This window comes from Lactuca saligna, chromosome 3 (assembly GCF_052625555.1).
Source record: "Lactuca saligna cultivar CGN05327 chromosome 3, ASM5262555v1, whole genome shotgun sequence".
Lineage (NCBI taxonomy): Eukaryota > Viridiplantae > Streptophyta > Magnoliopsida > Asterales > Asteraceae > Lactuca > Lactuca saligna.
In genome coordinates, this window is record NC_136419.1 from 193,404,845 (window position 1) to 193,476,933 (window position 72,089).

A 72,089-nucleotide genomic window follows, 5' to 3' on the forward strand; every position below is an offset into this window, starting at 1 on the left:
TAAAAAAATTCGTCTTACGGTCTCACAAAATTAAGCCGTCTCACATGAACTTAACCATATATATATATATATATATATATATATATATATATATATATATATATATATATATATATATATATATATATATATATATATATATATATATAGGGTCGGTTCAACAAGTTTAGAGGCCATAAGCGAACAAAAAATTTGGGGCCCTTTGATATTTACTATACTTAATGTTATAAACCCTCCTCATTTATCTGGGCTTGTATATGTTTATCTATAAAAACTTCTTCTTGCATTTTTCGTTTCCTTTTGAAGCACCGGATTCGTATTTTATCTTTGATATGATTATTAATTATTTGATTAGTAATAACTATAAGTATAGAAGATATCGTTTAGAATTATACCGCCCCTGAGATAATGGAAAGCTCAAAAACAATGAAATCTACCAATTTGGAATCAGTGAACAATGAAATCAGCCAATCTAGAATCAATGAACAATGGAATTTGCTAAACTGAAATAAAAAATCAACAAAATTAAAAAGATTAACAACTTTCATCATCCATGCCATTTGGATAATACCAAAAACAATTAAAATACAAAAAAACCATTCGTTAGATTGCAAAAGATTCATAAGAATTATGTGGCTTAATGGGTTGTTAAAATATTCTAGTTACTCATGTCCATTGTTAAAAGATTAACCCTAATTAATTGGCTATTAACCCCAATAATGGGGTGTCTCATATTCCAATTCCACATCTGTCGTGTGTGTGTATATATATATATATATATGGAAGAGTTATATGGAAAATGAATGATTAGGGCAACACATATTTGAACCAATGAAAACATGACAACACATCATTTCCACAATAACTTCCACAATACATTACTTGTGAAGAAAAAAATGGATACGTGTCATTTGATTATTAGTTCCGGTAGATATTGCTCTAGTTATTTGTTTTCCATAGAACTCATTCCTATATATATATATATATATATATATATATATATATATATATATATATATATATATATATATATATATATATATATATATATATATATAAAGTGTTTGTTTTTTTTTCTAAAAGACTAAAATATACAATCTTTAGAATCAACCAATCAAATGAGTCATACCAATCTGATTACCTTTGACCACTTTTCTTAACTGACAAAGCTCCTATATCAAGATTATTGCAAACAGTTTATAGTTTTGATTATCCTTATACATAAAATTGCCTATCGGCCTATGTTGAAAAAAAAAACAAAGAAACTAAAGATCATTTAAATAAACTATAATAACACCCAAGAGTATTCCAGAGTAATATAACCTAAGTTGCATTTATTCATTAAAGAACCTCCAATCCTCCATGACGGCATCACCACTTAGGGTTTTTTTTTTTTTTTTTTTGAAAATTTAAAATACAAACACATTACCTGTTACCGTTTCAATGAGTGAATGACAGCAAAATAACAGTAAATCATCAAATCAATGGACAATGAATAATGATTTTTGACTTTTGAGCAACGGAGAAACTAAGAATGAAGGAGTAATAAGAACTAAAGTTTGAAGAGTGAAGAACAACAAAAATGATTCATCGATTCAACAGAAGAGTGGAAGAATTGATTGGAGAAGGCCTAGAATCGAGTCCGAGAATGGAGAAAAAGAAAGGAATTTCAATCGTCGTACTGCCGTACTCGTCGCTTGAGAATCGATCAACATGCGTGAAGTTTTGGATACTTATGAGCTGGATTTAAAATTAAATGGGACCCCTTACAATTGGGGGCCCTAAACCCTTCCTTTACTCACTAAAGCGTAAGGCTAGCCCTATATATATATATATATATATATATATATATATATATATATATATATATATATATATATATATATATATAAACATTATTTTTTACTCTAATAAATAGTTTTTTTACTTGTTATCTTCTTATATATTGTATCATTAGTTTATAATCCGTGAAAATTACAGTTATAAAATTAATTAAACATTCATATTAAAAAATCAAAATTATTAATCAATTATTGTTTTAAATTAATTATTACTTAAGAGATATATTTGTACTTATATAAAATTATAATCGTTGATTTAAATAAAACGTAAAGTTATATTACCTTATAATTTGTATTAATTTAATTTTATTTTTTAATCTAATATTATTAATTTAATATAATCAAAAATGAAAAAATTTTAAATTTTAAATTTTAAATTTAATGTAACTAGGATGAGAAATTTAAATTTTGACATTTGAAATGGATATTTATTACGTTGACAAGTGGCATGATAGAGGATATATATTATTAATGATAAGTTCTAATATAATATAATGATATTTGTCAATAGAGGAATAACCTATTCATTTATTAAAATAAAAATATTTGTAATTTTGTGATAATTTTAACTATTTTTCCACTGGGCATAATTATCTCTCATTACATGTGTTTTGTCTTAATCCAATTCTCGCTCCCAAGAATATGGAAATCATCGTTATGGATTGAAACCATTTTGAGAAAAAGCTATCTAATCAAGGAAATCTTTATTTACGGCAGCCCGATTAACCCCAAATTCACATCTCTTCACTATTTGTCAAATCCCATGTTCAGTTTTCAAAATTTGAATTTCTCCATCTCGACCTCTTATCCTAAAGCTTGGCCCGTCCATACATCTACCCATATTCAGGTTTATTATTTATTTGATTTTTGATGTGATAATCAAAAGTTGAAACTGGAACGTAGGAGACTGTTAAATATAAGAAAATGTTGAAATAGCTACGAAAATTTTAGTAGCTAAAACATGATATTCCGTTGCTAAACATAAATAGCATTAGAATTTGCTACGAAACCATTACATAGAAAAATTCTTTGTTACTAAATGGTAGTTAGGGAATATGTAGCACATTGGCAACAAAATTTGCAACAGACTTTTCCATATAAAAATAGCTATCGGTTACATCTGTAGCAACGTCGTAACAAATTAACAACAAAATTTTGACATAGTAAGATGCAGTTTTTGTTTGTGGTATGCTCCAATCTTCATATTTTATTCAACTTTAGGAAAAATGATATGTATGGTCATTGTGGTTTCCAAATCTTGCACGAGATGTCCCTAATACTAACTTAGTTACTTACTATACATTAAACGTATGTAAAATGCCCATAACTTTTTTTTTACAATACTTATTTGTGGTTTGCGATTTGGTGTACTAATAGTAAGATTGAAGATGTAGGGTTGCAATCAGAAGATTATTTAATATTTAATTAATCAGAAAATAACTAGTTAAGGGCCTAGTGGTGACGCAACAAACAATAACTCATCATGTTGGAATTATAAATGCAAGATAACTAAGGACCTTGATTTCGTAGAAAATTTGGTAACAAAATATCTTAGTATTTCAATTTTTTTAACAAACCCCATTTCAAAATAGCTACAAAATTTGATCCATGGTAAATTTTATAGCAAAATAGCTACAAAATTTGAATTTGTAGCAAATTCATAACAAGAAAACTATGGATTTCAACTTTTAAGCAAATTTTGTAGCAAAATAGCTATGAATTTTGATTTTGTAGCGAATTTTGTAGCAAAACAGCTATGGTATTTGATTCGTAGCAACTTTTGTAGCAAAATAGATACGAATTATGATTTTGTTGCAAGCTACCCATGACCATTGATTTCGTAGCAAAATTTTGTAGTTATTGAATTATTGGCTATGAAATGGAATTTTCTAGCAAGTTTCGTAGCAAAATAGCTACACCCAGCCATTTCGTAGAATTTTATGTAGCAAAATAGCTATGGATTCTACTTCCACATAAATTTCTAGTAGCCATTTAGGCTTTTCTAGTGGTGGACCTATCCGTTGTTATTATGATATTTTTCTTTGCGGATCACCACTTTTCTTTTTGTGTGTATCAACTAAGGCACCAACGATGCATGTGTAAGGTTTAATCTTACCGAATCTTTACTTTATTCTTTAGCTCTTCTGGGTTTTAAGTTAATAATATCATAATATTCTATGATTCACATGTTGATATGTTTGATAGTTTTTTTTATACCATGTATGCCCATATGGAGTTATTTTGATTTCTTTAGATGATTATTATGTAATGCACATGATTATTCCAAGATCTATTTGTAACATGTTAATGATTGGTATTTTGTGCTTATTTTTCTCAATGCTTGATTTATATATCCATGTTTATAAAATATCGTTATGGATATTTTTTTAGGTTTTTCGAAATTCTAGAAGTTTATAATCTTTTCACCATTATTATTAGAGACACTCACCAGATTCTTAAGTTTTTAAATCAATTTTTAATAAAAATATTGAATATTTTTTAAATATATGTTAGAGGTCAAGATCCTGAAACCTATCCGGGATCCCGGATTATAAAGCAGTCTTAGGATCCCGAACATACATCAGGATCCTGAACACCACCATTATTATTTCCTAACAAGTTTTATAGCTATATTTCTTGTTTATTTCTCAAATGTGCAGAAATGGTCAACATAAGACTCACTCAAAACAAAGAATCACTTCAACTACGTTTAAAACCCGAGAATACCAAGTAAAAGCACGTTGTAAATACCCGTTCAACAGGATCCCAGAAATATCAGATTTTACGTTACGTAACCTAGACTATATATACACTTGTAACATGTAAACAACAACACAATTAGCTGACACCTTAGACACCTTGAGCTACTGAAACACTTGTAATTGCTTATTCATTATTTTTTCTATAATTCATTCACCACTCAATAAAATTAAACAAGCCATGTGATCATTATCACCTCCCAAGGTTTTATACCGAATATCCTATATTGGAACAAAGGGTTTTCCGTGTAAACCAATTTTCTCACTTTGATCTCAATCTAATACTTATATTAATCACAACACCACGACATCACATACAGCTTGGTTCATTTTTGACCAAAACAATTTGGCATCCACCGTGGGGCCTTGATGTTCATAATTCTCAAAAATCATGTCTACACAACCAACTTTATCTTCTTCCTCTATTCCTCCAATTTCCTTAAAGAATCTTCCACCACCTCCAAATGGACCTCCCGGTCAGGGGAAAACTCTGAATACCTCTAAAAAGAACAACTCTCTGATCATCAACCATGGGAATCTAAGATCTCTGGGATTCAAGGATCTTCCTGTTCCCATCTTAAACAACGAACTCTTCTAAGATGGTAAAACAACAAATGAATCAACAATAGGAGGACAATAGAACATTGCTCAAAGGAATGGAAAAAATAAGAGTAGAGATCCACAAACCGCTTGAAACAACACCTTCGATTTTGCAACCCAGGATTCTCTATTTCGACATCATAGGATCCCTATGGAAACGTCAAGATACTACAACCTCGACACCTATTGTTGCTTCAACTTGAGGAGCAATCACAAATAATTAAACCCATGTGATGAAGGATACTAATGAAACCTTCACTACTATTAAAAACCAAGATAGTGGTACAAAATAATAATGCATTTAATACTAAGTGTGGGGATCTTGATGAAGGTACAAGTCATATCATGGCTAGGGATCTTGATCTCGAGTGTACTGGGAATAATCAATCCCATACCAGAAGCATCCCCTACAAGCCATATGATCTTGAGATTTGCTCCTGTAATAGCTAATACTGAACTTCCAAAACACTTCTAGACTCCCAGCATGAAACCTTATTACGAAACTACAGATCTTGAGGAACATGTAGCATAATACATGGAAAGAATGGAAATAATTCTCATCTTACTACACTCAAAATAAGCTTGTTTATGTAAGGGTTTTGGTTCAACCCTCATAGGATCATCCTAGAAATGACTTCTTAATGTTCATCCTTATTCCATTAATTCTTTTGCTCATTTAGTTAATTTTTTTAATAACCGGTTTTCTTATAACAGGACATTCAAAATGATTACTATTTATCTATATTGAGTAGTCCAGGATCCTAAGGAATCCCTTAGATATTTTGTAAGCAGGTTTTACAGGTAAGTGTTGAACATCCCCAATATTAACATGACCGTTGTCCTGGGAAAACACATCAATAACAGACAAGGAAGAAATCAACTTCGATGAACAAGATGGAGAAAAGGTTCAAGATCCTCATCATGATGGCTTGGTAATAACTCTCTACATCACCAATTACTTTGTCAGAAGGATCCTAGTGGATGTAGGATCCTCAATGAGCATCATACTCTTAGATTCATTGACCAGGATGAACATCCCAAAATCCAAGATAATCAAGAGATCCTCAATACTAATAGGATTCAACGGTGAAACAAAGCATGTAGTCGGGGAGATCAATTTAACTATGTACATAAAGGGAGTAAACTCTATGCAATGCTTTCGTGTTATTGATTGTCACAACTAGAAATTTTTGGTGCCTTGTAACTACAACACTTATGTCAATTATGAATCAAAAACATGAAAGCATGCATGATGCTTACTCTATGACAACAAAACTTTAATCAAACACTAGATACATGCACTACAAATAGTCAACAAATAATTGGAAACCCTAGAAGTCCTTGTTTAAGTCCATTTTGGAGTAGGACTTCCTTATTGGGCCCAATGGACCAATAAGCTTCCAATTGGAATATCATGGGCTTAGTGTGACAACCCGATATTTCAACTCTTTGTAATGGCCTGATATGTCAAGTATTGTAACCATTTTTTAGATAATCAAAATCAACGTTGATAATAAAATGTCCAAAAAGTTTCTATTTAACTACCTACTATGTTTTATATCATTAAACCAGGATCGTACGTAAAAGAGAATGCCCAAACCCGACTTCGTATATTGAAGTTAAGATTTTTCCAAATTCGGCTTAGCAACAATCAACTGAAAACTCGAATCAGAGATCGAGCGACTTTTGGCCAGAATGACCTAAACGAGAATCGAAGGTCTCGACGATGGTTGTTCAGCGGTAAAAAGTCTGGCAAAAACCGACGTCAGATGAAAAAATTATGAATTTTTAAAGAAATTCCTTAATCACGTCATTTTAATAAATAAATAATAAAAATAATTTCGGAAATTGCCGACGAAATCTAAACGAAAGTTGTAGATCGTAGTCTCACCTTCGCGGGGATATAAAGAACGTCAAAAATGGAGTTTGTATAAAGGAGATATGAATTTTTGAAGTTTGATAAATAATTTATATATAATTTTTATTGAAAACTTCGGTATTATCCGAAGTCTGAGTCACCCACGTACGCCCAGCGTACTCGAGGCCACGGCCTCGGATCGTCTACGTCGCCCCTATGCGAGCCTACCCCTGTCCCATCCGAAGTACGAGGCAGTCGAGGACTCGGTCATGCATGACGTACGCGTACGCCCCGCGAGGGTTCCCGGAAAATTTGCTCATTCTCTCTCACTTTTCTTGCGTTTTACCTCGTTTTCCATGCCCGCACTACCCCAAAGCCCTGGTCATTTTGTGCAAGTCCCGAAGGTCGATTTTACTCCCGAGATTCCCAAGAATCCCGAGGAAAATCCGTTTCCCGAGACGAAACTCTGCCCGGTTTTCCATCTCGCTATCTTCAAACTTTCAAGTGAGTTCATACCCCTTAATTCACCCTTTTAAATATTCTAAATGCTTTTATATGCTTTCTAGGGGGGGAAAATACAAGTAAAACACACGACTACTATCGGGTGTTATATATAAAGATTATTATACACATTTATTAAGTGGAATCATGTGTGATTTACAAACTTTATAGGGAACTCCCGTATACAAAAATATATTACAATTGCATTCTATCTTTAAAAACTATAAATGGTTGTAATGCATGTATAAACTAAACATTTTCTTAGATTTAAAGTATGTTGTGTCTATCTTAGACGCTACGAAAATCTATGTTTTCATAACAAATGATTCTTTTCTAGATATTCTAAAAACAAACGAGGCACACTTTTAGAAAACTATAATAGGTATAGTTTTATGAGGACATTGCTAACTTTTACATAGTAGAAACACGATTTTTTGAGAAATCACTTTCATGTACAATAAACAAACGGACATTTCAACATGTAAATCTGTTTTTATACTATGGTTCTGTGAGACATTTACTTCACGTACGTTTGAGTACACATTTCAAGTCCTGTATTATATAACAGAATCCCTTGGAGGGGGAGCATGGTGTTTGTGTATAGATCTATACGGGCTTGACAACCCGCGCCCTGACTGTTAGCTATAGTCCACCGTTTGGGGTGACAAACGTCATAAGATTCCAATGCCTGAAGAACGTTGTGTATAGGCAAATCCGAGTCAATAGTATGGTTATAAAGCACACAGATGGTATTAAAAGTACATTGATTTACGAGGATTTTCAAACATATTGGTTACTTTTACACTTACAAACATTTTGGAAACAAACTTTAGTCTGGAAGGAAGACTACTTTTATACTAGTAGAAAATGCAGGATTTTTACTATGTATTCACTTGTTATGCTACCACATGAAGTCATCCGCCCCCGAACGTTTCCGCCGTTCAGGTTTGGGGGTGTGACAGATTGGTATCAGAGCAATGTTTATAGTGAACTAAGTATATCGGACCACATAAGATATAAAAACTATAAATGCTTAAGGGACTAATACTCTCTGACAAAACGATTTTATTTACGCCTAAGCCGAGTTTCATGTAACTTAACTCAAGTACAAATACATGCATACAACACATTACTTTCAGGTTTATTAAATATACAACAAGTATTTAGACAAGTTGGACACTATGATTAAGACTCGATATATGTAATCAGATTTGGGACAAATATAGCGTGATCAACTATATTTGCCCGAGATCGGACCAATGTATATCGAGGAACGCTCGTAGTGAGCAATGAGTCAAAACTTACCAAAAACATCACAAAGATCGAACAAAAGAATTTAAATACTATAGGAGTATTAGGTGCATACGCTATATTAATTAGTATTACATGTCTCAAGTTTTATTCAAATCTTATAACCCTATTCTCGTATAGTCAAATGGTTGGATTTCACCCGCATGGAGACCCCTACTACCCACAACAAGGCAACGAAGGATGGATTGAAGAGGATCCGGAGGAGGACGAGGAGCCCATTGAGTTGGATGGTGGGGATGACTCCGGGACAGACTCAGAACCGGAAATAGTCAACCCTCCACCCATTAGGAGGAACTTTCAAGGACCGACTCCCGTCTGGGGAAGTCACCTCGTCCACTGGAGCCAACAACAACGTATACGCTCTCCCTATGGCATGTGCCGAGATTTCTACGATGTCCGATGTGGAGGTTCAGCCGATCAGGCACTCCCGGTTATGGTGGGCAAACTCACCAATCAGTCCTACCAATCGGGGGTTCAAGCAAACCGAATCCGAGAGGTAAACGTGGAAGTACAAATCCACACGGCCGATATCAACCGCCTAGAGATGTTGCAGAACGACATCCACATCCCCGCCGAGGCATTCCAAGCACAAGCGAATGCAGCCTTCGCAGAATTGAGGGAACAACAAGCCGCCCTTGATAGGTGTCTTATGGAGTCGAAGCAATCAGATGCAGAATTGAGCTCCAAGGGCAACACCTGTCGCAAGTAGTACTTGTGAAAATCCTCAAATTTTGTTATAACTTAGGACCTCGGCTAAAAGTCTTTAAATTTCTCGAACTTTGTAATCGGAGACCCTTATAAGGGTCAAATTTTTATGATCGTTGTATCAACTTTTATATTAATATAAGTGACACTATTATAACTACGTTGAGTATTTCGTTCAAACCTTGAAAAGTCATCGAGAAACCAAATACTTGTTTCATACTTTCAGTCTTACAAATAACTTTCATTTTATGCTATCATCTGTTGTTGAACCATGGCGATTTGGTTCATGAGACACATTCATTTGTCACTTATTCTTATCCATATCATCATCTTTTAAACGTATAGTTAAAGATGCCGCCACGCGGGAATACAAGGCATAACCCTATCAATGAAACACCGATACCACCACCTTCACCTCCTCAATTTGATGCTGTTATGTTCCAAGCAGCAGTCACCACAGCGGTAGCAGCTGCCATGTCACAAATAAATAACTCGAGTACCAATGACTCGAGAACTGGCACACACCTTTCCAACCATGGCGAGAGTCATGGGAAACCCCGAGAATGCACTTATAAGGACTTTACTAATGCCAAACCCCGTATGTTTTATGGAACTGGTGGTGTGATGGCTCTAAGATAGTGGATTGAAAGGACAGAAGCAGTCTTTGAAATCTGCTCCTGCCCCGAGCACAACAAGGTTAAATTTGCAACCTTCACACTCATTGATAGAGCTTTGACATGGTGGAACGGCCACGTTAAAGTACTTACTCTAATTGTGGCAAACTCCATTAACTGGGAGAACCTCAAGGCCATGATGATGAGAGAATACTACCCAAGGGGAGAGATTCAAAGGCTCGAACATGAACTCTGGACTCTCGGAATGGTTGGTACCGACATCGCAACATATACCAACAGATTCTGCGAACTGGCAATCCTTTGCCCAGATATGATTGCTCCCGAGAGCAAGAAAATAGAGAGGTACATTTGGGGACTGACGACCCAATTACGGTCAAGCATGTTAGCCTCTAAACCTGACACCTTTGAAAGTGCTAAGGAACTGGCACAATCTCCGATTGACTACGGAGGCCATCAGAACTCAACTGTTTCTGCACCAGAACCACAAAGAGGAAACAACAACAACAACAACAACAACAACAACAACAAGAGAGTATGGAATAAAGGGAAGGGTGGGTCTTCCTAAAAACCTGAAAAGAAACAACTGGTTTCGGTAAATGCTGCCACGGTACCCACTACAACTCCTACAAATACCTACCCAACAAAGCCTTATGAAGGTAACCGTCCAAAGTGCACCAAATGCACTTACCACCACCATGGACCTTGTCGGGAAATGCAGTGCGCCAACTGCAACAGAAAGGGATACACAACCCGTTTTTGCAAGGAGCCCGCAAGACCGATCACACAAGTCCCCAGTGCAGGTATAGGCTAGACTTGCTACGGTTGTGGCGAGGTGGGCCACTACAGGAGGAACTGCCCTAAGGCAGCAGGCACCGGCAGTGTAGGACGAGTTTTGACTATAGGCCACGACGAAGCTATAGCAGACCCAACTGTAGTTGCTGGTACGTTCCTCCTCGATAATTCATATGCATGCATATTATTCGATAGTGGAGCGGAGAGAAGCTTCGTGAGTCAAAACTTTATTCACTTACTTAAACCTAAACCTAGCCAACTAGAAAAATCATTCACTGTAGAGATGGCCAATGGAAAAACCGAAAACACTAACTACATATACAAGGACTGTACGTTAACTTTAGACGGTCATTCTTTCCCAATCAATCTCATGTCGGTTCCTATTAAAAGTTTTGATGTCATAGTCGGTATGGATTGGTTAAGTCTTCTTTGCGCCGACATTATGTGTTTTGAAAAAGCAGTTCGCCTTAATCTTCCTAACAACGAAACATTAGTGGTTTACGGAGATAAATCAAGTACGAACCTTCGTATCATTTCGTGCATCCAGGCTCGAAAGTGTTTACGGAAGGATTGTCAAGCATTCTTAGCGCACATCGTCGATACAAGCCAGGAACTGAAGGACATCAAGAACATTCCAGAAGTACGCGATTTTCTCGATATCTTTCTAGAAGAACTACCAGGATTACCACCACAACGCCAAGTCGAATTCAGAATCGAATTAGCTCTAGGGGCTACCCCAGTAGCGAAATCGCCTTATCGTCTGGCACCAACAGAGATGCAAGAACTTTCCAGTCAACTTAATGAACTCCTGCAAAAAGGATTCATAAGACCAAGTTTCTCACCTTGGGGAGCACCGGTCTTGTTCGTAAAGAAGAAGGACGGATTGTTCCGTATGTGCATAGACTATAGAGAGCTGAACAAACTTACTGTCAAGAACCGTTATCCTCTACCCCGCATTGACAATTTGTTTGATCAACTTCAAGGAGCAAACTACTTCTCGAAGATAGATCTATGATCCGGATATCACCAATTACGGGTACTTGAGGGGGATATTCCTAAGACAGCTTTCCAAACTCGTTATGGGCACTACGAATTTGTCGTAATGCCATTTGGATTAACCAACGCACCAGCAGTATTTATGGACCTAATGAATAGGGTATGCCGTCCCTACTTAGATCAGTTCGTCATTGTCTTTATCGATGATATACTTATCTACTCCCGAAGTAAGGAAGAGCATAGTCAACACCTACGAAAAGTCCTAGAAACACTACGATCGGAGAAACTCTATGCGAAGTTCTCTAAATGCGAATTTTGGATTCGAAGAGTCGAATTTTTGGGCCACGTGGTTAGCGAGAAAGAGATACACGTGGACCCCTCCAAAATCAAGGCCATCGAGAACTGGTCGGCACCAAAGACACCTACATAAATTCGTCAATTTCTAGGTCTCGCTGGCTACTATCGCAGATTTATAAAGAACTTCTCTAGCATTGCGAAACCTCTTACTACACTAACCCAGAAAGCCATGTCCTTTGACTGGGAAGCAAAGTAAGAGAAGGCTTTCCAAACACTGAAACATGCCTTGTGCACCGCACCGATACTATCCCTCCCCGAAGGGATAGAAGACTTTGTAGTGTATTGCGATGCGTCAAATCAAGGACTTGGTTGTCTTCTTATGCAGAGAGGGAAGGTTATTGCTTATGCCTCCCGACAGCTTAAGACCCACGAAGTGAACTATACGACACACGATCTCGAGTTAGGAGTAGTGGTGTTTGCTCTGAAGATCTGGAGACACTACTTATATGGAACAAAGAGCACTATTTTCACCGATCACAAGCGCCTTCAGCACATTTTTGATCAGAAAGAACTCAACATGCGGCAACAACGATGGGTTGAATTACTAAATGACTACGAATGTGAAATTCGTTATCATCCTGGCAAGGCCAACGTGTTAGCTGACGCCCTCAGTCGAAAGGAATACACTGGTCGGAGGGTCGGATCTCTGATTATGACTATCCTTTCCCACTTATCCACACAAATTAAAGAGGCACATACGGAAGCTTTGCAACCTGAAAATGTAGTGGGTGAATCCCTGCGGGGAATGGAAAAGAATCTAGAAGTCAAGGGTGGCGGAGCATATTATCTTATGAATCGAATATGGACGCCGAAACATGGCGGGTTCAGAGACGTAGTAATGACCGAAGCACACAACACGAGGTATTCCGTACACCCGGGTTCAGATAAGATGTATCTGGATCTTAAAAACTTATACTGGTGGCCTAACATGAAAGCAGAAATTGCTACCTTTGTAAGTAAATGCCTTACTTGCGCTAAGGTTAAGATCGAGCATCAGAAACCTTCAGGATTACTACAACAACCAGAGATACCAAAATGGAAATGGGAACGGATTACTATGGACTTCATAACCAAGTTGCCCAAGACGACGGGTGGACTCGATACCATATGGGTCATCGTCGACAGGTTGACCAAATCCGCGCATTTCCTACCCATCAAGGAGACTGACAAAATAGAAAAGCTTACAAGAACTTACTTAAGGGAAGTGGTGCGACTGCATGGAGTTCCGATATCCATTATCTCCGACCGAGATAGTAGATTCACTTCAAGATTCTGGAAGTCACTACAAGGTTCCCTGGGGACTAAGCTAGACATGAGTACAGCCTACCACCCACAAACAGACGGGCAGAGTGAGAGAACGATACAAACTTTAGAAGATATGCTGAGAGCCTGTGTGATTGACTTTGGAAAGGCATGGGATATCCATTTACTCCTTGTCGAATTTTCATACAACAATAGTTATCATACAAGCATAAAGGCTGCTCCGTTCGAAGTCCTCTATGGTCGAAAGTGCAGATCCCCTCTGTGCTGGACTGAAGTTGGCGATACCCAGTTAGCTAAAGGAAGAGTTCCTGAAAGCACTCTCACCGGTCCGGAAATCATACGAGAAACAGCAGAGAAGATCGTTCAGATTCGTGAACGATTGAAAGCCTCTAGAGACCGACAGAAAAGCTACGCTGACCAAAGGAAGAAACCTTTGGAATTCCAGGTAGGAGACCACGTTTTATTAAAGGTCTCACCGTGGAAGGGTTTAATACGCTTTGGAAAGCGGGGGAAACTAAATCCAAGATACATAGGGCCTTTCGAGATTCTTTCCAGAATCGGCCCTGTGGCTTACAAGCTTAACCTACCGCGTGAACTTAGAAACATACATCCAACCTTCCACGTCTCAAACTTGAAAAAGTGTCTGTCCGATAAGACTCTTGTTATTCCACTCGACGAAATCGAGATCAACGAGAGCCTCAACTTTGTGGAAGAACCAGTAGAAATCATGGACCGAGAGGTCAAACAAACAAAACAAAGTCGCATTCCCATCGTGAAGGTTCCCTGGAACGCCAAGCGGGGATCTGAATTCACATGGGAACGCGAAGATCAGATGAAACTAAAATACCCTCATCTCTTTCATGTTCACTAGTGCCTTTACTACTTTGAATTTCGGGATGAAATTCCCTCTAACGGGGGGATGATGTGACAACCCAATATTTCAACTCTTTGTAAGGGCCTGATAGGTCAAGTATTGTAACCATTTTTGAGATAATCAAAATAAACGTTGATAATAAAATGTCCAAAAAGTTTTTATTTAACTACCTACTATGTTTTATATCATTAAACCGGGATCGTACGTAAAAGAGAATGCCCAAACCCAACTTCGTATATTGAAGTTAAGATTTTTCCAAATTCGGCTTACCAACAGTCAACTGAAAACTCGAATCAGAGATCGAGCGACTTTTGGCCGGAATGACCTAAACGAGAATCGAAGGTCTCGACGATGGTTGTTCAGCGGTAAAAAGTCTGGCAAAAACCGACGTCAGATGAAGAACTTATGAATTTTTAAAGAAATTCCTTAATCACGTCATTTTAATAAATAAATAATAAAAATAATTTCAGAAATTGCCGACGAAATCTAAATGAAAATTGTAGATCGTAATCTCACTTTCGCGATGATATAAAGAACGTCCAAAACGGAGTTTGTATGAAGGAGATATGAATTTTTGAAGTTTGATAAATAATTTATATATAATTTTTATTGAAAACTTCGGTATTATCCGAAGTCTGAGTCACGCACGTATGCCCCACGTACACGAGTACGCCTAGCATACTCGAGGCCATGGCCTCGGATCGTCCACGTCGCCCCTATGCAAGCCTACCCCCGTCCCATTCGAAGTACTAGGCAGTCGAGGACTCGGTCATGCGTGACGTACGCATACGCCCCGCGTACGAGCGTACGCCCCGCGTACGGAGGCGGTTCCAGCCTCCTATAAATAGGATGCAAGGGTTCCCGGAAAATTTGCTCATTCTCTCTCACTTTTCTTGCGTTTTACCTCGTTTTCCGTGCCCGCACTACCCCGAAGACCTGGTCATTTTGTGCAAGTCCCGAAGGTCGATTTTACTCCCGAGATTCCCGAGAATCCCGAGGAAAATCCGTTTCCCGAGACGAAACTCTGCCCGGTTTTCCATCTCGCTATCTTCAAACTTTCGAGTGAGTTCATACCCCTTAATTCACCCTTTTAAATATTCTAAACGCTTTTATATGCTTTCTAGGGGGGGGGGGGGGAAATACAAGTAAAACACACGACTACTATCAGGTGTTATATATAAAGATTATTATACACATTTATTAAGTGGAATCATGTGTGATTTACAATCTTTATAGGGAACTCCCGTATACAAAAATATATTACAATAGCATTCTATCTTTAAAAACTATAAATGGTTGTAATGCATGTATAAACTAAACATTTTCTTAGATTTAAAGTATGTTGTGTCTATCTTAGACGCTACGAAAATCTATGTTTTCATAACAACTGATTCTTTTCTAGATATTCTAAAAACAAACGAGGCACACTTTTAGAAAACTATAATAGGTATAGTTTTATGAGGAAATTGCTAACTTTTACATACTAGAAACACGATTTTTGAGAAATCACTTTCATGTACAATAAACAAACGAACATTTCAACATGTAAATCTGTTTTTATACTACGGTTCTGTGAGACATTTACTTCACGTACGTTCGAGTACACTTTTCAAGTCCTGTATTATATAACAGAATCCCTTGGAGGGGGAGCATGGTGTTTGTGTATAGATCTATACGGGCTTGACAACCCGCGCCCTGACTGTTAGCTACAGTCCACCGTTTGGGGTGACAAACGTCATAACATTCCAACGCCTGAAGAACGTTGTGTATAGGCAAATCCGAGTCAATAGTATGGTTATAAAGCACACAAATGGTATTAAAAGTACATTGATTTACGAGGATTTTCAAACATATTGGTTACTTTTACACTTACAAACATTTTGGAAACAAACTTTGGTCTCGAAGGAAGACTACTTTTATACTAGTAGAAAATGCAGGATTTTCTAAACACAAACAAACAAGGACAAGATATTTCGTTGCATACAAACATTGTCATTAAATACTTATGAAACTCACCAGCTTAAATGCTGATCTACTCTTTCAAAATTACTTGTATGCCCCAGGGATTCAGTAACTACAGGTATCATATTGCTTTTGATGAAGAGATGCTACGGCGCCAGTTTAAATCTCATATTTTGACATCATATTTGTAATTGATTTTGAACATGTAACTTTTGACAAATGTAAACTTTCAATTATATATATATGATGGTTGTATTGCTTTCTTTACTATGTATTCACTTGTTACGCTACCACATGAAGTCATCCGCCCCCGAACGTTTCCGCCGTTCAGGTTTGGGGGTGTGACACTTAGACCACTTAAATGGGCTCTAATTGGACCCACTTTCATTTATTTCAATATTTTGGGCCATATTGGGCCTAGAAAGAAATAAATTATTTAAATGGACCATATTGGGCCATAATTAACTTAATTTAGCCCTAATAGGTTATAAAAATCATATTTATGTTTATTTCGGCCAAACATCACTTAACATAACCATGAAATAGGCTTAAGCATACAAGGCCCAATCCTTTTCTTTTTCCCTCTCCATTGTCGGCCCAAGCCCAACCAAGGAAGAAGAGTTGACCTTTTTCATTGCCACCTTATTTTTGTTTAATGGTTCTCCATGCAAATCCCATACACCCAAGTAAACATCTCATCACTTCCCTCTCTTCCTCTCTGTCTCTTTTCTTCGACCGATAGAAAGAGAAACACACACACACACATTCACAACAAAATTTCCTCTAAACCGCTCAAGAATCATCCACTCTCCTTCATCCAAAATCTCAAAAATTTGGCTTGAAGTCTAAGGATTTTCATCAAGTAAATCATCATTCAAGGTAAGTTGATGTTAAATCTATGCTCTAACTCACTTCATTTCATCAAAAATCTCTTCTAAATCCATTCAATCTTGTGATCTTGCAACTCAGAAGCTCTTTAAGTTCGAGATCTTCCAAGAAAGGTTGCTAGGACCGAAAATAACAACAAACTCTTCTCTTTTCTTCTTCAAAACCGATCCACAACTCAAGGTGAGTTTCATACCCCCTTCTTTTTGGTTTTTATGGGGGGAGAATACAAGTAAATGTGTAGATCTATGTGTAAATGTATGCTATGTGTGATTTGATGCATGTATGTGTGTGATATCATGTGTTTGTGATGAATATGTTATCCAAAAAGTGTGTAAAAACCGAGATCTAAAACATAAGGAAGGAAATAAACATAACTTAAACTATGTTACACTAATCAAGTTAAGAAAAATAGTTTATATGGTTAGGATGAACATACTTGAACATAAAACCCATTTTTGGACATAAAATGTCAAAAATACAAAACTTAGGGGCCAAACCGACAAATTACATTTTATGGAGGGTCAAAAGGGTCCAAACAGTTTCTATAATAAATTTTCTGAACATCAACATTTTTGAGGGGCTTAAAATGTAAATTTTGAATTTAATGGGCTAAATTTGGGCTTTTCGACCCGATAAGCTTCAAAATGCGAGATTTCTAAATTTGAGGGGCTAAAAATGCAATTTTCTATAAAACAAGGGATTTGAAGTGTAATAAAACTATTCCAATGGTCAAAAATGCTTTTCAAATTCAAAAAGGCTAAAAAATGTAAAAATTATCTATTTTGGGCCAAAACTGTCAAAGTTGCGAAATTAAGGGTTTTAACTGAGAAAACATCAATCTGGAAGGACTAAAGCTGTTTACAAAATAAAATTTGGCTAAAAATATATTTTCAACAAGTTTATGTGTAGCACCTGGTTTCCGGTATGTGAATTTTATTTGAGCATTGCCCTATTTTAGCCTTGGACTCGGCGAGTCATAAGGTCCGACTCGCCGAGTAGGGACGAGATTCAGGACGCGTTTAAGTGGGCGACTCGGCGAGTCCATATCCTGGACTCGGCGAGTCACCACTGCTGGATGAAACCCTAAGTTTCAAGGGTTTGCACCCTATTTAAACCCTCATTCCGCCCCAACTCGTCCCCATTCACCCCCAGGACTCCCCCAACATTGTTTTCCCTTATTTCCTTGAGAGATGGAAGTGTTCTTGGTGTGTTCTTGAAGGTTTTGAGGAGAAAGAGGAGTAGATCAAGAAGAGGAGAAGGAGATCAGCCATCTTTGTGTCATTTCAACATTTTCCTTGAGGTATATCTCGTTTTTCCCCTGTTTCTATGCTTAAGATCCCATTTGAGACACTCTTGAGCAATTCTTCAAGCTTGTTTGTGCTTAATGTTTCGTAATAAGTGGATTAACCTTTAGATCTAGGCAAGATTGAGCTCCAAGAGCTCAGATCTGTTAGCTTTATGGCCCCATGTGGCTTGTTCATCCTAGATCTACCCTTTTGAGGCATTTTGCACCCTAAAATCCACATTAGTGAATATCCACACGTAAAGTTGGAAACTTTACGTGTGATTTGTGTCCTAGAAGTCCAGATCTATGAATGACATGGACTGAAATCGAGTAAATCGGTGTATTTGGTGGATGCATGGCGGTGACTCGGCGAGTCGTATTGGCGACTCGGCGAGTCTGGTCGCGAGTCACTGATTTTGTCCCTTCATGATGTAGTGAGTTGAGCCGTGAGTCACAGGGGGTGACTCGGTGAGTTGGAAGCTGAACTCACCCATGTTAGGACTCGGCGAGTCAATGCCCTGACTCGGCGAGTCCAAGGCAATCTTCATAGATCAAGAACAGACTCGGCGAGTTGTTCATACAACTCAGCGAGTCTTAGCATAAAGTGTTCTTCGGATGAAGATGAACTCGACGAGTTGTTCATACAACTCGGCGAGTAGGATGAAGGAGTTGAATGACAGTTAGAAGATGAACTCGTCGAGTCATAGCCCAACTCGACGAGTAGAACCAGGGACCCAGGACAATAGTTTGCTAGGGACTCGGCGAGTGGAGATCCACTCGGCGAGTCGGGTCAACTGAAAGTTGACTCTAGCATTGGCTTAGAGCTAGACCGGGGGTAAAATGGTCATTTTACCTAAAGGACAGTTAGCAGTGTTTGATTGAGTATGTTGTGGGAATTGCAGCCGGAGGACTCCTGGAGCAGCAGCAGTCAGTTAGTCCCCGATCAGTTCAGCAGCTACTTTGAGGTGAGTTACCTTCCAGTAGCGGTGGGTCTAAGGCCACAATGCCGGCCCACCAGTAGGAGACGTATGGTAGATGATTGTCTTTGTGAAATCATCTAGGTTTGCTATTACCTGTTATGTTATATACTATCATGATACGTTATATGCAATAGTAGTAGAGTTCGGTTGTTAGGACCGCTGGGTAGTCAGACACCCCAGAATTATCTGACTGTATGTGATGGTATGCTTGTATGTTGGTCTGTTATGTTATGCGATAGAGGTAGTAGGAGGGGACCAGTCCCCGAGGATCGGTTGTTAGGACCGATGGGTAGTCAGCACCCCAGAATGGCTTGACACGGGTAAGACGGCACCCCAGAATGGCCGCATGGGTAGGTCGGCACCCCAGAATGGCCGTACCGGGTAGTCAGGCACCCCAGAATAGCCTGGCAGTACGTATGTTATGTGTTTGTGTGGTATGTGGTACGTTGGGGGAACTCACTAAGCTTTGTGCTTACGTTTACAGTTTTGTTTTCAGGTACCTCTGCACCGAAGGGGAAGGAGCCGGCGCGGTAGTGGCACGTCATACACACACTCTTCGGTTTCCGCATTTACGAGATTTACTGGGATTGTACTCTGATATTTTGATAGGATGTATGGTTTGACCTTTTAGAACATGATTGCGATGTGTTATGGTGTGATTAAACAATGTTTTTATTTATTAATGTTTTCTAAAGTAATATTTTAAAATGAAATTTTCGGACGTAAAAATTGGGTCGTTACAAGTTGGTATCAGAGCCCTGGTTTGAGGGATTCGGACACGCCTTCGGGAGTATTTGGACTCAAATCGAGGGATTGAAAAGAAATTGGTCTTTAAAACCCGGAAAAGAGTCATAAGAAAGAGCAAAGTGTGTGACGTGCGTGACCGGCCGAGCTCAAGTAAGTATTCCCCATAGTACCCATACCAGTTTATGTTATGTTTATCAGCTTACGTAGAACTGCATGCTAGAATAGGCTAAGGATCTAGGAGTGATGCCTTATGTGCCTGCTTATGTGTTACAGCTTTATGAATATTGCATGCTAGAATTGAGTAGACAGCAGTAGGATAGCCTGTTCAGGTTATGCCTGATGGTATGAGCTTAGCATCCTATGTTAAGTGTCGTTTCTTGTTATAAGAATAGTTTTGGCGTGAGTCTATTTTTCCCTTATCCGAATGCTGCTTGCTTCGTGCTTGGTGAGATTCTGAGTAATGGGAATTAGCCACTAGGTAAACACGTCACACCACATGTAATCTGGGTTGAATAATCCCAAAGTATTGGAACTGGCCCTATTGCGCAGCTCTTGTTTGAGTCCAACCGTTGTAGGAACGGATCTTTTACTTGAAGGATTATCTAATCCTCATCACATGTGATGGTGTTTAGGTGGTGGCTAACTGGCATTATGAGGAGACCTACAGCAGCTGAGGACCAGTCGTGTTGAACTTGAGTTTTCCCTAGGGCGAGCCTAAGATGAGAATAACATAGAGTAGCAGTAGTAAAGGGGAGCTGGTGGAGTCGAGGAATTCCTCGGAGAAGGTACGGGTAGATGTGGAAGGTAGTATGGGCCCGTACTACTGAAAGCAGAGGATCTGTACCCGAGCCGAGGAAGGCCAAGACGAGACCAAGGAACCTGTAAGTAGTTGAGATCCCTCAGAAAGTAGCAGTACCACTAATGATTATGATGATGTTTTTGCAGAATGGTGGTACTTCGACCGAGACCGACAGATGGCGGGTCAGGAGAGGGGTCAGGTTCGGGATCAGGCATCGAGCCGATTGATGAGAGGCTATGTGAGTTCATCACGTCGGAGATCACTAGGGGCATCCTTGAGTCGACCCCCATCATCTTTGGGTCGATCAAGGAAGGGATCGTAGAGTTGATGGAGGATCGCCTACGGGCATTCAAGAGCGACTGGGCCTCTAGCCAGTCGGGATCTCGCACACTGTCCTTCAAGGACTTCAGGGGCAGTGGTGCGCCGGATTTCCATGGGGTGAAGGACCCCATTGTCGCCAGGCGGTGGATTGCGGATATTGAGTCCGCCCAGTTGACCAGCTTCTGCCCCGAGGGGTCGAAGGTGAGGTACACAGCAGGGTGTTTACGGGACCGAGCCCGGGATTGGTGGGAGTCAGTGGGTGACTCATTGGGAGCCTCGGCTATCGAGGCAATGACCTGGTCGGACTTTGTGGCTAGGTTCAGGGCAGAGTTTGCACCAGCGGTCGAGCTTCAGCAGCTGGCCAGGGAGTTTCTAGACATGAGGCAGACGACAGAGACCGTGGCGGAGATCACCGCCAAGTTTCGGGAGAGGGCTTTATTGGTGCCCCAGTATGCAGGTGACGAGGATATGAGGAGGACTCGTTACCATGATATGCTACGAGCTGACATTCGGGAGCATGTTAGCTTTTCGGCTTGCCCTACCCTGGACTCCATGATTGCCAGGGCTAGGGAGAGAGAGATAGATTTGGAGCACATCCGGAAACGGAAACTTGAGGACGGTCAGGCAGCAGGGGCTTCGGGGAAGAAGCCCAAGGGATCAGATGGGAGGCCGAAAGGTCAGTCGGGACCGAGCCGCTGCAGGAGGTGCGGCAGGCCGCACGAGGGGGCGTGCAGGATGGGATCGTCAGGCTGCTACAAGTGCGGCAAGTTTGGGCATATCAGCAGGGATTGCACTGCTCCTGCGACAGTTATTCAGACATCGGAGTTGCTGTGTTTCCACTGCAACCAGAGGGGCCACAAGAAGGCCAATTGCCCCATGTTGACAGTTTCAGCGCCAGTGAAGGCGCCAGCTCCAGCGACCCTGCGGATAACGGATGGCCGTCAGGGCAGGGCAGAGGCTCCAGTGGTGAGGAGTCGGGCATTTCAGTTAACTGCCGAAGAGGCACGCGCCGCGCCCGATGTGGTGACGGGTATGATTCCTTCCTTCTATCTTTTATTTTACGTTGTTATGATATTGATATGTGCTCCGTATGTATACATGTGTATTAGGATCGTTCCATGTGAACGGCATCCCGGTTCAGGTATTGTTCGACTCGGGTGCATCCCGATCGTTCGTTTCTCTTGCTCTTAGCAAGAGATTTCATGAGACTTCAGGCGAGTTAGATTGCCCGTTAGAGGTAGAGATTGCTGACGATCGATCGGTGCGAGCATCGATGGTGTTTCGAGATTGTGTTCTGCGACTGTTTGAGGAGTGTTACCTGGTAGACTTGGTCCCCATTCCATTGCGTGGGAACAAGGTGATTATTGGTATGGATTGGTTGAGCCCTAATGGGGCAGTGATAGATTGCGCGTAGCAGCTAGTGCGAGTCAGGACCCCAAGCGGGGGAGAGTTAGTGATTCATGGAGAGCGGCCGCAGTGTGGACCCACTGTATGTTCAGCAGCGAGGGCTAGGCGCTACCTTCAGCAGGGATGCGCGAGTTATGTCGCGTATGTGATGGATACCCGGGAGGCGGGTAAGGCGACCGTGAGCGAGGTCCCAGTGGTTCGAGATTTTGCTGATGTTTTCCCGGAGGAACTACCTGGGATACCTACGGAGCGACAGGTGGAGTTCAGGATTGACCTCATTCCCGGTGCGGCTCCGATAGCCAAAGCACCATATCAGTTGGCTCCTCCCGAGATGCAGGAGTTGTCTACGCAGCTGCAGGAGCTGTTGGACAAGGGATTTATTCGGCCGAGCAGTTCACCCTGGGGAGCCCCGATTCTATTTGTAAGAAAGAAGGACGGGTCGCATCGGATGTGTATAGATTATCGGGAGCTGAACAAGGTAACGGTGAAGAACCGATACCCGCTTCCGAGGATTGACGACCTATTTGACCAGCTTCAGGGAGCATCTTGGTTCTCCAAGATTGACTTGCGTTCAGGGTATCATCAGATGAGGGTCAGGGAGGAGGATATGCAGAAGACTGCGTTTCGGATGCGCTATGGTCATTACGAGTTCGTGGTGATGCCGTTTGGGCTCACCAATGCTCCTGCCGCGTTCATGGACCTTATGAACCGCGTGTGTAGACCGATGCTGGATCGGTCTGTGATAGTCTTTATCGATGATATCTTGGTTTATTCCAAGACTCGGGAGGAACACGAGGAGCATCTAAGGGAGGTATTGGAGACCCTGAGGAGGGAGAGCTTGTATGCCAAGTTCTCCAAGTGCGAGTTTTGGTTGCACGAGGTGCAATTTCTTGGACACCTCGTCAACCAGAACGGGATTCTGGTTGATCCGGCCAAGGTCGAGGCCGTGATGAGATGGGAGGTCCCGAAGTCTCCATCCGAGATTCGGAGCTTCCTGGGATTGGCGGGCTACTATCGGAGATTTATCCAAGATTTCTCCAAGATAGCCGTACCCCTGACACGACTGACGAAGAAAGCCGTGGTCTTTCAGTGGGGACCCGAGCAGCAGGCTGCGTTTGAGATGCTGAGACAGAAATTGTGTGAGGCACCGATCCTAGCCCTGCCTGAGGGCGTAGAGGATTTTGTGGTTTACTGCGATGCGTCCATTTCAGGGTTGGGCGCAGTTCTGATGCAGAGGGGGCATATCATTGCCTACGCTTCACGGCAGCTCAAGCCTCACGAGGCAAATTACCCGACGCACGATTTGGAGTTGGGGGCGGTGGTCTTTGCCCTCAAGATTTGGAGGCATTACCTCTACGGGGTTCGGTGTACCATCTACACGGACCACAAGAGTTTGAGGTACCTCATGGACCATCCGAATCTGAATATGAGGCAGCGGCGGTGGTTGGACGTGGTGAAGGATTATGATTGCGAGATCCTTTACCACTCGGGGAAGGCCAATGTGGTGGCCGATGCGCTTAGCCGCAAGACGGTGCCGATCAGGGGCGTCTGTTTGAGGATGACTGTGGTGACTCCCCTGTTGGAGCAGATTCGGGAGGCTCAACAGGAGGCTATCAAGGAGGAGCATCGGAAGAGCGAGCGTGTGGTGGGTCAGGTTTCCTCCTTTGATTATGATGGAAGAGGACTTTTGACATTACACCGTAGGGTGTGGGTGCCGTATCACGGTGGCGTGCGTCAGATTCTGATGGAGGAGGCGCACAAGTCCCGATTTTCTATTCATCCCGGGGCGACGAAGATGTATAGGGATCTTCGTCCGGATTATTGGTGGCCTTGCATGAAGCGGGATGTGGCATGGTACGTCGAGCGGTGTTTGACCTGCAGGAAGGTCAAGGCCGAACATCAGAGACCGCATGGCAAGATGCAGCCGTTGGACATTCCATTGTGGAAATGGGAAGATATCACGATGGATTTTATCACAAAGCTTCCCAGGACCGCACGTGGAGTGGATTCGATTTGGGTCATCGTGGATAGATTGACCAAGAGTGCTCACTTTATTCCAATTCAGGAGAGCATATCGGCCGAAAAATTGGCCGACATCTATATCAGGGAGATTGTGGCACGACATGGGGTGCCAGTATCGGTGATCTCGGACAGAGATGTGCGTTTTACTTCCAGATTTTGGAAGAAATTCCATGACGAGTTGGGCACTCGTCTGCATTTTAGCACCGCCTTTCACCCGCAGACAGATGGTCAGAGTGAGCGGACCATCCAGACTTTGGAGGACATGTTGCGGGCGTGTGTGTTGGATTTCGGTGGTAGCTGGGATACCTATCTCCCCTTGGCTGAGTTCTCCTACAACAACAGCTATCACACGAGCATTGACCGACCACCGTTCGAGATGTTGTATGGGCGGAAGTGCAGAACCCCGATATGTTGGGGGGAGGTTGGCCAGAGAGTCATGGGGAGCACCGAGGTGGTGCTAGAGACGACCGAGAGGATCCAGCAGGTTCGGAGCAGACTTCAGACTGCACAGAGTCGGCAGAAAAGCTACGCCGATAGACGTCGATCCGACTTGGAGTTCCAAGTCGGGGATATGGTCCTCCTGAAAGTGTCGCCTTGGAAAGGTGTCATTCGATTCAAGAAGCGGGGCAAGTTGGGCCCAAGGTTCATCGGGCCGTTCAGGGTTGCAGCCCGGGTGGGCAAGGTGGCGTATAGGCTGGATCTGCCAGCCGAGCTCAGTCAGATCCACAGCACCTTCCATGTTTCGCAGCTGCGGAAGTGCCTGGTGGACGATTCAGCAGTAGTACCGTTGGAGGATATTCAGGTTGATGACAGCTTGAATTACATTGAGCGCCCAGTCGCAATACTTGACAGAAAGACCAAGACGTTGAGAAACAAGAGGGTGGAACTAGTAAAGGTGGGAACCGATGGACGAGATGATGGAGCATTACCCCGAGCTGTTTCAGGACCGGGCAGCAGACTTCGAGGACGAAGTCTAAAATAAGTGGGGGAGATTTGTAGCACCTAGTTTTCGGTATGTGAATTTTATTTGAGCATTGCCCTATTTTATCCTTGGACTCGGCGAGTCATAAGGTCCGACTCGCCGAGTAGGGACGAGACTCAGGACGCGTTTAAGTGGGCGACTCGGCGAGTCCATATCCTGGACTCGGCGAGTCACCGCTGCTGGATGAAACCCTAAGTTTCAAGGGTTTGCACCCTATTTAAACCCTCATTTCGCCCCAATTCATCCCCATTCACCCCCAGGACTCCCCCAACATCGTTTTCCCTTATTTCCTTGAGAGATTGAAGTGTTCTTGGTGTGTTCTTGAAGGTTTTGAGGAGAAAGAGGAGTAGATCAAGAAGAGGAGAAGGAGATCAGCCATCTTTGTGTCATTTCAACATTTTCCTTGAGGTATATCTCGTTTTTCCCCTGTTTCTATGCTTAAGATCCCATTTGAGACACTCTTGAGCAATTCTTCAAGCTTGTTTGTGCTTAATGTTTCGTAATAAGTGGATTAACCTTTAGATCTAGGCAAGATTGAGCTCCAGGAGCTCAGATCTGTTAGCTTTATGGCCCCATGTGGCTTGTTCATCCTAGATCTACCCTTTTGAGGCATTTTGCACCCTAAAATCCACATTAGTGAATATCCACACGTAAAGTTGGAAACTTTACGTGTGATTTGTGTCCTAGAAGTCCAGATCTATGAATGACATGGACTGAAATCGAGTAAATCAGTGTATTTGGTGGATGCATGGCGGTGACTCGGCGAGTCGTATTGGCGACTCGGCGAGTCTGGTCGCGAGTCACTGATTTGGTCCCTTCATGATGTAGCGAGTTGAGCCGTGAGTCACAGGGGGTGACTCGGTGAGTTGGGAGCTGAACTCACCCATGTTAGGACTCGGCGAGTCAATGCCCTGACTCGGCGAGTCCAAGGCAATCTTCATAGATCAAGAACAGACTCGGCGAGTTGTTCATACAACTCAGTGAGTCTTAGCATAAAGTGTTCTTCGGATGAAGATGAACTCGACGAGTTGTTCATACAACTCGGCGAGTAGGATGAAGGAGTTGAATGACAGTTAGAAGATGAACTCGTCGAGTCATAGCCCAACTCGACGAGTAGAACCAGGGACCCAGGACAATAGTTTGCTAGGGACTCGGCGAATGGAGATCCACTCGGCGAGTCGGGTCAACTGAAAGTTGACTCTAGCATTGGCTTAGAGCTAGACCGGGGGTAAAATGGTCATTTTACCTAAAGGACAGTTAGCAGTGTTTGATTGAGTATGTTGTGGGAATTGCAGCCGGAGGACTCCTGGAGCAGCAGCAGTCAGTTAGTCCCTGATCAGTTCAGCAGCTACTTTGAGGTGAGTTACCTTCCAGTAGCGGTGGGTCTAAGGCCACAATGCCGACCCACCAGTAGGAGACGTATGGTAGATGATTGTCTTTGTGAAATCATCTAGGTTTGCTATTACCTGTTATGTTATATACTATCATGATACGTTATATGCAATAGTAGTAGAGTTCGGTTGTTAGGACCGCTGGGTAGTTAGACACCCCAGAATTATCTGACTGTATGTGATGGTATGCTTGTATGTTGGTCTGTTATGTTATGCGATAGAGGTAGCAGGAGGGGACCAGTCCCCGAGGATCGGTTGTTAGGACCGATGGGTAGTCAGCACCCCAGAATGGCTTGACACGGGTAAGACGGCACCCCAGAATGGCCGCATGGGTAGGTTGGCACCCCAGAATGGCCGTACCGGGTAGTCAGGCACCCCAGAATAGCCTGGCAGTACGTATGTTATGTGTTTGTGTGGTATGTGGTACGTTGGGGGAACTCAATAAGCTTTGTGCTTACGTTTACAGTTTTGTTTTCAGGTACCTTTGCACCGAAGGGGAAGGAGCCGGCGCGGTAGTGGCACGTCATACACACACTCTTCGGTTTCCGCATTTACGAGATTTACTGGGATTGTACTCTGATATTTTGATGGGATGTATGGTTTTACCTTTTAGAACATGATTGCGATGTGTTATGGTGTGATCAAACAATGTTTTTATTTATTAATGTTTTCTAAAGTAATATTTTAAAATGAAATTTTCGGACGTAAAAATTGGGTCGTTACATTATGATACAAAAGTGTCAAAATAATGTTTTAAGGACTAAAATGAAATTCTTTTATATAAAGGACTAAAAGTGCTATTTTTATAAAAGAAAGGTTGTGAAAACGTAAAAATCTTACTTTTAAACAAATTAATTCATTAAGACAGAATACAAGATCCACGACTACCGACGAAACGTAAAAACAAATACACTCTCAACAACCAATATCGTTGCAAAACGAGTAGATTCGATCTCGAATTAATAACAAAACAAAAATAATAAACCATAGTATTTCAATAAACGCGTGATAACTATGAGGAGTCAACATTCAATCTTTGGGCTTGAAAGTTTCAAATCATGTTTGTTGGGCCTTGCTAGCCCAATAACATGATCTTTGGGCCCGAAGGGAACGCGCTTACATGTTAATGGGCCTTCTATGACCCAATTACATGTAAAAGGACTTTCAATAGCTCTATTGTGCTATTGGGCCCTAATGGTCCATTAGTACTGCTAGTGAGGTCGAGAAGTCAAATGCGAGTTGGGCCAAGTGCCTTTCGCATTCCCGATAGCCTTGAATAACTTATGGAAATAAAGGGGGCTTCGTACCATCATTTCTCCTCGGTTGTTAGGCTTATGAGAATTCAAGTAATCAGATTCAAGGCGTTAATCAAGAGAAGTCAGGGTGGTTGGATTATGTAAGTAGTACGCACGACGCCTTGGGGATCGTTCGTAACCTGTAGTTATAAACTAGTCATTTTCATTAATGCGTGATTGTAACCATTCACAAACCCTAGTTAATCTAATGTCACCTGGGTAATAGAAAACATTCGTCGTATCGGTATAACAATAAACAAGTCATGTAATTTGCGTATTGGGAAAACATTGGGTTTTCCCGGAAAGTTCGACATTTTCACCTGTGTGATGTATACAAAGTGCAACAATTATGCATGTTTTCAAAATCGACAAGCATATTTACAGATCTTGACACTTTTTTTTATAAACAAATACTCTTTTCAGAAAATATCGGATTTTCTGGGTGTTTCAAACTTCACAAAAATCATTTTTCCATAACATTACTTATGAACTCACCAACATTTCATATGTTGACGTTTTTCAAAATAACTTGTATTCTCAGGTAACAGGTAAGCCGGAGAATAAGTACCAAGTCATGTCATGGTGTTTTGCTTAAACTATCTATTAGACAGTCTATGTTATGGAATTGTAATGTTTAAACAATGTACTGAATGTAAATAATATCAGTTGTAATATTCCAATGCATGGTGATGATTTGTGTTATGATTCATGTATATTCATTGTGATGGTATTCAATTTGAGTCACAAGAGCCCTCGAACGTTTCCTCCGTTCGGTTCGGGGGTGTGACAGGTTGGTATCAGAGCTATGTTTATAGTGAACTAACATATCTAACCACACATTGATATGCAACTATAAACAAAAAAGAGGGACTAACACAACTCTGAACAAAACAAGTAAAACATAACAATAAAAACATCCTTGCTTGTATTAGGAAAAAGAACATAACACTGAACCAAACAAGATAATGCTAGTATCTCAGTTAGGCCAGGACTATTCTTAGTCGTATCAAGGAGTGGATGTAGCCTAATCAACTACATTTCCTCCAAAGTACAACTATCACATGTTCTGAGGAAATCGTGATAGCTAGGGAACCTAAAAACATACCCCTTTATCACCAAGAAGAGAACATCTGTTCAGTCTATACAATAGTTGTAGAGTCATAGGATAATGATAGTTTATTCGTATACCTTCTCCCAGTCTTCATGGAAGGAGAGCAGCAGGGCATTCAGTTTCATCAAGTCCTAGTGGCTCACGGGATGCTTGAAGATGAACCTGAAGGGAATAAAGGGGAAGTACATGACGTCGGACCTGATGAGTACATGGACACCAACTACGAGTTTGAGGAGACCGATGATGACATGGAGGAAGGACAAGACTTGGGCAAAGATAACACCACATTATTTGTCAGTGAGGCACAACCGAACCACCCCGCCGAACCAGTGAACCCCGTAAGGGAGAATCGCTCCCCTGAAGCTGAGATTGCCGCCCTAAGGCAACAGCTGTTCGCCATGGAAGCACGTGCAGTGCAAGGTGAGGATGAGAGGGATGAGGTCATTGGAGACATGACTGAGATAGCTCAGTTGTTGGCTCAACACTTCGACATATGATCTCGCCACTATCTTAGGACACTCCATGGAGTGTTAGGGATAGACTTATCTTACTAGGTCATTAGGATCTATGTTATGTACCCCGACTCTATGTTTAAGTGACCACGCTACTCATAGAGCCGTTATGCTGTCAAACTAGTGCCGCTTATGTATGCTCTTTCGAGCAAAATTTTCACGTATCAAAGTGCGGGTAATAGTAATGAAAGATTTTACATGTTTTTTATGATGTTATAATCTACTATTTGTTACGTATCCATGATTGTATGCTAAATTGTAGAAGTACTTAAGTTTGTGCCATGCACCTAGTCTATAGGATCACAACCTCACAAAAACCACATATACTCAACATCTTTCCGTTCTATGACAAGAAGATGCCTCAATGACCCACTCGCAGAAACCCTGGACCAACCCCACCCGAAGTCGACTCAGCTGCATTCCAAGCAACTGTATCTGCTGCGGTCACCGCAACAATGGCACAAATTCACCAAGGGAACAATGGAGGAGTCAACGGACAAGGGGCCGGAAGTTCGAACAACGGGATGAATCAAGGACCCACCAAAGCATGTTCCTACAAAGACTTCACCAACGCCAAACCACAAAACTTTAACGACAGTGGAGGGATGATCACCCTGAAACGATGGATCGAGATGGTGGAATCGGTATTCGAGATATGCGATTGTCCTAAGGAGATGAAGGTGAAGTTTGCCGCATGCACTTTCATTGACCAAGCGCTCACTTGGTGAAACAGACACGTGGAAGCCATGACACTCCTCGTAGTCAATTCCATGCCATGGGCAGAAATGAAAGAAATGCTGATGGTCGAATATTGCCCTCGTGGTGAAATTCAGAAAATGGAACAAGAGCTGTGGAATCTCACTGTCTGGAACACTGATATAGATGCCTACATATCAAGGTTTAGCAAACTGTCTCTGTTATGCCCTGGCATGATTACCTCATAGGGTAAGAAGATCAAGCGATTCATCTGGGGACTAACCTCCCCGATCCAAGGTAACGTGATAGCTGCAAATCCCGAAACTTTCGACAGTGCCAAGAGATTGGCCAAGAAGTTGTATGACCACAACAACAAGAAGGGTGAGAAGCCAGTAGAGACTAAATTTAAGAAGGAAAATGATAGCAAGAAGGGGAAGAACAACAAGAGGAAGGGACATCAAGGCTCCGAATCATCCAAGAAGCAGCAAACAGTGGTAGTTAATGCTGCAACCGCTCAAGTTCCGTCCACACCATATGCTCCAGCCTCAGCTACTCCAAGTGCTCCTAGACCTTATTCTGATAATCTTCCCAAGTGGAACAAGTGAGGTCTCCATCACAATGGAGAATGCAGAGAGATACAGTGCACCAGTTGCAATAGGAAGGGGCACACGACAAGGTACTACAGGACTTACCCTCCTCAGAATCAACAACAGGGAAGTAACAACAATAATAACCGGAACAACAACATCACCAACACTGGCGACAACAATGTAGGACCTAGCCACACCTGCTTTGGATGTGGAAGGACTGGGAATTTCCGTTGAAATTTCCCCAATAACAACAATCCCAAAAATGGAGGAACAGGAAGGGTGCTGACCATGGGTCAGGGAGAAGCGATTCAGGATCCCGCTGTTGTTACCGGTAGGTTTCCCCTAAACCACACTTATGCATGCATCCTATTTGACACCGGAGCGGAGTGAAGTTTTGTGAGCAATAAGTTTAAACATTTGTTAAAACAATAACCCCAGAAGCTCAATGAAACCTTTACGGTGGAAATGGCCAATGGGAAAACCGAATCCACTGGGGAAGTTTACATCGGATGTACCCTAACTCTAAATCAACACGTCTTCCAAATAGACTTAATGCATGTTTCCATTAGGAGTTTCGATGTGATTATTGGAATGGACTGGTTAAGCCCCCACCATGCTGAAATTATGTGTCACGAGAAGGTCGTTCGCCTTCACCTTCCTGATCACGAAACGCTAGTTATTTACGGAGACAACCCTAGCATGATCCTTCGCCTCATCTCATGCGTCCAGGCGCAGAAGCATCTACGAAAGAACGATTTGACGTTCGTGGTGCATGTAGTGGATAAAACCAAGGAAGAGGTTAACGTTCGAGACATTCCAGTAGCACGTGAATTCCCAGACGTATTTCCTGAAGATCTTCCTGGAGTACCCCTAGAGAGAGAAGTTGAATTCCGAATTGATCTTGTTCCAGGAGCAAATCCTATCGCTAAATCGCCTTACCGACTGGCTCCTGCTGAGATGCAGGAATTGTCCAGCCAACTCAGCGAACTCCTGGGCAAAGGATTCATCCAACCCAGCTACTCGCCATGGGGAGCTGCGGTCCTCTTTGTCAAAAAGAAGGATGAATCTTTTAGGATGTGCATCGATTACAGGGAGCTAAACAAGCTCACTATAAAAAATTGCTACCCACTCCCATGAATCAACGATCTATTTGACCAGCTCCAAGGAGCTAGTTACTTCTCTAAGATAGATCTAAGATCTGGGTACCATCAACTCAAGGTCTAGGAAGAGGATATTCCCAAAACTGCTTTCCGAACTTGTTATGGACATTATCAATTTGTCTTAATGCCCTTCGGTCTAACGAATGCCCCTGCCACATTCATGGACCTAATGAATCGAATCTGTCGACCATTTCTCGAAAAATTTGTTATCGTTTTCATTGACGACATTCTAGTCTATTCCCGAAGCGAAGAAGAGCATGGACAACATCTCCGACAAATCCTGGAAACCCTGCAAACGGAAAATCTATACGCAAAACTCTCCAAGTTTGAGTTCTGGCTCCGTAGCGTGAACTTTTTGGTCATGTTGTTAGTCAGGAAGGAATGCATGTGGATCCTTCTAAGGTCAAAGCCATCGAAGGATGGGCAGTTCCAACAACACCCACAAAAATCCGCCAACTCTTAGGCCTAGCAGGTTACTATAGGAGATTCATTCAGAACTTCTCTAAGATCGCCAAACGACTTACCTCGCTTACACAAAAGAGCATACCATTAAAATGGACGGACAAACAAGAAGTTGCATTCCGAACTATGAAGCAAGCACTCTGCAGTGCCGTGGTACTATCTCTACCAGAGGGAACGGAAGATTTCGTGGTCTACTGTGATGCGTCAAATTAGGGTTTAGGTTGCGTTCTCATGCAGCGTGGAAAGGTGATAGCTTACACATCCTGCCAACTAAAGACACAAAAAGTGAATTATACAACCCACGATCTAGAATTGGGAGCAGTGGTCTTCGCTCTGAAGATTTGGAGGCATTACCTCTATGGTACGAAGTGCACCATCTTCATAGACCACAAGAGTCTCCAGCACATCCTGAATCAAAAAGAGCTGAATATGAGACAAAGAAGATGTGTTGAACTATTAAACGATTATGAGTGTGAAATCAAGTACCACCCAGGCAAGGCTAATGTGGTAGCTGATGCCTTGATCCGGAAAGAGTACTCAAATCGTCGCGTGAAAACTCTCTCAATAACCATCCAATATCAACTAACTACTCAGATCAGTGTAGCCCAATCAGATGTCATGAAGGCGGAAAACAGAACAAGCGAAGCATTATGCAGAATGGAGAAGAATCTCAAGGTGAAAGAGGACAGAGTATACCATTTCCAGAACCGTATTTGGGTCCCCAAACTTGGAGGATTTAGGGAGATAGTCATGAAGGAAGCTCACAAGATGCGATAATCCATACATCCAGGTTCGGACAAAATGTACTTGGATGTTAAACAACATTATTGGTGGCCTAACATGAAGGCAGAAATTGCCACTTGTGTCAGCAAGTGCCTTACTTGCGCCAAAGTAAAAGGGGAATACCAGAAGCCCTCAGGGTTATTACAACAACCAGTAATCCCCGAGTGGAAATGGGAAGGGATTTCTATGGACTTTGTGACCAAGCTACCCATGATGCCAGATGGATTAGACACTATATGGGTAATAGTTGACCGACTGACGAAATCCGCGACAAGAATATACATCCGAGAAATTGTGAAGCTTCACGAAGTGCCAGTGTCTATCATCTCAGATAGAGACAGTAGGTTCGCTTCACGTTTTTGTCAATCACTTCAGAAAGCACTTGGAACCCATCTCGACATGAGCACCGCTGATCACCCACAAATGGACGGTCAAAGTGAACGAACCATCCAGACGTTCGAAGACATGCTTCGCGCATGTGTGATAGACTTTGGGAAGTCCTGGGATACCCACTTACCCTTAGTTGAGTTCTCATATAACAACAGTTACCATTCGAGCATCAAAGTCGCCCCTTTCGAAGCGCTATATGGACGTAAGTGTAGATCACCATTGTGTTGGGCTGAGGTGGACGACACCCATCTAGCGAAGGAACTAGCATCGGATAAGACATTAACGGGACCGGAGATCATATGGGAAACCACAGAGAAGATAGTTCAAATCAGGGCTCGACTACAAGCATCACGCGACCGACAAAAGAGCTACGCTGATAAACGCCGAAATCCCTTAGAGTTTCAGGTCGAGGATCAAGTGTTGTTAAAAGTTTCTCCGTGGAAAGGGGTCATTCGTTTTGGAAAACAGGGAAAACTGAATCCACGATACATTGGGCCTTTTGAGATCCTTGCCCGAATAGGTCCAGTGGCGTACAGACTGCAGCTACCCGCTGAGCTCCGCAGTGTACACCCCGTGTTCCATGTTTCCAATCTAAAGAAGTGCCTATCCAATGAAACTCTCGTCATTCCCCTTGATGAAATTGAAATCAATAAGAATCTCCTGTTTGTTGAAGAACCAGTCGAAATCATGCACAGGGAGGTGAAGCGTACTAAGCAAAGTCGCATCCCGATCGTTAAAGTACGGTGGAACGCGAAGTGTGGGCAAGAATTCACGTGGGAACGTGAAGACCAAATGAAGAAAAAGTACCCTCATCTATTCTAGCATTCTCAGATCTAGCTTTCAAAAGAATTTCGGGATGAAATTCCCTCTAACGGGGGGATGATGTCACAACTAGAAATTTTTGGTGCCTTGTAACTACAACACTTATGTCAATTATGAATCAAAAGCATGAAATCATGCATGATGCTTACTCTTTGACAACAAAATTTCAATCAAACACTTCATACATGCACTACAAATAGTCAACAAATAATTGGAAACTCTAGAAGTCCTTGTTTAAGTCCATTTTGGACTAGGACTTCCTTATTGGGCCCAATGGACCAATAAGCTTCCAATTGGAATATCATGGGCTTAGACCTCTTAAATGGGTTCTAATTGGATGCACTTTCATTTATTTCAATATTTTGGGCTATATTGGTCCTAGAAAGAAATAAATTATTTAAATGGACCATATTGGGCCATAATTAACCTAATTTAACCCTAATAGGTTATAAAAATCATATTTATGTTTATTTGGGCCAAACATCACTTAACATAACCATGAAATAGGCTTAAGCATACAAGGCCCAATCCTTTTCTTTTTCCCTCTCCATTCTCGGCCCAAGCCCAACCAAGGAAGAATAGTTGACTTTTTTCATTTCCACCTCATTTTTGTTTAATGGTTCTCCATGCAAATCCCATACACCCAAGTAAACATCTCATCACTTCCCTCTCTTCCTCTCCCTCTATTTTCTTTGGCCGAGAGCAAGAGAAACACACACACACACACTTACAACAAAATTTTCTTTAAACCACTCAAGAATCATCCACTCTCCTTCATCCAAAATCTCGAAAATTTGGCTTGAAGTCTAAGGATTTTCATCAAGTAAATCATCATTCAAGGTAAGTTGATGTTAAATCTATGCTCGAACTCACTTCATTTCATCAAAAATCTCTTCTAAATCCATCCAATCTTGTGATCTTGCAACTTAGAAGCTCTTTAAGTTCGAGATCTTCCAAGAAAGGTTGCTAGGCTCGAAAATAACAACAAACTCTTCTCTTTTCTTCTTCAAAACCGATCCATAACTCAAGGTGAGTTTCATACCCCCTTCTTTCCGGTTTTTATGAGTTTTATGGGGGGGGGGGGGAGAATACAAGTAAATGTGTAAATGTATGCTATGTGTGATTTGATGCATGTATTTGTGTGATATCATGTGTTTGTGATGAGTAAGTTATCCAAAAAGTGTGTAAAAACCAAGATCTAAAACATGAGGAAGGAAATAAACATAACTTAAACTATGTTACACTAATCAAGTCAAGAAAAATAGTTTATATGGTTATGATGAACATACTTGAACATAAAACCCATTTTTGGACATAAAATGTCAAAAATACAAAACTTAGGGGCCAAACCGACAAATTACAATTTCTGCAGGATCAAAAGGGTCCAAATAGTTTCTATAATAAATTTTCTGAACATCAACATTTTTGAGGGGCTTAAAATGTAAAATTTGAATTTAATTGGTTAAATTTGGTCTTTTCGGCCCAATAAGCTTCAAAATGCGAGATTTCTAAATTTGAGGGGCTAAAAATGCAATTTTCTGTAAAACAGGGGATTTGAAGTGTAATAAAGCCATTCCAATGGTCAAAAATGCTTTTCAAATTCAAAAAGGATCAAAAATGAAAAAATTATCTAGTTTGGGCCAAAACTGTCAAAGTTGCGAAATTAAGGGTTTTAACCGAGAAAACATCAATCTGGAAGGACTAGATCTGTTTACAAAATAAATTTTGGCTAAAAATGTCTTTTCAACAAGTTTATGATACAAAAGTGTCAAAATAATGTTTTAAGGACTAAAATGAAATTCTTTTATATAAAGGACTAAAAGTGCTATTTTTATAAAAGAAAGGTTGTGAAAAGGTAAAAATCTTACTTTTAAACAAATTAATTCATTAAGACAGAATACAAGATCCACGACTACCGACGAAATGTAAAAACAAATACACTCTCAACAACCAATATTGTTACAAAACGAGTAGATTCGGTCTCGAATCAATAACAAAACAAAAATCAATAAACTATAGTATTTCAATAAATGCGTGATAACTGCGAGGAGTCAACATTCAATCTTTGGGCTTGAAAGTTTCAAATCGTGTTTGTTGGGCCTTGCTAGCCCAATAACATGATCTTTGGGCCCAAAGGGAACGCGCTTACATGTTAATGGGCCTTCTATGACCCAATTACATGTAAAAGGACTTTCAATAGCTCTATTATGCTATTGGGCCCTAATGGTCCATTACTACTACCAGTGAGGTCGAGAAGTCAAATGCGAGTTGGGCCAAGTGCCTTTCGCATTCCCGATAGCCTTGAATAACTTATGGAAATAAAAGGGGCTTCGTACCCTCCTTTCTCCTCGGTTGTTGGGCTTATGAGAATTCGAGTAATCAGATTCGTGGCGTTAATCAAGAGAAGTCAGGGTGGTTGGATTGTGTGAGTAGTACGGACGACACCTTAGGGATCTTTTGTAACCTATAGTTATAAACTAGTCATTTTCATTAATGCGTGATTGTAACCACTCACAAACCCTAGTTAATCCAATGTCACCTAGGTAATCAAAAACATTCGTTGTATCGGTATAACAATAAACAAGTCATGTAATTTGCGTATTGGGAAAACATCGGGTTTTCCCGAAAATTTTTAAATATTCACCTGTGTGATGTATACAAATTGAAACAATTATACATGTTTTCAAAATCAATAAGCGTATCTATGGATCTTCACACTTTTTTTTATAAACAAATACTCTTTTCAGAAAATATCGGATTTTCTGGGTGTTTCAAACTTCACAAAAATCATTTTTTCCATAACATTACTTATGAACTCAGACGTTTTTTAAAAATAACTTGTATTCTCAGATAACAGGTAAGCCGGAGAATAAGTACCAAGTCATGTCATGGTGTTTTGCTTAAACTATCTATTAGACAGTCTATGTTATGGAATTGTAACGTTTAAACAATGTACTAAATGTAAACAATATCAGTTGTAATATTTCAATGCATGGTGATGATTTGTGTTATGATTCATGTATATTCATTGTGATGGTATTCAATTTGAGTCATAAGAGGCCTCGAACGTTTCCGCCGTTCGGTTCGGGGGTGTGACATTGATACCTTGTCTCCCTGTAATGTTATATTGGGTAGACCATGGATCTACGACATGAAAGTAGTCCCATCGATGTACCACCAATGTGTAAAGATGATCACTCCTTGGGGAACAATGAAGATCACAGGTGGTCAACAAGAATACAAGTAATGCTACAAGACCTCATTTAATCCCACCTCAGTACCAAGAAAAGCATAGCAATTAAAGCAGGTAGCACTAGACATATTGGAAGTGAATGAGCAAGATATAAAAGAAGTGCCCTATACTTTGAGGATCCTAATGCCAAAGTACACAGAAGCTCCTCAATACCATAAGACATCAAAAAGAACCTAGTTACATTCCCGAAAGAAGGAATGAAAAACTTCACATGGAAACACGGAGACATGACATGTATAAATAAGAATATTATAACTCATAACTTAACATTGATCCTTCTTTCAGACCCACACATCAAAAAAGAAGGTTGTTTGCAAATGAAAAATGTTGGGTTTTATGTACTATAAAACTCCTTTGATGCACATACAACCCTAATAACTTTGGATCTGAATTTTCTCTAGTTTAAACATGCAACAAAAAATTACCAAAGGTAGAAACCTATAAGTAGCATACAATATGACATATGAATCATAAAAATAAGTTAGAAGATTACCTCTATCTTGTAGCTTGTAGGATTTGGTCTTTCAAGAGCCTAGAACCTCAAGTGTAATGCCTCAAATGTCTTATAACAATCCAGGAACAAGAGGAGGAACTTGAGAGAGGGGTTTGGAGACACAAAATCATCTAGGCTTCAAGGAACTCACATAGTGTACGATTTTGGCTTTAGAGGAATACATATATAGTGTAGAATTCTAAGAGTCATAAGTAAACCCTAATTCATACACTTAGGCTTATGATCCATAATTCATATGGACTAATATTTCATGGACTTTCACATAAGCTTAGTCCATCATGGATCAATAGCCCAAACCGTATGTATCACTGATTTACATAATCAATCCTTGTTAATTTAATTAGTTTGTTTTGATCACCAAATTAATTCTTGATCAATATTAATTAAATAATATGATTTCTCAAATAATATACTATACTTATAATATATTAATAAATCGCAGATAACCTCTTTCTCTAATATCCATCCTATCAAATTGTTCTAGAGTGTTACAACCCAAATAGACCATGTTGTATCAGGTAAAGTACATACAAATTTTAGTTATGGGCTTAGACACATAATCCAATAGTCTCCCACTTGGATAAGTCTAATAACTATGATTGAAAGTACGACTTCAAACTCCGATTGGCAATCGTAGCTCTCAAAAGACCGTTGTCGAACTCTGATCTTATTAGTAACGCGTCTATAAGATAAGAAATCATATATTCCCCCGTGATGGATATTGTATGAACTGAGACATGGATTATAATAATTCTCTCTGTTCATGTGTTGTTTCCCGATTTCCAATTTATGACGACCGACTAACTGAACAAATCAAATTAGTCTAGGCTTGGTCTTGCGCTTAGGGTTGTCATCACTAAATCATAGAGGGGACCACATATATCGCTTTTATCCCACATTGGGTAAAACGAATGGATAAACTTCGACCCAAATGCTTGCTCTAGTTACTCATCAAGTCATACACAACAATACGTTTTATAACACCAAGTTACCGGTGTGTTTACATATTATCAATGTATAACCGACTTGTAAACCAGAACTCACACGTCTTGGTTTCCAGAATATAAGATATTATCATTTGATAATCGAGTGTTCGGTTGAAGTGTATTGTTGATGTGTATGGTTGTAGTGTCCAGTTGAAGTGTGCGGTTGAAGTTTACGGCTGGAGTGTATGGATGGAGTGTACGGTTGTCGTGTACGGATGTGATCCTTTGTACGACCGTAAACTCCTTAGTTGATTGATCTTCTTAATTTTAAGCATTTTTCTTGTTAAGTTTTCGATCTGTTCATTTTTGAAAAGCCGAAAACAACAAACAAGAATGGACTCACAAAACTCAGCAATTCATCGTGAACTTCATTCCATAATGGGAACAACCACATGTATTCCACGTCTGTAATCTGCGAAAGGTTTCCCAGAATGGAAAGATCGGATTCAGAAGTACATCAGGATGAAAGATTTCAAAGTATGGCGTAGCATTCTCAGAGGACCTGTCAGGATTACTACCACACTTGCAAATGGAATAATAATTGACAAAGTTTTTGCAGACTACACTGATGAGGATTTTCAAAAAGTGGAAGAACAAGAAAGGGCTCTGGCTACTATAACCATGGCTTTATCTCCCGATATAACTCAAGGTTTAAGAGAATATGATTTAGCCAAAGCACTATGGGAAGCTCTAATTGAAGTCTATGAAGGAAATGAAGACTTGAAATAGAGTCATCAGGATATGCTAAGACAAAAACTTCAATATGTTTAATCATATTCTTGGTGAAACCCTGGAAGCTCAGAGACAACGATTTACCACAATCACTACTGAAATATGTTCAGCCGGAATTTTTGTGTCTAAATCTAAAATAAACAAGAATTTGTGCAATTCTCTACCGAGGTCTTGGGATATGAATGTTGCTGTGATCAAGAAAACAAAATACCTCAATCGTCTAAGTTTAGCTGAAACAATGGCAATCATTAAATCTTGTGACAACCATGTCAATTCATACTCCACTACGAATCTGGGGATTCAATCCAACAATGCCTTTTCATCTTTCACCACTCCTCAAGTTCAACCATTTACTGCTTCCCAACCATCATCATATGTCATTCCATCTATGCAAAGTGGTCACTCTTCAGTGTCCTATCCACAAGTTGCTTCCTCTTCAAAGGTACCTACTCGAGCTCCTACTCCAACCCTTGCTCCTAAAAAGAATGACGAAAATTTGGCTCTAGCAACCGGTTTAGTAAATTGTTATAATGCTTTTGTAGCCGGTGAATTGCCCCCTCAATTTTCATTTGCTGATTTGGACCAAATTCATCCTAAAGATGTTGAAGAAATGGATATTACTTGGAAGATTGTAATGACAGTATTTAGGGCAAAGCAATTTTCAAAGAAAACTGGAAAGAACAATTGGGGAATGAATGCAGAAAAGAAGGTAGGTTTCAACTAGGGAAAGCTTCGTTGCTACAACTTTCACAAGGCGGGTCACTTTGCTCGTGATTGTTCGAAGCCTGACAGACGAGTAAACACTGATCGAACAATGGTACCAGTTGGGAACATTCAAGTAAATGTTGTTGTTAACAGTGAAACTGAAAATCTGGCAGTGGTAGGTCAGTCATTTAATTGGGAGGACCAGAATCAAGCCTTGAATATTTCAGGATCTAAAAATTCTCACATGGCTCATATCAATGACATTCCTGAAGAGAAAGTTGAATTAGACCCAGAGGAAGAAATGATGGAGCTGCAATTTGCATTCATGGTGTCTACCACTCCAGAGACTGAAAAGGAAGAGGTAAGTCAGACTTCTTGTTCTTAAACATGCATTGATATTATTAAAAATCTACTTGAGCATATAGAGTTGTTACGTAGAGAGAACGAGGACCTAAAATACGATAGCTATCAACTTTGGAAAGGACAGAAACCTTTGCAAGCACAATTATAAGCGAAAACAAAAGATTATGTGACGGATTGCATTGAAGGCCCCTCAATCAGTCTGCTGCTATCTATGAACCTAGTGAAGTGATCAAGAGGATTATTTCTCTCGATTGTTCTCTCCTAAGATTTTCAAGCTGAAAGCGCCATCTTTCAAGAATCTCTACAAGAAGCCTCCTCACCCAATGTGCGTTCAATGTCAAATTCTGCAGAAAATCCCAACTGCTCAAGATGAAGTCATTTATTGAAGATTCATATGTTCATCTTGATGTTGTGAAGAAATTGAAGATTAATGTTGAAGCCAAGCTCCTAATGAAGATTAAAAAGAAAAGCCAACTACCTTTTAGGGGAGCTTGTTGGGTCAATTAGAAAAGAAAGCTACAAACCAAGGGGGAGATTATTGGGTCGAAATTTTGGTTTATACTATACTTTTCTAGGAAAATGTATTTTTATGTCTAGGATCGTAAACATCTTAGAGTTTATGGCTATATAAGTGTTTACGGATGTGTGTACGACCGTACACGGGTTTAAGGCCGTAAACCTATGTACAACCAACTATCCTCTATATATAGGGTGAGGAGTGCAAGAGGAGTGTATGACCAAGAGGAGCTTAAGTGTGTGTATTCTAAGGTGTGATAGAGAGAAAAAGTGAATCTTGTGTAAAGGAGTTTCATTCTAATCATTAATACATTAGTTCATATCATTCTTCTTCTACTTCTCTTCTATTTTGATCTGACATCATCCAATTGATTGGGATTCCGCACCATCAATTGGATCTGATTGATACACAAGCAGTTTGGGGACTTACATGCACCATATCTTACTATGGGATGTGAGTAAGGGGATCGTTTCACGCTTTATTGACTTGGCATCCCTCTTAATTCTGAAAATATTTTAAGATCCTAAGGTTTAAAGAGTTAATAACCTCTTTCTTTAGTGTTTGGGTTTCTACACCTCGATTAGATGCACAATATGTTAAGATCCTAACGTTTGAACTATAGTTTTTAACATGATTTTGTTTGGTAAAAAATTACACAAGTATAATTTAACATAATTGAATGAGAGGCTGTGATGTTCGAATTGTGCAATAAAGAAAGGTAAAGAGAATGACAAAATTGTTTACAAGGAAAGCCCTTGATCCTTTGTAGGATCTCCGTCACAAAAACTTGCAGGTGATAATAATCACTAGCCTTGATGATTTTATTAATATAAAATGATGATTACAAAGAGTACCTTAGTAAGAACAAGTGAAAAAGTTCGTAGAGTAAGCTAAGAGTAAACAATGTTTGTTGTGTGCAAGATACATGTGTCAATTTATAGTCTAAACTAGCTAACAAGATGTCTAATATTCCCGAGATCGTCTATGAACAGATTTGTGAACATTATTATACTTGGTATTTTGGGTCTTTAGCATTGTTGAGACGAATCTTTGTTGAGAATAAGTCTTCTATTGATTATTTCTGCAAATGTATCAATTAAAAATGAAATACAACTATTGTAAATATTAGTTATAATAATAACGGTAATAGCCGGGATCCTGATAAAGTTGAGGATCCTGAATATTTGATGAGGTTTGAGGATCCTGAATGTTTTGAGGATCCTGACCCAAAAAATTGCCCTCAAGTTATTCCTAAAAATATAAGAGTTAATTTTGAGAATATTAAAGGGATAACATAGGGTAAAAATTAAAAAGATGAGATAAAGAAGAGTTTAAAAATTGTCCCTTAATGAATAAGTTTTATCCATCTCGAGGTAACCAAGAAGCAGTTAAATAATCTTTCTTATCACTCTTTGATTTGAATTGTTATCTTAGCATATTTGGTACTATTAAGATCCTTGTTTCTTGTGCGTTCTAGGACTGTCCGCTCAAGTGCTTGCTTTGCTTTGGCTGAACTTGAGGATGACATGACTAGTGGCTTGGTCAGGATCAAGCAGGATAGGCCCTCTGCTCTGCCTCCTTCAAAGAAATCCCAACTTGACCTGGTTCTGAATACTCCAAGATCCTGAAAGAGGGAGACTTCTGAGTCCACAAATTCCAGCCTAGAGAACCTCAGCATTGAGGATGCTCTTGGGAGGTTGACCTCATTTTCCCAAGTTTTAAGTTTCTTGTGTATAAAAATTACTTCTTCAAATTTATCACATGCGTTTCTTTATTTGCTGACGTTAGTGTTTCTTTCTGGTCTCCACTCATGTTTCTCAGTTCATCAATGATCTCAGGATCCGTGCTGAGAAAGATGAGTCTGCTCTAAAAGAGCAGGTGAAAATCTGGAGGGCCACTAAAGAGGATCTTCTTTGGAGGGTGGATTTGTTGAGAAAAACAAAGATTGAGAAAGAGGAGGAGCATTCTGCAAAGCTTGAGGAAGTGATTCCTGATGTGAAGACAAGTGCTGCGATGGCTATCTGGGAGGCCAACATCAAGTTGGCAGAGGATCTTAAGCATTCAGTATCCTGGAATGTTGTAGGATGGAGCGAGGCACTAGCCAAACAAACTGGCAAGCCTGTCCCCACTACCGAGGATCTTGTACCGCAGTCAGAGGTGGAAAAGGAGGGGAAGAAGGTCGATGATGAACAGGCTAAGGTCTAGGCCTTTTAGGTGGTTAGGTTTGCATAGTCTTTTGATGTAATACAATGGTTAACCTTTCCTCTATCTTTCTATGTTTGCTTCACCTACATAATATGATACTAATATCCTTATGTAGTTAGGATCCTGATAACAGTGAATAATTTTCAAGATAAAGTTCTTTTGGAAAATAATGGATAAAATAATTAGTTAAACAACTAAAAGAAATTACTTTGAGTAATAAGAAGTGACTTTGTAAATAAATTAAAAAGTTTATTTAAAAGTTTCATGTTTGACTTGTAATCCTTAAGAGTTTCAAACAAGTGTAAAAGAATTTGTTAAGAACTAATTTTGGTAAATCTAAGTGTTTTGCAACTTCTCAATAGTAAATGACTATGAACTAATGAAAGTTTATAAAAGTGCAATTGGTGTAGGATCCTGAAAAGTTTAGGATCCTTCATTTTACTTGAAAATCTCAAAGTTCAGAACAACGAAAGATGGAAGCAGATTGTCTTCGAGTTTTTCCTTAAGCTTCATAAGCTTTTCAATCATAGAATTTACTGAGGATCAGTCTTAACCTAGGATCACTGTTGACTTCTAATGACAAGGTTTCTATTGATGAGGATCCATACCGATGAAGATCCTTAATGATGAGGATCCTTAAGGATGAGGATCCTTAATGATGAGGATCCTTAATTATTAGATCATACGGGGGAATTCCTTTCTTATGATAACCTGTTTATGTTATAAACCTTGACAAAATTCTTGGGTAACATCATAAGTTCAATTGATAACATGTTAGCGTTATATATTGGGGAGTGCAACATCTCAAATATACGACCCAAAATTTTTTGTTTTAATAATACTAATAATCACATCATCTAAAACATACCAACAAAAATTGTGGAACAAGTATCCCAAAAGATCAAAACAAATGTAACATAACAACTGTATCAAACCATATCATAGTTTTTGATGAAAACTCCCTGGATAAAAAAAACTGAAGCTGTGGTGTGTGCGATGCTATCATCCTGAGCTCTTCCCCTTACTAGCGAAAGTACCTGAAACCAAAAACTGAAACTGTAAGCACGAACCTTAGTGAGCTCCCCCAAACTACCACATACCATACAATGACATATAAACAAATACTAGACCCCACCCACTACATCGGGCCCCGCCCGGCATCGGACCGAAATATGGGACTAGCTTGGGCCCCACACACTACATCAGGCCCCACCCGACATTGGACCGAGGTACGGAACTAGCTTGGGCCCCACCTACCACATCGGGCCCTGCTCGACATCAGACCGAAGTCTAGAACTTATAGCACGTAACATAACCGAACATAACATGCATGAATCATCAAGACAACAAGCATATATATATATATATATATATATATATATATATATATATATATATATATATATATATATATATATCTAATTCTTGGGACCCTCCCAGTATCGGATCTATGTCCGAAACTACTATCTAAACGGGCCGACAATGAGGTTCTAGACCCGTTGCTACTGGAAGGAAACTCACCTCGTAACTCTAACTGCTAAGATGCTAAATCCAAAGCTAGATGACTATTGCTCTAGAATTCCCCGGCTACAATTTCCATAAACACTAAATCAGATACCAATAACTGAACTCAGGGCATAATGACCATTTTACCCGTGATCAAAGTCAAAATCCTTAGTCAAGGTCAATAGTCCATGTTGACCTTAACTCGCCGAGTACCCGAGGCTACTCGCCGAGTTCCTTGAAACTCCTTCCCACTCGCCGAGTCACCGGGGTGACTCACCGAGTTCTTATGATTTTTGATCGAAACCTTAAGGCTACTCGCTGAGTTTCCTTCTAACAACACGATAGATACACACACATTCATAACTTGGGGAAAACTCATCCAACTCACTGAGTTGTTCATACAACTCGTCTAGTCTATGGAAATCTTCATCGGACTCGCCGAGTTGGTCATCCTACTCGTTGAGTCTACGACTTTCTTCATATGACTCGCCGAGTCAGCCTTGCGACTCGCCGAGTCCATTCATTCCTTTTTCCATACAGACCTGTTTTGAGCCATTCAACGGCTCCAAATCACAGATCCAAGCTTCTAAGCTTGCTTTTCATGTAAAGTTGCAAGCTTTACGTGCATGCACGACTATAAAGGCTCTAAATGCCTATTTTAAGTTCTTCATGGATCTTCATGCGTAAGAGGGACTTCAATTATGACCAAGAATGCAACTTTATGCTTCTAGAATCCAAGGAGAGTCAAGATCTGAAGTTACAACTTCAGATGTAGCCCATAGCTCATCTTATCAACTTAACATTCCATAAAAGAAACCCTAGAACTCAACCAATTAGAAGAGATCTACAAGGAAATGGTGATTTGGGTACCTCTAGAAGATGATAACTGAGTTAAGTGTTGATACCCACACTCCACTTGCTCCAATCTCCTTCTCCTCCAAGCCTTCTCCCTCCAAAGATCCTCTTTTCAAGCTTTAACACACAAAGGGCACACATACACACAGATTATGGTCTCACAAGAGCTCTCTAGACATATAAAGAGGCCCAAAGGAGGCTGAGGTTCCTTTAAATAGGGTGTAAATCCCTGAGATTTAGGTTTTCATCTGCCAGCTCCTACTCGCCGAGTCCCAATATGGACTCGTCAAGTAGGTCGCTTTTCACGCGATCCCACCCCTTTGCTACTCAAAGAGTAGGGCAACCAACTTGTCAAGTAGGCCTTAACCCAGGAAGTCTTATTTAAACCATACCTAAGGATCGGGGCATTATAGGGAGGATCCTAACTTGGGACATATTTCATGGGAAAGATCCCTACTTATGATAATGTAATATTTAATTTTAAATTAACAAAATCAATAAATAAATAATAAGCCCTAAAGCCAGAGATGCAAATTATAATATTTTCTAATGGTATTGTAGCTCTAATTTTGGAATAATTTAGCAAGGCATTGGTTTTAGGAGTTAAATGTCATAACTTTTGAATCTTGGAGGTTAAGGAGTTAAATGTCATAACTTTTGGATCTTGGAGGTTAAGTGTAATTTCCAGATTAGTTTTGTAAAGAATTTTGAAGGCTGAAGGCTATTTGGTAAATTATGGATTTAATTTGAAAAGGATTTCAGAATTTAGGGTATAATTGGTAAATATTGGAGCTAAGTTGAAAATATTTTGGAAAGGGGGGATTGTTGTGACAAATTGGTATAGAAGTTTAGATGGGCACGAGACTTGAACCCAGTGATCTTTCCCTCCTGTTTTAAGGATGCCACTTCCAAAACTCTAACCCTAGCACATACTAGTCAACTGTCCCCATGTTTAAGCTCCCCGACCGCTGCTTACTTGCTACCGTGAACCGTCGATGCAGCCATCTCCGACCCTTGCTGCACAGATCCATCAAGCATCGCGGCTGCCTTTCCTTTCCGGCGAGATCGAGTGGCCACCATTCTTTTGTTGTCTTCTTCTTCGTATTCTTCTTCTTCTTCTACCTTCTTCTCCATTTCACTGGTGCTATGCCCTAGCCACGTCCATCGTTGCTTCCGTCCCGAGCGACTAATTTTTCTATGCTCTGGTTGCCGTCTCCCACGTCCCTTCCACTGTTACATTGCCGCCGCCACTCCAGTGGTTGTTCCACCTGCTAGCACTGTTGTTGCCAATGTTTAGGTTGACATCGCCGCCATGCGGATGTTTTGCCTTGACGGATGTTCTCCGACCGCTGCACACCACTAGGTGGGTGGTTTCGCTCGTACTAACATATGTAGATGTGTATGATGTTGTTAACGGTTGTGTATGTTGAGAGTGTGTGATGGGTGGCCGGAAAACCAAAGAAAAAGCCATTACCACCACCGTGAGGTGGTGGCTATCACCTCCAACCACTGCATACCGCCACAAGGGTGGCCGAGCATGTGTGTATATGTGTATGTTATATTGTGTCTATCTTCTTTTGGATATTATGTGTATAATGTATTGTTTAGCTGGATTAATCAAGGAAACAACCTGTCACCACCACCGTGAAGTGGTAGCTGCCACCTCATGCCGCCATTCTGCCGCTACCTTGGGTGGCTTTGTGCATTTGTGTGTGATTGTTATTAAGGATGCTTGGACATATTTAGTCTAAAATATTAATCACCACCACCATGAGGTGGTGGCCGCCACCGTCAGCCGCCATTGACCACCACTACCCGAGGTGGTAGTGGCTAGTGCTCAGCCTAATGAAACCCTAGTTGACCTAATCAAACCCTAACTGATCTAAAAGCCTAACTATTTGACTAACTGGTAGGCGATTGGTTTGAAAACCCTAATTAGGGTTTAGAAAACCCTAATTTTGGATATGTTAGTTTTGGAGTGTCGGGACCCGCATTTTGGACCATTGGGATTGAAATACAAATTACACTCGACCACACCACATGATTGACCTAGTAGAATGATGGAATTAATGGATTAAGTCCTTAATAAGTTAAGTGTTGTAATTAACCCTAATCATCATTTTATGTGAAAACCCTAATTATGTTTGGGCTTCAAGTTGGGCCTTCTATTAGGATTTGGTGATTGGGCTATTGATGGGCTATCCAAGAACAAGTATATGTACTAGAATATTGGATGGGATTTAGGGTAATGCCCATGTGAGGGGTTTGGGCCCAATTTGGAAAATTGGGCCATAATTGGGCCTTGATTTATTATTTGTCTTATGAGCCTCCAGAGTTTGAGTTTGAGCCTTGGTTTTGGACCAAGTTAGGTTAGGGTAAAATGTATCTTTAACCCAAGTGTGGAGTTATGGTTATGCATTGGAACCCCCAATTATTAATTGGATGTTATTTTGATGATTGATAATTTAGGGATCTATAAGCCAGCAGCCACAACTTTATCCGCGGGACTTTAGAAGTGTGAGGAGAGTCTCCACTGTTTGTATGGGTCGAAGGCACCAATGTTAGGACATTTGGTTTATGCATTGTAGGAAGACTAGGGGTTTAGACCTAGACATTATAAATGAAAGTCTAGGAGGCGGCTCCTGGCACACTATATACTATTATGTATGGTAGGAAGACCCGGAGGTTAGCCCTAGGCATTATGTATGAAAGACGAGGAGGTGGCTTCTAGCACACTGTATGCTAATTGGCTAAGTTGAGTAGTATGTATGCTAGTTGTCTCTGTGATGCTTTCATGGAAGACCAGGAAGGGCTCTTGGCACTTGTCTGTAAGACCGAGAGGGTGGCCCCCAGCGTGGCAAAAAACACCACGTGGCGGCCTATGGCATAATGGCAAGACAATGTATTGGCACATAGCATCCTACTTGATTATGATTTATGAATGATATGTATGGCTCATGGTTATGTATGAAGTATCCGGTTCAAATAGACCGAAGGGGTAGACCGACACCCATATATGCTAGGTAGTATGTTTATTGTTTGGAATATGGTATTTGGGTAAATCACAAAGTTTGATGCTTACAGTTTTCAGTTTTGGTTTCAGGTACATCCAGTTTTCAAGTAAAGGAGATCAAGACGACCGCAACGCATACACCAGTGTTTTTCCACAATGTGTGTTTTGTGGGAATAAACTCTGATAAATGTTTTTTTTTGATATGCTTTTCTTTTTGTGAACAAAGTTACAATAGTGTTTTAGTTATATTAAAAAATGAAATTTTTGGTCCTGAATTTAGGGATGTTAGAGATAACATAAAAATGTTATGATTCGTGTGTATTTTCTTGGGAAAAATCCCAATGTGTGATAACATGAAGATGTGTAAAACCTTATGTAATCTTTGGGGTAAGAGCCCAATTTCAGATAACAAGTTAATGTTATAAACCTTAAGGATATTCACTTATGTTCAAAGGGTTTCCAAGCTACTTCATCATGAAATGATCCCCTTATTCGTATCCCATAGTTAGATATCGTGCGCTCAAGTGGGGTGTATAAACCTTAGTTCGTGTGAAAGAGGTAATTAGCGCTTTAAACCTTAGAGGAGGTTAAGTACCCTTAGGCGTTGGATAGATGATCAATCTCTAGCTTGTGTATATGACAGGTTAAAGATCATACTGTTGATATAATGGAGTCGCTCAAGTGTTAAGACGCTGAGATCTTCGTGTGTCAAGATCCTTATGTATCAGGATCTTCAACCTTGAGGATCCTTATGTTTCAAGATCATTACTTCTGGAGATCCTTAGCTGTACATTGTTATGCATAGCAAACGTTAGCTAGGGGTGGGCGTTAGTCTAGCTAACGCCGCTCTGATGCTTAAGTTAGTATTGTATTCGAGGAGAAAATAAGTAATGATGAAATGTTTAAGATAAAGAACATACGCACCTTGGTTTTGTTGAAGATCAATCGATCTTATTTACATATAGTATTATTTGAGATTTATAACATTCTAGGATCTTGGCAAAATGTCTCCTTCGAGTGTCGCTAGCCAATATGCTCATGCCTACTTCAGCATCTATGAGATATGGTCCTTCCCACTTATGAGCTAATTTACCTACACTAGGATCCTTTGTGTTTTGGAATGTTTTCTTTAATACCAAGTCTCCTGTTTGCAATCTTCTGACTTTTACGTTCTTCTTGTAACCCTTGGTGATCCTTTATTGATGAGCAATAATGCGTATCTTGGAAAGATCTCTGAGTTCGTCAATAGTGTCAAGATCCTAGGCTAGGATACAGTCATTGTTATCTTGATTTTGTAGCAAGTATCTTGCTTTCGGGATCAGTACTTCGGTAGGGATCATTGCTTCTGTCCCAATCACCAAGGAATAGTGGGTCTGACATGTGGCTACATTGGAAGTAGTCCTATCTGCCCATAGGATGAAAGGAAGCTCTTCTACCCGTCTTCTTGTCTTTTCATTTTGCCTTTTCTTCAAGTTGTTTAGTATGATCTTGTTGCTAGATTCCGCTTGAATGTTATCTTGGGGATGAACAGGAGTGGACATTATTATTTTGATTCCCTAATTCATACGAAAGTATCTTGTCCTCTTGCTTGTGAATTGGGATTTTTTTTCATATGATTTCAGCTGGGATGCCGAACCTGGTCAAAATATTACATTTAATAAATGAGACTACTTCTTTGTCTCTAACCTGAACGAAGGATTTGACTTTGATCCACTTCAAGAAGTAATCAGTCATCACCAACATGAAGACTTTTCCTCCTGGAGCTATTGGTAATTTTACTACTATATCCATTCCCCATTTCATGAATGGCCATGGAGAGATAATAGGATGTAGAGGTTCTGTGGGTTAATGTAGGATGTTGTTGGGTCTTTGGCAAGCATCACACTTTTGAGCATGTAGAAAAAAATTTCTCTTCATGGTTGGCCAGTAGTATCCTGTTCTCAATACCTTAGAGCATATGGATATGCCCCCGGTTTGATTGCCACAATCTCCTTCATGTATGTCCTTCAAGACTTATGCAGCTTCATGATCTTCCAAGCATCTGAGGTATGGACCTGCCATAGACGTTTTATAGAGTTTACATTGTATTATTATGAATCTTGAGACTCGTGTTCTAAATGCTCTTTCTTTTTTTTCTTCTGTTGGGATCGTTCCATTATGGAGAAAATCTATAATGGGTTGGATCCATGATCGTGTACTTTTTCGAGGATCATGTTTGTCGGGATCCATTTGAGGAGGGATTTGAGGGTCAAGATCTATAGAGGTTGCTACACTTATTTGTTGTTCAGGATCATCAGATTTGTCAGAAAGGGCTTCTGTAGCTGGAGTTATTATGTGGGTAATAGGGATCTTCATTTCTGGTGGGATCCTTAGGGAGGATCCAAAGTTGGCTAATGTATCTGCTTCTGTGGTTTCTTCCTTGAGAACTTAGGTTAGGATAAAGTTTTCAAAACCAGAGGCTAACTTTTTGAGGATCTCGAGGTATAATTCTAATCTTTCACCTTTCACTGCATAAGATCCATTGAAGTGACTGGTTAATAATAAAGAATCAAAAAGTACCTGAAGATTCTTGATTTGAAGATCCTTAGCCAATTTTAGTCCCATGATGAGTGCTTCATATTCCGTTTCATTGTTGGTTGCATTGAATTCGCAACTAACTACTAAGGTAGGATGTCCCCCTCTGACGATTTTAGTATGATACCTAGCCCGAGTGCTTTTTGGTTTGAAGCTCCATCCATGAATAGTGTGCATTTTCCCAATTATTCATCTTTTAGGAGTAGTTTAGCTTTAATGTCTAAGTTGTTTTGTAGATCATCACTAAAGTTAGCCACAAAGTCTGCTAATGCTTGTGACTTTATATCAGATCTTGGCCCATATTTGATGTCAAACGTGTTTAAATTCACTAACCATTTTTCCATCCTTCCTGACATCTCTTGTTTTCTCATCACATTCTTAATAGGATAATTAGCTTTCACATGTATAGTATGTGCCTCAAAAGAATGTCTTAATTTAGTAGAAGCAGTTAATAATGCAAGAATTAGTTTTTCGAGACAAGAATACCTGGTTTTAGGATCCAAAAGACTTTTACTTACATAGTAGATAGGATGTTGTCTCCATTAAGATCCTTGGCTAGGAAAACACTTACCGCACTTGAGGATACTGAGAGGTAGAGGATAAGTGGTTCTCCATCTATAGGCTTCACCAATAGTGGCACAAAACTTAAGTATCTTTTGAGTTCCTGAAAAGCTTCTTCGTGTTCTTTAGTCCACTGAAACATCTATTTCTTCTTCAAGATATCATAGTAGGGTTTACACCTTTCTGAAGAACTTGAAATGAACCTGTTGAGTGCCGCTGCTCTTCCGATTAGCCTTTGCATGTCTTTTATTGAAGATGGATATTTCAGCTTGATGGTTGTTTTTATATGCTCTGGAGTTGCTTCTATTCCTCTTTTGGTTACCATTTACTTAAGGAACTTACCCGACTTCATCCCAAAGTGGCATTTAAACAGATTCAACTTTATATTATATTTGTCTAGAATGTCGAAGGCTTCTTTGAGATCCCTGAGATGATCTTCAGCTTTCATGGACTTCACCACCATGTCGTCAATGTAGACCTCCATGGTTTCCCCCAACTTGTCTTTAAACATCCGGTTCACTATTCTTTGATATGTTGCACCTGTATTTTTAAGAAAAAAAGGCATTGCAGGGTAACAATATATAACTGTTGGTTTTATAAATGTTTTATCTTCTTGATCGGATGGTTCCATCTGGATTTGTTGGAATCCTGATGAAGCATACGTGAAGGTTAAGAGTTTGTGGCTGGTCGTTGCATCTATCATGGAGTCAATGTGTGGTAGAGGGAAAGGATCCTTAGGACAAGCCTTGTTAAGATCTGTATAGTTTACACATACTTGCAACTTGCTGTTCTTCTTTTATACGACAAATACATTAGCTAGCCATCTCTGGAACTTCACTTCCTTGATCATCCCAGTCTTGAGGAGCTTTTCCACTTCTTCCTAGATGATCTGATTCCTTTCGGGTGCAAACTTCTTCCTGGATAAGTGATAATATTCTTTTCTATACCTATCATATCTTCATGTTTCCATGCGAACATCTTGCTTCTGGTTCGAAGGAAGTTTAATAGGTCTTTCTCAAATTGATCAGGTATTCAGGATCCTATGAGAACTTTAGCTTTAGGTTCCTCACGACTCAGGGGCACCTCCTTCACATCTTATTCCTTTGTTTCTAGAACGTGTCGTATCCCCTGCCTTAATTGCTATGCTTGTTGGGGTTTCATCGTAGGTTTCATAGAGGTTTTATAACATTCCTTTGACTCTTTTTTATCTCCCATGATCTTCAATGTTCCCCACGGAGTAGGCATATTTACACACTAATGATATGTTGATGGGACCGCTTTCATCTCGTGGATCCACGGTCTACCTAATATCACATTCTAAGAAGATAAAGTGTCAATAACACATAAATTTTGTATAGAGTTTACCCCCTTAATGTATATTGGTAGCTTTATTTCCATAATGGTTTGTTTTGTTTTTCCTGTAAATCCTATGAGGACCGAGGATCTTTTTATCGGATTAGGTGTCTAAGCCCATAACTATAATTGGTATGTACTTAAACCGATAGTAGCATGATCCTTTTGGGTTCCCTTCACCATAGCAACTTGACTGGATGAATTATGGAGAAAGAGGTTAATTGTGATTTTTTAATATATTATACGAATGATATATTCATTGAGAAATCATATTATTTAATTAGTATTGATTATGAATTGATTTGGAATTAATTTGGTTATCAAAAGAGATTGATTAAATTATGGGGAATGATATTGCAATTATATGATTGTTGCAAAGTTGGGCTTGTGGATCCCTAAGAAGGGATGGATAAAATCCTATGTATAGCCCACATAGATTTCGTCCATAAGAGGCCTTCCGAAAGGATCTACTAGATTGCTTAAGGCCTAAGTAGACAATTAGGGTTTCAATCAAATACCCTAATTGCACAACTATATAAAGACCCCATCACACCTTGAAATCGGCCACTTACTTCTAAGAGAATACCCTACTCGTTTTGAGCCTCCTAACCTCTCTCTTGTTCTTCAAACTTGCTACATGGTGTTTGTGACTCATTAGAGGTGCAACAATTGAGGCACTAAGCTGTTGAAGGTCAAGATCTACAAGCTACAAGGAAAATGTATTCTTCTAACTTTGTTTTATGTTACAGATTTCGAAAATTGTATGCTAGTTAGGGTTCCTTCTTTTTGATGATTTGATTTGCATGTATAACTTGAGAAAAACATAGATCCGAAGCATTAGGGTTGCATGTAAACCAAAGGAATGTTGTAGTGCTCAAAACCCATCAGTGGTATGGGAGCTTAGGCTATTTTTCTGTTGTATTTGATGTCATGGTTGATTATTCAAAGCTGAAAAGAATCAATTTCTGTCCCCTGATAGACGAACTTGACAATTCCGTAGTGGGACTCGACGAGTTGAGGCAAATCGATGAGTACAAAGCCTGACTCGACGAGTTGGCTCGTCTGACTGCATGATTTTTGGATTTTAAGCCTAAATTAGATTTGGATAATTACCATAAACTGTTTTTACTATCGAAATCCGATTTTTCTAATATAGAAATGGATATCCTCATCTAATTGGAAGATAATGGTCAAATTTTAAGATAATTACTAGATTATATGATAAACAAATTATTTGTAAAATTTGAATTTGAGTTATCTTGCCAAATAAAATTGGATTAGGTCAAATTTATAATGGTAAGTTTATTTGATTATCTTAATTATTTTAAATTTAATCTAGAAAGTGTTGAAAATTTTCAAAACTCGCTCTCAAGTATTATAATTTAAAATTTGATTAAAACGTTTTAATTTTGAAATATTAAATTCTAAAACCCTAGTGTTTTAAAAATTTAAAATACGCCATTATTCTATTATAATATTAAAAGTTTAATTTATATATATATGTATAAGATAAGTCAGTCTTACCATTAGTAGGCCTAATTCAGAAAGCCGATCTCTAAGGGGGGTATAAGGAAACTGCCTATAAAATGGCGGTTGAATGGGTGTCCACTCTCACCCACCTCTTCCTTGATTGGTGGAGGGTCGTTAGCCTAACGGGTAGGATAGGAAATTAAATTCCTTATTAATAAGTATAATGATTATTATAAAGTAACTAAATGTTTTTCATAACTTCTCAATCTTAGTTACTTTAGGCAAAATGTGAAAATGATGCTATTCCATGAAATTGCACTTTGCACCTTGCCAAGTCGTTAATGGAGTGTGTGTGGTTAACCGAGACTAACTTGGACTAACATGGGTAGAAATGGGTAGCTCAATGTTTATCGTAGTTCAATGGAGCGTGTGTAGTTAACAGGCACATTGATTTGGTGATAAAGGACATCGAGAGTACGGATCACATTTGCATGGTTATTCACTCCTTGTTTGTGATCCTCGGTATCCTAATCACAAACTTGAAGGGCATAATCCAGATTAAAACATGCCATTGAAAAGTTCAATGAATCTAAAAGAATCTAGGAATTTTAATTCATTTAAAACCTAATCTTCATTTTCATTTTTCATTGTGGAAATTGGTAAATCGTCATTTACATACCTTCAAATATTTTTCAATTGGATTACGAAATCCATCTTCCAAATTATAGAATATTGTGTTGGGTCGTAGCCTTATTATTTCATTTTGGTGTTATAATAAGGATTCTTATTTAATCTATACTTTGACACTGTTCTTTTTCAGATGTTAGGTTCAAACTCCTCTAATGCTAACTCCACGAACCCAATTTCTCTCTTGGGCATTTGTAGGAGGGTCACATTTGTTGGAACCAACTTTAATAATTGGATTCGCAACATTCGCATGGCCCTAAGGTACAAGGACAAGGAAGAGATTCTCGATAAAGAACTTGTCGAGATCAACGAAACTATTGCTACTCCCAAAGAAATCACTGAGTATAGAGCTTGATGCAAAGAGGCGACAAAGGTGTCTTGCATCATGGTAGCCAATATGACTCATGAGCTTCAAAAGTTGTACGATGACTATTGGCCTTATGACATGCACCAAGATTTGATGGAAAAGTACCATCAAAGTGCGCATCAAGAGAAGTAGGAGATAGTTTCCTCGTTACTAACAACCAAAATGAAGGATGGAGAGTCCATTACGACTCACTTGTAAAGAATGCAAAGATATGTTGATCGTTTGCTCAAGTTGAATGTCAACTTCGATGGAGAGTTGGCCATTTATATTATCCTCCACTCCATAGCTCCTTTTTATGAACAGTTCAAGATGACTTATCATATGAACAAGGATGAGGTGACCTTCAGCAAACTTAAAGGGTTATTAAGAATTACTGAAACCAGCTTGAAAGGCAAAGTTGTCACATCAACTCCTACTACTGATACCCCTGTCTTGGCAATTTGACAAGGGAAGGGGAAGAAGAGGAAAGCTCTTTCTAAGAGTCACAAGGGAAAGTCTCATGATGGTTCTTCTTCAAGTAGAACCAAAGGTGGTTCTGTTTCTGCTTTGTCTAATCCGAAAGATGTAGAGTGCTTCTACTATCACGATAAAGGGCATTAGAAATGAAGTTTCCCGAAGTATCTGCAATATATCAAGGATGGGATGATAAAGCCCACATTCGCGGGTATTCGCAATATTCAATCTAATAACTAGTCACATGCTAGTTATTGGGTTCTTGACATATGATGTTGAGCACAGGAAGATGAACTTGATCATGGGGAATAGGAGAGTATCACCTGTAACCATGACTGGATTTTATTCTTTATTTCTTAGTAATGGGTAAGGGTTAGATTTGAACGATTATTGCTACTCGTCAGAAATGGAGAGAAACACTACTTCTTTTCATGGTTTACATAAACAAGGTTTTAGATTTTCTTCTAATAATGAAATAGGTTCTATTAATGATTTCTATAATGGTAAATTTTATTTTGAAGCATTGTCTTGTAATGGTATATATGAAATTGTGATGGTTGTAGACAACTTATGAAATAATGTGTTGCATATTGATTCGTCCAATGGTTTGGACAAGGCATGCTTATAAAATTATCGTCTTTGACACATTAACAAGAAACGCGTAGCCCAAATCCAAAAGGATGGAGTGTTGGAGTCATTTGACCTAAAATCGGATGACACGTGCAGATCTTGTCTGTTTGGAAAGATGACTAAGTCACCTTTCACTGGTACTTGTGAAAGAGGTGAGGGATTATTGGATCTCATACACACTGATGTGTGTAGGCCCTTTAGATCCATCACAAGGGATACAAATCGCTTCTACGTGACTTTTACCGATGATTATAGCAGATATTGGTATATCTACTTAATCAAGTACAAGTAAGAAACCTTTGAAAAGTTCAAAGAGTTTAAGCAAGAATTGGAGAATCAATTGGGTAGGAAGATAAAGATGCTCCAATCCGATCGAGGTGGTGAGTATCTTAGTATCGAGTTCCACGACTATCTTAAGGAATGTGGAATTGTTTCACAATCGAACCTTGTTAGACATGCTTATTCCATGATGAGTCGACCTTCGCTACCTATCTCATTTTGGGGGGTATGCCTTAGAGACTGCAGCCCATATCCTTAATCTAGTCCCAACTAAGAGGGTTTCCAAAACACCTCATGAGATATGGACAAGGAAGTTTCCCTCATTGGCACATAACAAGGTTTTGGGTTTGCGAGGCATTTGTAACATGAGAGACTCACGAAAAACTTGACCCTCGCAGTGAGCGTTGTATTTTCATTGGCTATCCACAGAAGTCCTTTGGATATGCCTTAGAGACTAAGTCACAATGTTGTCTTCGTTGCGAGGATATGGGTTTTCCGAGAGAGAGAACTCATATGCCAAGAGGATAGTGGGAGGCAAATTGACCTTGAAAAGCTTCAAAAATCAAGTGATGAAGGAACCTCATACACTAGCGGTCAACCCGAGGAGGAAATTCCTATTGAATCGATTGACGATTCCTTACCTCTTGGATGTTCTAGTAGATTTAGTGTTCCACTCGTGTTATTCGGCATCCATATAACTGATGAGGGTGATATGTTTAATAGTGATAATCCACTAATAAATATGGATAAACCAAATAACTACAAGGAAGCCATGGCAGGACTGGATTCTGCAAAATAGAAAGAGGCGATGGACAACGAGATTCAGTCCATCTATGACAATCAAGTTTGGAACTTGGTTGACAATTTACAAGGTCGTAAGATGGTCGGGTGCAAGTGGATTTTCAAGACCAGTATCGACATGGATGGGAAAGTGCACACATTCAAGGCACAATTGTTTGCGAAGGGTTTCACTCAAACTTCGGGAATTGACTATGACGAGACCTTCTCACAAGTGGCCAAGATCAAATCTATAAGGGTTATGCTAGCCATAGTTGCGTTTCATGATTATGAAGTATGACAGATGGACGTCGAAACCGCTTTCCTTAATGGAAAGTTGGCTGAGGATGTTTACATGAATCAACCATAGGGTTTTGTGGATGCAAAGTACCTGAATAGAGTGTGCAAGCTTGAGAAATCCATATGTGGATTGAAAGAAGCATCTCGCAGATGGAGTCTTTGTTTCGATGAGAAAGTCAAAGAGTTTGGTTTTTCAAGAAGCGAGGATGAGTCTTGCGTATATGTAAAACTAGTGGGAGTATAGTTAGCTTCTTGGTATTGTATGTGGATGACATACTACTCATAGGAAATGACGTCCCAACCTTGGATGACATACTACTCATAGGAAATGACGTCCCAACCTTGTAGGAACTTAAGTCCTTGCTTGGAAAGTGTTTTGCTATGAAGGATCTTCGAGAGGCTTCTTATATTCTAAGGATAAGGATATTGAGAAATAAGAGTAAGAGACTAAAATGAGTTAGTTAAAGTACTTACTTGGATAAAGTGCTGAAACGTTTTAGCATGGAGAATTCCAAGAAATGGGAGTTGGCAATGCAGAGCAATACCAAATTGAGTAAGACTCAAAGCCCAGTTACCGATGTTGAGATAATGGAAATGAGTCGAGTACCATATGCTTCCTCTATTGGCTTGATCATGTACGCTATGATGTGTACTCATCCTGATGTGGCTTTTTCTTTGAGCATGGTTAGCTGATATCAAGGGAACCCTCGTAGAGCTCACTAGATAGCAGTAAAGAATATTCTTAAGTATCTACGAAGGAAGAAGGACCGGGTCCTTATACTTGGTGGAAGTGCAGACTTGAGAGTGATAGGGTATAGTGATGCTAGTTTTCAGACCAACAAAGATAACTTCCGCTCTCAGTCGAGCAAGGTATTTACCCTGAATGGGGGAGCAGTGACTTGGAAAAGTTCTAAGCATGAGATTGTAGTAGATTCAACGTGCGACTAAGAGTACATAGCAGCAAGCAAAGCATCAAAGGGGGAATATGTTTGAAGAACTTTATCAAATACCATGGAGTTGTACCAGCTATAAAGGAGCCTCTGGAGATTTTCCGCGATAACAAAGGAGCGGTCGCATTAACCAAGGAACCAAGAGATCATAGTAGATCCAAACACATCGATAGAAAATACCACTTCATCAGACATAGGGTAGAAGAGGGACTCCTCGTGGTCAAGAGTGTATCGTTAGTAGAGAACCCAACAAATCCCCTCACAAAGGGCCCGAGAAGGGTTAAGCACATACATCATGCGAGGAGTATTGGTTTGAAGGACGATATTAGTTTTAGCGGTTAGACAGTTATTTAGAAACTTATAATAGATAAAATGTAATTGACATTTGATGATTGAATAAATGATTTTTATTTATGGGTAAAGTTATTATCTCGTGTCAATTGTTTACTATTGTTTCACTTTTGCATGTTTTGACTTCCAGAATAATAGGATTATTCGAATTATCCACAGTTGAAGATACTTTGGAAGTAGGCTTTGAGGTTAGACTATCACTAATTGGTTTGTACATTGTTTAAGCGTTTAAACATAGAAAAAGTTTTCTGCAACATTTATGAGTAGTTTTGAAATAAGATTTGAATATTAGATTAAACCCACGCTCATATGAATCATTTAATGGAATTTATCACTAGTGATTGTGAGAAGATAATATCGAATTGTCTTTAATCCGATATATATGAGTTGTTGTTTACAAGCTGGTTGTGCATTGATAGTGCGTGAACGCATTAGTAACTCGATGTTATAAAACGTATTGTTGTGTATGATTTATTAAGTGAATTGTACAAGCATATAAGTCAAATTTTATCTATTCCTTTTATCTTAAGAGGATTAAAAGTGATATCTTGGGCGCCTCGATGATTTTGTCTCGAATTATGTGTCGAGCCCGGTCAGGACTGAATGTATGTGTTCAATTAAGTTCTATGTCAAAAAAATCAGAAATCGGGAAACAAACTGCTGGACAATGAGTATGACTCTATTCCATGTCTTTGTCCACATGACATCTTGAGAACGGAGGGCTACATGATCCCTTATCTAAAGTACGCGTTATTGACTAGGTTAGAGTTCGACAACGGCTTTTGAGAGCTACGATTGCTATTCGGATTTAGAAGTCATACTTGCAGTTATAGCTATTAGACTTATTCAAGTGGGGGACTGTTGGATTAGGTGTCTAAGCCCATAACTATCATTGGTATGTACTTGACCCGATACTAGCATGGTCCTTTTGGCTTGCCTTAACCATAGCAACTTGACTGGATGAATTATGGAGAAAGAGGTTAATTGTGATTTTTTAATATATTATAAGAATGATACATTAATTGAGAAATCATATTATTTAATTAGTATTGATTATGAATTGATTTGGAATTAATTTGGTGATCAAAAGAGACTGATTAAATTATGGGGACTGATATTGCATTTATATGATAGTTGCAAAGTTAGGCTTGTGGATCCCTAAGAAGGGATGGATAAAATCCTATGTATAGCCCACATTGATTTCGTCCATAAGAGGCCTTCTGGAAGGATCTACTAGATTGCTTAAGGCCTAAGTAGAGAATTAGGGTTTCAATTAAATACCCTAATTGCACAACTATATAAAGGCCCCATCACACCTTGAAATCAGCCACTTACTTCTAAGAGAATACCCTAGCTGATTTTGAGCCTCCTAACCTCACTCATATTCTTCCAACTTGCTACTTGGTGTTTGTGACTCACTAGAAGTGCAACAATTGGGGAACTAAGCTCTTGAAGGTCAAGATCTACAAGCTACAAGGAAAATGTATTCTTCTAACTTTGATTTATGTTACAAATTTCGGAAATTGTATGATAGTTAGGGTTCATTCTTTGGATGATTTGATTTTCATGTATAACTTGAGAAAAAATAGATCTGAAGCATTAGGGTTGCATGTACACCATAGGAATGTTGTAGTGCTCAAAACCCATCACTTTTGAATATCTCTGATTCTGGTATGTTCATCCTCTTCAGTGGATCCAAGAGTACGATGTTGACTGAGGATCCTCTGTCAACAAGGATCCTTTTGATGAAGTAGTTGGAAATGTATAGTGTTATCACGAATCTGTCGTGATGAGGATCTTGGATGCCTTCCCTGTCTGTCTCATCAAATGTAATTTCCTTTTCATTGTGAACCAAGGTATTCTTCTGTGCTCTATCCTCATTTTCTATTTTAGATACCTTGGCATGTGTGACAACCCAAAATTTCTATTTGTACGAACATTATCTATTCAATAGAAGCTAGTCCAGTTTCAGTAATTTTCAGACTTGTCCGAACAAGTTTGTGTACATTAGGGTTTACGTTTTGGTATATATCAAGAGAGTGGATGCTCCTGTATTTGTGAAACTTGAACATTTCAAGTTTCATAATGTTATAGTCCAACTTCCGGAATAAAAATATTTTCTGTCAAAATATTTTAGGACTATAAATAGATTTCTGAATTTATTAATTCATTATTCACAATTCAAACTAGAGAAAAGCCAATTCTCTCTGATAGATCTTCGGGTTTTCATCCCGGATTGTGAGTCTACTTTCCTAAATGTGTTTTAATACTTGTTATATGCTTTATGACATTGTTTACATGCCTAAAATACAAGATCCGGGAGCTTACGGACCAAGAACGTTCTTGGGGTGTAAACTCCAAAACGAAGCCTAAAGGCTTCCTAGTCCCGATTCCTTGTTAGATAACTTGTTTAGGGGTTAATGTATAAACATTTAAGACTAGAAATCAACAAAGAAACCCTAGTTATAGGAGTTTACGGCCAAGGAACTCTCTTGGGTCGTAAACCCCTTTTTAAGGGTTATAAATGCCCTAAATCACCCCCTAAAGCTTAAGGACTTTACCCTATAATGCTTGTGCTTAATTTGGACACCAAAACACTTCAAAATCAAAGGGTTTTAGGAGTTTACAGCCAAGGAAAGATCTTGGGCCGTAAACCCCTTTTTCAAGTGTTAAAGGTGCCCTAAACACCCTTAAAGCCTTAAGACAATTTACCTTGACTACTTGGGACTTGAATGGGGAACAAATTACATCAAAATCATCCCTTAAAGGGAGTTTACGGCCATGGAACATATCTTGGGCCGTAAACTCCAAGTAAAGGCATAAATGTGTGCCTAATGTCCTCTTTAGCCTTAGATAAAAACATAGAAGCTATCCTACATGTGCAAGGGCCTCAAGTGAATTAAAACCAACACCCCATAGGAGTTTACGGCCGTAAACTCTAGGGGATATGGTCCTTTGGCCGTAAACTTCCCAAAGGAGCATTCCAAGGCCTTAAACTACTTCAAGGATTATTCCAACAAGACTAGACTTATTCTAGGATCAAGATAGCACCTCAAAACACCCAAAACCACCAAGTGAGGAGTTCACGGCCGTAAACTCCAAAGGGTGGGGTTTATTGGGTGGTGAACTCATATACAAGGTCATTGGTGCATTAAACCCCATTTGCCTTGTCCCGTATCAACTTAGATGCCACCATTAGGACCTATAACACTTATATAAAGTGTATACATGTTCCTAAGTGTTTTAACTTACTTTTTTAAGTTATTATTTGGCTAATTAGTTATATATATATATATGCTCATTATATGATAACTAGGCTCGAACGTGTGAACAAGTCTCCGTTTGCCACCTAGCACGGTACCCGATACATCAATCCAATCTACTCACCACAAGTGAGCTCATACCCCTTTAACCAACCTTTGAAATGCTTTTAAATATTTTAAATACATTATGGGGGGGGGGAATACAAGTTAAATACTTATAGTTATTGCATCAATCACATGTGATTGCATTAATCCCATGTGATTAATAACTAGAAAACCAATGCTTTTATCACTGTTCAAACTGTTTCACTTCAAAATGTTTTACAAACTCTTTTTACTTATCAAATGCTTTTATTAAACTTTGTTTTACTTCTTATAAATTGCATGCCCATATATGTATAGATATATAAGTAATGTTTAAAGGGCTTAGGAAGGCCATCCGTCCTATTTCCTTTTAGCGCACTGAGATGTGGTCTGGTGGGATTTCGGGTGACCATCCGAAGGTTGTTTCAATATTAGTTATATATCATATATACATGTATAGACATAAAAGTACTTCCATATTCATATTTATCAGTACATCAATCGCTAGTTACCATCGGGGTAATACAATACGTATACAACTATCCTACAAACAATACATATACAACTATACTAGAAGCGATACATATACAACTATACTAGAAACAATACATATACAGTTAGACAAGAAACAATACATATACAACTATACTAGAAACAATAGATATACAACTATACTAGAAACAATACATATACAACTATACTAGAACGAGAAACATTACATATACATGAACACGTTAATTATTGTGATTTAAATCGGAGCATGACTTAAATGTCATGGCTCGAGTTGTAGCCAGAATTCTCTTGGAGGGAGAGCGTGAGTTTGCGTATAGATCTATACTGGATTGACAATCCTACACCTTGCTGCTAGCTACAGCCGGACCTGCAGGTCTGCGGGTGCCAAACATCATTCCGTTATTACGACCATTCATTATGTCGTTGTTACTAGTCGATAGTATGGTGCAATTTATCACATAATGCCTTAATAGAAATCCGGTTTAAGGTAGTTAGTAGAACAGTAGTTCTTATAATACAAGACTACAGTACTACAATGATTTACCTATTACATATTTTAGTGATAACCTCACTTAAACGTTAATGTACAAACTATATTTTGTTAAATGATAGTTACACTTGGGAAATTACGCACTTTTACATCAAACGAGCATACAGAACAGTTAAGCCTTGATAGAAGGATACTTTAATAGAAAATATAGGTTTTTCTGAGAGATTCAAACTTTTACAAACAATTGCAAACCTTTACATACATTTTACAAACTTATACTTGGTACATGTTCAAACATTTTTGGATAGCAAATACCGACACTAAAATACTTATGAACTCACCAGCTTAATGCTGATAAACTCTTTCAAAATAACTTGTATTCTCAGGTCATCAGTAGACAGGTACCGAGGCCAGCTTTTGAGAAGATGGAGCGCATCCAAGACTCATCTTATTATTTTGATATACATTATTTTTGGTGTCTATACTGTACAGAACACGCTTGTATTAAAATTATATATTTAATGCAATGGATGATGTTGTTTGCTTATTTACATTTACTGTGTTGTGATACTCTACATGACGTCCTCCGCCCCAAAACGTTTACGCCGTTCTTGGTTTTGGGGTGTGACAGCATGTATTGTAGCCTGAGAATAAGAAGTACCACAAATGTTAGATCTGCCCGAGATAACGTTAATTATCTTGGCATTTGGGGGTGGAGATGCTGGTTTCTCTGGGATCTTGTGACCATCCAGGTTTTTCTCCTTGGAATTTTCTTTCTTTCTTCTGAGGATTTCTTTAAGATGCCCTTTGCGAAGGAGATAGCTGATCTCCTTTATTAGGACTATGCGATCCTCCGTTATGTGACAGGAATCTTCGTGGTAAACATACCATTTGGACTTGTATTTCCAACTGGTGGACTTATTATCCTTCTTTCCCACCTTGCTTTATCACCGAGATCAAGCATAGCATGGATTAAACCTTAAACATCCACAAAAAATCAATAGTTAGTGATATTTGGAGGTTCCCCTTCCTCTCCTTCATCTTTGAGAGCATTAACCATGTGATGATCTGGTTTGGAATACGGCTTTGATTTGTAGGATCTTGGAGCCGAGGATTCGACCTTCCTATAGGGATTCTCGTATTTACTTGAAGGGTTGCTCCTTTTCTGGACTTCTTTATCTTCTTCAAGCCTTGTGAATTTTAATGCTCAGCAGCTAACTTCGTCCAATGGGGTCATGACGAGTTCTTCTTAGAAGGGTGAATCCTTCCTTAGACCCATCTTGAAGGCCTCTACAATGGTCACTGTGTCAATGTTTGGGATGATTACACCTTCTCTGCCAAACATATTTACAAAATCTCTAAGTCGTTCCTTGGGATCCAGAACCACCCGATAGAGATCACTAGTGATCTTCTCAGAGGTTCTGCAAAAGAAAACTGGTTAGTGAAAGTATTGACTAAGTGTGCAAATGAAGTGATAGAATAGGAAGGAACATTTAGCAACCATTTAAGAGCTGATCATGTGAGGGTTGAACCAAAGCCTTTGTATAGGCAAGCTTCCTTCAAGTTTAATAAGATTGGAAGGATCTCCATCCTTTCTCGATATTGTGCTACATGATCTTCAGGATTCGTAGTCCCATCGTAAGGCTTCATGCTATGTGTCTGGAAGCGCTTAGAAACTTCGGTATTGGATATCATAGGAGCAAATCTCAAGATCATGTGACTCGTTGGACATACTTCTGTAATGGGTTGAACTACCCCGGGTAAGCTTGAGATCGTCTATCTCAACTAATGAAGTTCCCTAGCCATGTTTGTGTTGGATTACGTGTCTAAGCCCATAACTATTTCTGGTATCTATTTGACCCGGTTGGCATGGTCCATTTGGGTTGCATCTTCATTTCAACTGTTGGATAGACAAAATGAGAAAAGGACACTTACGATTTGTTAATACATTATAAGTTCTAATATATTAATACAAAATCATATTATTTAATTAGTGTTGATCAATAATGAATTTGGAATTAATTTTTTGATCAAAAAGAGACTAATTAAATATATGAGGTTTTGATTTGTAAATCATTCATTCTTATATATAGTGGGCTTATGGTTCATGATTCACTAGATTGGGCTAAGACCTATTGGGTCCTCTATGGAGGTTATAACCCATGGATCATGGGGAAAATGAAAATCCATACACATTAGGGTTTACATGGTGTATCCCTACATGTAGCAGGACACTATATAAGAAGCTCCATAGCTAGCAAAATCGGCCACTAATGCTAGACAAGGAGGACTAGCCAATTTTGTGCTTAAAGTGTTCTTCTCTCAAGTTATTCCAAGAGTTGTGGTGTTGTGTGAAGCAATTGAGGCATCACACTTGAGGTGCTAGGCTCATAAAGTCTTACGAAATCCAAGCAACTACAAAGGTATGTCATTCTACTAGTTTTCATATTACAAGTACCCTAATGCCATGCTAGTTAGGATGTAAACCTTGGAAAATTCTTATTTGCATGAATATTAGAGAAAACATAGATCCAGGGTTTCTAAGGTTGCATGTTCACCATAGGAGTGTTAGAATGCTCAAAACCCATCAACGGTATCAGAGCATAGGCTTGTTTTCTTGATATTTGATGCAAATTGTTGAAGAAACTCAAAAAATATGCATTATGTTGAATGAAATCGCCGAGTCCATGGGGGGACTCGACGAGTCCATGCACATATTCATCCTACTCGTCGAGTAGGTTTATGCAATCGACGAGTAGGAGGCCCAAGTTTTTTTTGCTGGAAATGAACTCGAAGCATTACTCGAAACTGTTTTGGACTTATAAAACATGTTTTGATGGTGTAATGTCTATGCTAATCCATTTTCAATGGTTATTATCAAAATTTTAAGTTTTATATTTGTTTATATGATTCATGAAATTGTTTATATGAATGTTCATACTTATGAGTTTTAGAATATCATAGGAATTATTTGCAAATTGTTTGTTAGTGGAATTCTTAATCTAAATGTCATTGATGGAGTCCATAATTTCTCCTCAAGTTATGGATTACCAAAAGTCACTTCTTTAAATGTCATTAAAGAACCATAGTTTACATAAAATGAAGAGTATTCATTTTAATAAACCATTAAACTCATAAGTTATGAATATGAATGGTTTTGAATAGTTTCAAAACTTTCCCTCAAGTTTTGGAATTTGTAATGTCACATTAGAAAACTTTGATTCCATACCCTAGAGTTTAAAAGTTAAAATTCAACCCTTATACTTTATAATATTATAATTTAATACATACATACATACATACGTATATATATATATATGTATGTATGTATAAGGGCAAGTCAATTTTACCGTTAGTAGGTCTTATTCACAAAGTCGGTCTATAAGGGGGGGGGGGTATAGGGTTGTTGCGTATAAAATGGCAACTTAATGAATGTCCACTCTCACCCACCGCTTCCTTGACTGGTGGAGGGTCGTTAGCCGAACAGGTAGGACAAGGTCTATAATCCTCATTAAAAGTATAATGTAAAATGTAAAGTAACTAAACCTTTTATAAATTCCCAATCTTAGTTACTTTAGGAGAATATGAAATTGGTTCTAACCCATGATATTACACTTTGTACTTTACCAAGTCATTGGTGGAGCGTGTGTGGGTAACCGGCACACTAACAAAGACTAGTAAGAGTAGCAATGGGTGACTTAATATTTATCATAGATCGGTGGAGCGTGTGTGGGTAACCTACACATTGATTAGGTGATAAACATTAAGGGTACCAAGTAAATTTGCGTGGTTATTCACACCTTGTTTGTGATCCTCGACATCCCACTCACAAACATGAGAGGGCACAATCGATATTAAAACATGCCATTGAAAAGTTCAATGAATCTCAAAAAGAATCTAGGAGTTTCAATCCAATTAGAACCTAATAATTCATTTTGTTTTTCATGGTGGAATTGGTGAATCGTCATCCACCTACCTTCAAATATTTTATAGCTTGGATTACGGCATCCCTCTTCCAAGTTATAAGATATTGTGTTGGGTCCTAGCCTTATTATAACATTTGGGTGTCTTATTAAGGATTTTGTATCTAATCTAAACTTGTCTTTCTCCTTTTCAGATGTCTTCCAACAATGCTGCTTCTAGCTCAAATCCTACCAGCTCGTTCTCTCTCCTCCTGAACCATTATGGGAGAGTCATCTTTGATGGTTCAAATTTTAATGATTGGATCAGGAAGATCAGTATAGTCACTCGTTACGAGGACAAGGAATATGTCCTCAACAAGGAGCTGAAGGAAATTAAAGTGAGTCTACTGCTACTCCAGAGGAGATTGCTGACTTTAGGGCACATGAGAGAGATTCTACCAAGGTGGCATGCATCATGTTGGCCATAATGAAAGTTGGACTCCAGAAGTCCTATGAGGACTTTTACCCTTTTGAGATGCACATGGACTTGATGGGCTGCTACCACCAAAGTGCTCGTCAAGAGAGGTATGAAATCATCTCTTCCATGATAACAACCCGAATGAAGGATGGTGAACATATCACGGGCCACATGGTGAAAATGCAAAGGTATGTGGACCATTTATTGGAGCTGAATGTGAACTTCCCTTAGGAGTTGGCTACTGATATCATACTACACTCCTTACCTTCTTGTTATGATCAATTTCGAATGACATATCAAACGAACAAGGAAGAGGTCACACCAACAAACTTCAAGGGCTTTTGAAGACCTCTGAAACTGGTTTTAAGGGCAAATCGGTTGTTACTACTCCTACTCCTACCGCTGCCCCTATTCAGGCAATTGGGCAAGGTAGAGGGAAGAAGAGGAAGACCCCTTCGAAGGGTACCATAGGAAAGTCTCTTGATGGCTCCTCTTCAAGTGGAACCAAAGGTGGTTCCATCACTCCTTCTTCCAACCCAAAAGAAGCTCAATGCTTCTATTGTCAGGAAAAAGGGCACTAGAAACGAAACTACCCCAAGTACCTACAAGATGTTAAAGATGGGATGGTCAAACCTACCCGTGCAGGTATTTACACTATATTGTCTAATAACTCATCACATTCTACTTCTTGGGTTCTTGATACAAGTTATCGTATTCATATATGTTCTGATTTGCATGGCCTGAGAAGAAGTGAGGATGTGGAGCATGGAAAGATAAACTTGATCATGGGGAATAGGAAAGCTTCACCTGTTACCAAGATTGGAGTTTATTCTTTGTTGCTAGATAGTGGGTTAGTGTTACATTTGAATAAATGTTATTACTCGTCCGAAATGACGAGAAATATTATTTCCTTTCGTGGTTTGTACAAACAAGGGTTTACCTTTTAGCTTGATAATGAATATGGTGGTATTTATGCTTTTTATAATAATGTTCTTTATTTTTAAGCATTACCTTGTAATGGTGTATATGAAACTGTTTCGGTTGTAGACAACCTAGGAAATAATGTATTACATATCGATTCTTCCACTAGTTTGGACAAAGCATCCTTGTGGCGTTATCTTCTTGGACATGTCAACAAGAAGCGCATAGGCCAACTCCAGAAGGCTGGAGTTTTGGAGTCGTTTGACTTAAAGTCAGATGATAGTTGCGAGTCTTGTTTACTTGAAAAAATGTCAAAGTCACCCTTCACTGGTTCTTGTGCTAGGGATGAAGGATTGTTGGACCTCATAAACACAGATGTGTGCGGACCTTTCAGAACCGCCACAAGGGATGCTAACCGTTTTTATATGACTCTTACAGATGATTATAGTAGATATGGTTATGTCTACTTAATCAAGCATTAGTCATAAACTTTTGAAAAGTTCAAAGAGTTTAAACAGGAAGTGGAGAATCAACTGGGCAGGAACATTAAGATGCTCTGATCCGATTGAGGAGGAGAGTATCTTAGTACAGAGTTCCTTAACTATCTTAAGGAATGTGGAATAGTTTCACAATTGAAACCTCCCAATACACCATAACTTAATGGTGTGGCTGAGAGGCATAATCAGACTTCGTTAGACATGGTTCGTTCCATAATGAGTTGAGCTTCGTTACCAATCTCATTCTGGAGGTATTCCTGAGAGAATGCCTCATATATCCTTAATCTACTCCCTACCAAGAAGGTTGAAAAAACTCCTCACAAGATATGGACTGGGAAAGTTCCCAATTTAGACCACATCAAGATTTGGGGTTGTGAAGCTTTTGTGAGACGTGAGACTCAGGAAAAGCTATAACCTCGAAGTGAGGAATGTATTTTCATCGGATACCCATAGAATTCTTTTGGTTACCTCTTCTACATACCTAGCGAGAATGTGGTCTTTATGGAAAGAAGAGGGGTCTTCTGTGAGATAGAATTCATAAGCCGAGGAAACAGTGGGGAGGCAAATTGATCTTGAAGAAATTCAAGAGTCAAGTGGTGAAGGAACCTCAAAATCTTAGCATTCAATCTGAGGAGGAAAATCATGTTGATGAGTCCGTACCTCTGAGGCGTTCCACAATAGTTAGGAATCCGCCTGAGCATCACTATGGTTTACATATTACTGCGAAAGGTGATGAATTTATTAGTGATAGGAAATTGGTAAATCTGGATGAGCCTAACAACTTTAAGGAAGCCATGATAGGCCTTGAGTCCGCCACATGGAAAGAGGCCATGGACAACGAGATTCAGTCCATGTATGACAATCAAGTTTGGAACTTGCTTCACAATGTACCGGGTCGTAAGACGGTCGGGTGCAAATGGATCTTCAAGAAGAAGACCGACATGGATGGTAATATACACACTTATAAAGCGTGACTGGTTGCGAAGGGCTTTACTCAAACTACGTGAGTTGACTATGATGAGACCTTTTCACCTGTAGCAAAGATTAAGTCTATTAGGGTTTTGCTAGCCATTACTGCGTTTCATGATTATGAAATATGGAAAATGTATGTCAAAAGTGCTTTCCTTAATGGACAGTTGGCTAAGTATGTTTACATGAGTCATCCAGAGGTTTTTTTTTTATGCAAAGCACCCTAATAGAGTGTGTAAGTTTGAGAAATCCATCTATGGATTGAAACAAGCATCTCGTAGATGGAATCCTTGGTTCGATGAGAAAGTCAAAGAGTTTGGTTTTTCGAGGAGCAAAGGTGAGTCCTTTGTATATGTTAAGGGTAATGGGAGTATAGTTAGCTTTTTGGTACTGTATGTGGATGACATACTACTCATAGTAAATGACATCCCAAACTTGCAAGAAATTAAATCCTAGCTTGGGAAGTGTTTCGCT